The sequence below is a fragment of the Gymnodraco acuticeps genome, unplaced genomic scaffold (assembly GCF_902827175.1).
Source record: "Gymnodraco acuticeps unplaced genomic scaffold, fGymAcu1.1, whole genome shotgun sequence".
Lineage (NCBI taxonomy): Eukaryota > Metazoa > Chordata > Actinopteri > Perciformes > Bathydraconidae > Gymnodraco > Gymnodraco acuticeps.
The window spans coordinates 30,182-102,270 of record NW_022990093.1 but is presented as its reverse complement, the minus strand read 5'-3'; the positions used below and the strand labels follow the sequence as shown (position 1 = coordinate 102,270).

Sequence of the window (72,089 nt, the reverse complement as noted above, 5' to 3'; positions counted from 1 at the left end):
TAACCATGTCCTGGATGTAGGAAGGGCCAGATCCATTCGCAGCATGGTACGCAAGTACCATTGTCTTGAAGTGGATTCTAGCAGGTACCGGAAGCCGGTGAAGGGAGCGGAGGAGTGTGGGATAATTTAGGAAGGTTGAAGACCAGACGAGCCGCTGCATTCTGAATGAGCTGCAGAGGTCGGATGGCACATGCAGGTAGACCAGCCAGGAGGGAGTTGCAGTAGTCTAGGCGTGAGATGACGAGAGTCTGGACCAGAACCTGCGTCGCTTTCTGTGTCAGCTGGGGACGTATCCTCCTGATGTTGTAAAGCGTGTATCTGCAGCAACGGGTTGTAGCAGCTATGTTTGCAGTGAAGGACAGTTTGTTATCTAGGGTCACACCCAGATTCCTTGCAGTCTGAGTGGGGAAACAACAGAAGGTGCCAATGTTGATTGTTAGGTCAAGAGTGGGACAATCTTTTCCCGGAAGGAAAAGCAGTTCAGTCTTGTCAAGGTTGAGCTTGAGGTGATGATCAGACATCCACTGAGAGATGTCAGCTAGACAAGCAGAGATGCGTGCGACGACCTGGGTCTCTGAGCGGGGAAAGGACAGAATTAATTGGGTGTCGTCAGCGTAGCAGTGGTATAGAAAAAACCATGCGGGCTAATGACTGATCCGAGCGAGTTGTGTACAAGGAGAAGAGGAGGGGACCAAGAACAGAGCCATGAGGGACACCTGTAGTTAATTGACAAGGGTCGGACTCCGACCCTCTCCAAGTCACCCTGTAGGTGCGGTCTTTGAGGAATGAGGTGATGAGGGAAAGTGCAGAGCCTGAAACTCCAAGTTCTTGGAGAGTGCGAAGGAGGATCTGATGATGCACCGTGTCGAATGCAGCAGACAGGTCCAAAAGGATGATGACAGAGGAGAGGGAGGCTGCTTTAGCCTTGGGCAGTTCCTCAGTGACAGCAAGGAGGGCAGTTTCTGTGGAGTGACCTGCCTTGAAACCAGAGTGGTGCGGATCCAGAAGGTTGTTCTGATGGAGATAACAGGAGAGTTGTTTAAAGACAGCGCGTTCAAGTGTTTTAGACAGGAACGGGAGGAGAGAGACAGGCCTGTAGTTTATAACATCAGACGGGTTGAGAGTGGGTTTCTTTAGGAGAGGGTTTACTCTTGCCTCCTTGAGACTGTTTGCAAAGTGACCAGAAGTTAGAGAAGTGTTGATGAAATGGGTGAGAAACGGTAGAATATCAGGAGCGACAGTCTGAAGGAGGTTTGAAGGGATAGGGTCCAGAGGACAGGTGGTAGGACGGGCAGAGGTAATGAGGGTAAGAACCTCACTTGGAGAGAGAGGAAAAAGGAGGTTAGTGTTAAGGCTGTACAAGGGCGTGGAATCAAATGCACGATGCAGAGCCAAACAAAGTATCAAAATAAAGTGTTTTAATGTAGACAGGTCATAACACACGGAATACATAAAGCAACAAAACAAAAACTACTAATTCACTAATCTAACTCTATGGACGATAACAATGACAAAAGGATCTTACGCTGGAAGGCTTGGAACACACAAGACAATCTGGCAACGAGACAGGGGAAGGAACTATATATACTAGACAGACAACACCAGGTGAAGACAATTAACAATCACAACCGTGGGAAAACAGACAAGGCAGGAAACGTACTTTAGACACATGAGGGTAGACAAGACTATCAAAATAAAACAGGAACCTATCTAAACACATAACATGAAACCTAAACTAGGGAACAATCTTAGCAGAGCCGTCTACACACAACAGTTAGTGTGTGGGTGAAAGGTGGGTCTGGTGACCCAGCGGTGAGTAAATGTGAGTCCGAAAAAGAAGAGTGAATACCATCAACCTTTTTTTCAAAGTGGTTGATGATATTCGCTCTTCTTTGACAGAAGTGAGGAGGGGGAGGGGCTTTGGGAGGGTCCAGGAGGGAGGAGAAGATGGAAAATAGTTTCTGTTGCGGATTTGAATAGGAAGATTGGATCTTATCTTGAAGAAAGTGCTTTTTTGCCGTGAGCGATCGAGAGCAGAGAAAGAGGAGAGGAGAGCCTGGATAGTTTAGGAGTCGTCACTAGGTGTTTGGATTTCCACCATTTCCGCTCTTGCTGCCCGAAGGACGGTTCTATTAGCACGCAGGAGTACATCATTTAGCCAGGGAGCAGAGGGGACTGACGAGCCTGCCGAGATTGGAGGAGGAACAGAGCGAGTCCAGAGAGGATGAGAGAGTAGAGAGGGAGAGTTCTGCTGCAGAGTTTGGAGGTAGGAGTTGGAACGAGTCAGAGGAAGGGAGGGCTGAGAGCACCGATGAGGCAAAGGTAGAGGGGGAGAGGGAACGAAGGTTACGGCGGACAGGTGCAGGATGAGAAGAGATTAGTTTGTTATGTTTGGAAAGGGGTAGAGAGAATGAAATGAAGAAGTGATCGGAGGTGTGGAGCGGTTTTACAGAGAGGTTAGAAGTAGTGCAGTTCCTTGAGAATATGAGATCAAGGACATTGCCAGCTTTATCAGTTGGTGGGGACGGAGACAGTGAGAAAGCAAAGGCAGTTAACAGAGATGTTAGTTTGTCTATCTTCCCTGTCTGGAGGTTGAAGTCTCCGAGAAGTACAGCGGGAGGACCAATTTCAGGGATGTGTGAGAGGAGATGATCTAATTCCTCCAAGAAGTCCCCCAAGGCGCCTGGTGGACGATAGAGAACAACAATGGTTAATTGTATAGGATGGGTTACTGTGACGGCATGGAATTCAAAGGTGGAAGGAGTGAAGTTAGGTAGCTTGAAGAGGGAAAAGCTCCTCGACTCCTATCCTCGAGACTTAGTCCCCCCACAGGAGATGCGAGCGGAGGAGCCGAGGAGGGGAACCGGGGAGAGAGGAGGGGAAGCAGCAGGCGGTTAGAGAATGAGAACTCCTCTCCTCTGAGCGGTCATCTAAGAGACGTCCATTAATGATGACAGGAGGCACAGCAGCCTGTCTGATGGACAAATGTGTTCATGACGACTTATATATTTACTTTTAATTCATTTACAGTGCGGTATAATGAAACAATAACAGGCTACAGATGCGGACACACACACATACATAATATATACAATTTCAGAATCAAACAGAACACTCTCATAATAACGTAACACTATCAGAGACTGGATATATCCCTCCCTCTCTCTGGTTGCTACAATGAGGAAAATAAATTACGGGCCAAAAGTTTTATTTACAAGTAGGCCTATTAACAGTAAGCAAATGCATCTACGCACACACTGCCACTTGCCAACCTTGAGACCCCAGAAATCGGGAGCATTTCAAAACCGGGGGGGGGGGGTGCTAGTGGATCGCCGGAGCTGTAAATTAACATTAACATGCTTATTGTAGTTGTAAGTGCAATGCCTTGCGGCCTGTAGCAGCATCCTTGATGGAGGGGGTGAAAAGTTAGGACGATTCTAAGGGCCCGTGACTGAAAGGGGCCCCAAACGTTTTTAGAACATTAAGAAAAAATGTTTAAGTAACCTTTCATCAATCATCAATAATTAACATTAATATAACGTTATATTGATAATGTACTCACTAAACTTACGATTCATTTCACTTTTTTTCTTCCAAAAGTGAATTATCCAAAGCATCGAACACCCCCCTCTATTTACATCGTATAACTATAGTATAAGAATATGGCAATTCGCCTTTATTGATAGCATACATTTAGGAGAAAAAATATAAATAAATTGAAAAAATTAAAATAACGAATATCTGAATAATGAAATTGAAACCCGAATAGTTGGCCAACGAATAGTCGAATATTCGGGTACAGCCCTAATATTTAGAGGAAACATCTATACATTTAAAGATTAAAGTTTTACATTAACGAAATAACTTAATAGAAGAAGAAGATTAACCTTTACGTATCCTAGGGGGAAATTCAGTTTCTATACACACACAACCACCCACCCACCCACTCACACACGCGCACGCGCGCGTGCGCGCGCACACACACTCACACACACACACACCTGTCTGTTTACCAATAAAATCATTTTCGGAACCTGGGGCTTGTACTACGAAGCCGGTTCAACCTAACCTGGATATGTTTGAGCAGGGGTGATTCTAGGGGGGGGGGGGGGGCAGTGCCCCCCTAACACTGACCTCTGACCCCCCTGTGGCCCCCCTAACAATGAAAAGTGAAGAAAAAAAATTATGATTTATTACACGATTTATTGAATTGCGGAATAGGCGGAACTAACGTTATTCGTCATTCTAGTCGGACCCATTAGAGCGGTGCAGAGCTATATAGAGAGAAGAGTTACGACAACGGAAGTCCAAAAACGGTTATCGTCACGTGGTTCATGTAGACGAGGATCGTTCCCCGGAAGTTCATGGCGGGCATTGTGAATGCATTGATAACAGGAGATAGAACTACGATTTTTGGTAATATGTAGTGAATAAAGGTTTTGATTTGCAATATTTATACAACAAATCGATATGTGTATGTAGTTACATCAGTATTTGAAAAAGTTAAATTTGCTAATATTTGAGGATTAAGATAAAATAAGAAGTACTTTATTGATACCAATTTGGGAAATGTTTGCTTTGCAGCAGCAAAAGACAAGGCATTGTACATAAGACAGTTAAAAGACTAGAATTAAACAATCGAAAATGTACACATTTCAAATAGAAATAAAATGGCAGAAAATATACATAGTGTGAACAGCTATCTTACCTGTTAACATATACATGGTTAAAGAGCCTGTTGCTGTTGTTTATTGCTTTGAATTGTTTAAAACAAATATTATCTTCTTAAACTTGAATGGTAGTCAGGAGCAGCACTTCCTAATGTTTGATATATTTAGAGGGAGGGAAGGAAGGTTTCAAAATTCTGATTAGATTAATTTCTACAATTTCTTTAATTCATGGTGGTTTCAGTAATCCCCTGGTAATTGAGGACATAAGTAACCTAAATAAGTAATGTCTTCTTTATGACTTTCAGAAAGGACAGGAGACCCACAGGGGCCTATCAATGATTGTCAACTGACAGTAAATAAATGGAATTCAATAAACATTGAATAGCATTTCATGCAGTTTGTCTATGCCTTTTCCTCCGTGTTGTCCTGGCATATAGTCTCCCCCATGGTTTGCTGTGCTGCCTGGGGATGCTCCAATCGCTCAGAGAAAGGAGTACACATGCGGTTTCCCCAATCACACAGAGAGGAGGAAAGAATGGCTGGCTCAAGTCAGCAGGAGCAATTTAACTATCACAAAAGACAACAACAGCAACAACATATGTGAGGTAATCATATTTTTCACAAAACGAAGACGACACCATCGGGAAGCTTAACGTCTGTTTAATTAAAATAAGGAACAGGGAGAGGCTTGCAAAGCTCTGGGAGTTGAGACTCAGGTGCAGGGTCTCATTGCAGGTCTTCAGGCTCCATTGAATCCCCGTGGGGTTCTTGTGCTGAAAGAGGGAGACAGGAGAAAGGGTTAGATACATCTAGCAACCTATAGGATGGGAAATTGCTGACCTATTTTAAACGTACCTTGTGTTTTCACTCTCACTTAAGTCCCTCTCCCTTTGCCATCAATCCAAAATCAGCTGAGTCAAAATCAGCTGAGTCAAAATCAGCTTTTAGGAGCTCCTGCAATATGCTCTGAAATGTGATTACAGGCACATTATTTATGAGATAGTTCTTGGTGTAAGAGTATTTAACAGTTTATTCTCGACTTTTTGATGACCAAAATGCCTTTTAAAACCAAAAGTACGAATAATTCGTCCGCCCCTCAGAGGCCTGCTCCCCATGCTGCATCCTCGCCTCCGAGTGATCCCTCCTCCCTTCGCAGCGGAGCTGCGGGGCCCGATACCGGGGATACGTTTTGGTCTGCTTTACCCAGCGCGACTCCGCATTACCCATGGCGGTACCGAGAGGCAGTTTAATTCACCGGATGACGCCGAGACATTCATTAAGACACTGGTCAAGTAAGGGATCTCTTAACACACCATGATGAACACCTCTGGAACAATTATTTACTCTTTATTTTACTTAAATCCATACACCAAGTTCTCTGTATGTGGAAGTTGATCTGGTTATAAGTGCCTTGCTCTATATCAATCTCAAGTTTGCAGGAGCTTAACCTAAGTTTACCTAAGTTTAGCTTTCACTATTAGGTCACAAGCTGTTAGCCATAGGAATTTGACTCCTTGTGGAGTTAGCACTGGGTTCTCCATCGTTTGGGGATGGGGTCAATGTAAGTGCTATGGGATGGGTGGGAGGGGCTGGGATTGCTTACTGTGTGTTTTTTTATTTTATTTTATTTATTTGTTCTATTGCTTTGTTTCCCTCTATGTCTCTTTCGGGGTGGTGCTTCATAGTCAGTTCTCTCTTTATAGAAAGTCCTCAGTAAATGTCTACCAATACTAGCAATTTAGGAATCGCTCCTGGCTCACCAGTGAAGTTTGTAAGCTGGAACATTAAAGGTATGGGGAGCCCCTTGAAGAGATCCAGGGTATTTGCTCATCTGAAACGACTTAATGCAGACATAATGTTTCTACAAGAAACCCATATGCGCTCCACAGACCAGGTCAGGCTTAAGTGTCCATGGGTTTCTGAGGTGTTCCATTCAAACTTCAACTCTAAGTCCAGAGGGGTTGCCATTTTAATTGGTAAGTCTGTTAATTTCACATCTTCCAAGTGTATAGCGGATGACAATGGCAGATATTTAATTATCTCAGGCACGCTGTTTCATGTTCCTGTATTGTTAGTCAATATTTATGCCCCAAATTTTGATAACCCACACTTCATGAACAAACTTTTTGAATGTCTTCCGTTACTGCATAATAACCTGCTTATATTTGGAGGGGATATGAACCTTGTTGTCGATCCCAGTCTAGATCGTTCTTCTCCTAAAACGCTGACCGCATCACTCATGTCAAAAACTCTTTCTGACTTCATGTCCAAGAACGGCTGTGTTGACCTCTGGAGATTCTATAACCCCCGCATTAAGGAATATTCCTTCTTTTCTCATATGCACAAAGCCTTTTCTCGAATTGATTATTTCTTCATCGATGCCAAACTTATTACCAAAGTGTCGTCAGTTAAATATCACCCTATTGTAATTTCCGACCACGCTCCTCTTTCTCTGGATATTTGGATTTCACCGCAACCACGATACTCAACGCCGTGGAGGTTTAATACTTTGCTGTTGTCAGATGACACATTTAATAAATGTATTGCAACTTCAATTGATGATTTTATTACAAACAATCAAAACGACAATGAACCCATCTCTTGTTCTCTGCTGTGGGAATCATTAAAAGCCTACCTACGGGGCCAAATCATCTCTTATTCTGCGCAGTTAACCTGTTAAGCCCGAAGGTCCCCCGCGTGGGGACCCTGGTGTTTTTTTCACGATACTGTGTCTCAGGGGATCTTAATATTTAAGAACCTATTAATGTGTTATACCAGATTAACGGAAATAATCTCAGCTAACTGCCGATACAAACCATGTTTACCAAAAAAAACACAAGTCTCACAAGAAGCATCTAAATTACCCCTGAGCGAAAAATGCTAACGGACATTGGCACAGAACTCAAGATAACCCTTATTACTTATCATAGCTGCACTACAATATATCCGATTAAAGCTGAGACTCCATAGATTATGTAGGTATATAGTATCATCACTGAGTGATCCGGACGCGACAGGGGAAGCAAATACAGTCATCAACACACGTACCTTTACGAAGCTTCTCGGGAGATCGTCTCACAAGTAGCTGTCAATCTGATCAAAGTACGTGTTCAATGGCATTAAAATGAGAAAAAACGCGGCTGAATCTGTTAATACATAGGTTCTTAACGTCCATGTATAAAAAACTGATTGAATTTATAATCCATAATTCCATTTTTTCGGAGAGTAAATGCTAGCTGCTAATGGTAGCCACCACAGCTAGCTGCTGCTTCCGGTCTCGGCGATGATGCAGCAGTCTCACACATACACATGACCAAATAAGGACTATGTGGGAGTTCCCCTCGATTCCATTGGCTCTGACGGTCAGAAAGAGATGTCACATGTCAAAATCGAGCAAGGGGGGCCAGAGATATGGAAAATCCACCCAAATGGCCCCAGAAGAGGTTGTTTTTGCTAAATCTGTCTAAAAAGGTCAAATATCACTTGTTTTGCATCAATCTTAATACAGGGTACTTATTATATGTTGTACTTTGGATTCCTAAAGCTTTTAGTCTACTAACCCATCATCCAAGGTTAGTTTTCACTATAAGTACAAAATATTTTTTGGACGGACACTATAATTTACAGTTTTTTACCATGTTCAATCTGAATTTTTTTTTAAATAAAAAACATCTATATTGAATCTGACTTTTCTACATCCAACTCACAGGTTTATCATTACTTTGAGAAAAAGATTATTAATTTAACCCTTTTAGAAGGGAAGATATGGTCATTTGTTCTGGGAATGTCATTTTCGAGCCTGAAACCTGAAAAACAGGCTCGGGGTTTAACAGGTTAAATAAAACTCGTTCTGCCAAAATTAAAGATATATCGTGCAAGATAAAAGAAATAGATCAGCAATTAGCCATTTGTCTCTCTCCCAATTTACACAAAGATCGAGTTGAATTACAGACGGAATTTGATCTCATAACAACTACTGATGCAGAGCGCCTTCTTTTACGCTCACGTTCAACGTATTATGAGCATGGTGATAAGGCGAGCCGCCTTTTGGCCCACCAATTGTGTCGTCAGGCAGCCTCACGTATAATCCTCCAGATAAAAGATTCATCAGGCACGGTGCACACCGATCCTAGTACCATTAACTCAGTCTTTGGCTCATTCTATTCTTCTCTATACAAGTCTGAATCGCCATCCGACACTTCTGAGATGGGCGCTTTCTTTGACAATCTCAATTTCCCTACTATAGGTCCTGGTGTTTCAAAAGAACTTGATTCTCCATTAACCTCAGATGAGATCTCCCTCGCTATAAATAACATGCAAAATAAAAAAGCTCCTGGCCCTGATGGATTCCCAGTAGAATTTTTTAAAGATTTAAATCTAAATTGGCCCCATTAATACACTTGTGTATAAGGAATCTCTGCGGAATGGTTCTCTTCCGCCCACTTTAAGACAAGCCTCCATAAGTCTGCTTTTAAAAAAGACAAAGATCCAGATCTCTGCAGCTCTTATAGGCCACTTTCCTTAATAAATGTGGATGCGAAAATACTTGCTAAGGCTTTGGCACGTCGATTAGAAAATATTCTCCCAACCATAGTTTCTGAAGAACAAACAGGATTTATAAAGGGACGTCAACTATTTTACAATGTCCGCACCCTTTTAAATATATCTACTCCAAAAACACCGCTACGACCCCTGAAGTAGTGATCTCACTTGATGCAGAAAAAGCATTCGATAGGGTTGAGTGGGACTATTTACTTACTGTACTGAGTAAATTTGGGCTGGGTGATATATTTATTTCATGGATACGCCTTCTTTATACATCCCCACAGCTAGTTTCCACTAATGGCGTTCAATCTCCTTATATTATTTATCCAGAGGAACCCGTCAGGGATGTCCACTATCTCCTTTGCTTTTTGCGTTAGCCATAGAGCCTTTGTCAATATATCTGAGGACCTCAACCACTTTCACTGGGATATCGCGGCTGGGGATGGAATTTAAATTGTCCCTGTACGCAGATGATTTATTGTTGTATGTCTCAAGCCCCAGTAACTCTATACCAACAATTTATCTTTTCTTACGAAATTTGGTTCATTCTCAGGTTACAAAGTGAATATTTCCAAAAGTGAATGTTATCCTGTTAACGCTCTGGCATCACAATTGAACCAGTCCGATGTCCCCTTCAGATTGAGCCCCTCTGGCTTTAAGTATCTAGGAATCAATGTAACAAGAACACTAAGTTCCCTTTTCGCTGCCAATATCTCCCCTTTAATGTCTAAAATCAAGTCAGACCTTCAAAGATGGAAGAGTTTACCTCTGTCGCTTATAGGTAAAATTAACACGGTTAAAATGAACATTCTTCCTAAGTACCTATTTCTTTTCCAATGTCTCCCTCTATTCCTACCTAAACAATTTTTTAAGACTCTTGATCAGGTTATTTCTGGCTTTTTATGGAATGGAAAGGCACCCAGAATAAGTAAATCTATTCTTCAAAGATGTAGACTTAACGCTGGACTGTCTCTCCCGAACTTCCAATTATATTATTGGGCTTCACACATACACAAAATTTCATTTTGGTCAAAATCAGTGCATCCTCCATGGTCTAGATTTGAGGCACAGTCTTGTGGCTCATCCTCCGCTATGGCACTACTTACCTCTTCCATTCCTACCAACCTCTCTGGACATACAAATAATCCTGTTGTGAGTTCTACTCTTAAAATCTGGTACCAATTTAGGAGGCATTTTAAGTTTACTTCTGCATCCACTTTAGCTCCTTTATTGGGAAACCATTTATTCCGACCTGCCTTATCTGACCCCACTTTCTCTGTATGGCATGAGAAGGGCCTGAGGACTTTTAGAGAGCTTTATAAGGATAATACCTTTCGTAGTTTTACTGATATATCAAGGGAATTTGAACTCCCAACATCTCACCTTTTTCGTTATTTCCAAATTAGACACTGTACCAAATCCCTGTTTCCATCCTTTCCCTCTCTACCCCCTAATCAACTATGGGATGAGTTTCTTTGTTCCGATCCCCTTCAAAAGTCACTTATTTCAAAAATATATAACAAACTCCTGACCGATGACAGCTCACACACCACTAAAATCAAGGCTGCCTGGGAGGCTGAGCTAGGTGTGAACTTGGGTGATCACTGGTGGGACACTGCTCTTAACAGGATTCATACGAGTTCATCCTGTGCTCGTCTCACTCTCATACAGTTCAAGGTGCTGTACAGGGTTCATTTCTCAAAGGCACGATTGTCACAAATATATCCCACTGTTATTGACATCTGTGACAAATGTCAAGCCTCTCCCTGCAACCTATCCCATATGTTCTTCTCCTGCCCATTAGTGTTTTCCTTTTGGCAGAAGTTTTTTGAGGATATCTCAAAAATACTCTCACTCACTGTGAAAGTCTGTCCCCATATTGCCATATTTGGGTGCCCAGAAGATTACAACAGATACAAATCGGGGCAATTAGATATTTTGGCATTTACTTCGTTATTGGCAAGACGACTTCTTCTTCTTCACTGGAAATCCAAAAAAGCTCCTTCCAATGCTAAGTGGCGCAGCGATGTCATGTTTTTCTAAAATTGGAGAAAATTAAGTATTCATTAAGAGGCAGAACCTCTATGTTTTACACTAAGTGGCAACCCTTCTTAACCTTCTTCCAATCTCTCGCATTTTTGGTTACTGATTGATGGACCCCCCCCCCCCCCCTTCCCCTTTATTACGTATTTATGTTAATTTTTTGTCTTTGTATTGTTTTAGTTTTAGTATTATTATTTAGATTATTATTATTATCTTGTTTAGTTCAGTCGGTACACTACTCCCTTATATTTGGCTATCTGGTCTGTTTGAGTTATGAAGGTGGCTTAAATACTGTATGCCTTCAAGAGAAAATTAACCATGTATGGCTTGTCAATTGATGCACAATAGTAGAGACTAAATGGTTACTAGTAACTTTGAAAAAAATAAAAATAATAATAATCAACAGAATCACAAAGACATAATATGACTCTGCTAAAAACACTCACCAATCAGTTACGTTTTAGTTTACTGTTTAGAAGTCTCAAATATCCACTCTAAATCCAAATAAATAGCGATGTATCACAAAAATAGCTCTCTTCCTTATTATTGTGTAACGTTAACTATATTATACTAGCTTGAACTCCAAGATGGATATCCTCATTTCACCTGGTCACCACCTCCACCCACTACAATCACACGCCCCAATGTTATATTTAACAAATATGTAACTCCCTCCACCCCGGATAAAAGCACGTTAAGAAGCCCCTTTTCTCTAATTCCACAACGTTGGAGGAAATAACATTAGGATAACGGATTAATAGGCTGTTCGTGGTTAACGTGTGTTGCTAACTTTATCCGGCATTCTAGCCTAATCTGTTATCTGTAAACGTTAAATATACTGATTGAAGGGATAATCCACGAACATCCTTTAATACACATGTGTAGTTAATTTGATTCAGATGTTCTGATAATATCCGCAATATAAATCTTTAAACGTCTTCTTACCTTCAAAAGTCCATCACGAACGGTCTATTATGCTGCAACCATAGACTGCTAGCCGCAGATCCTCTCAATCGTTCCCCGGAAGTTAGCGGCAAGCTAACTTCCGGGTGACCGATCGATCGGAGCATCCCTAATTGCAATGCTCACTGTCTAAATCTAGTTTTAGTAGATACAGTCAAAGCTGTCCCAGAAGCAGAGCAGTTATTCTCCTTACTAGAAAAGCTATACGTCTTCACATCTGGGTCGTATGTCCACCCCAAATGGCTAGATATCCAAAGAGATATGTACGAAGGTGCCCCAAGAGAACTCCAGCGATTGAGTGACACTAGATGGTAGGGGTGTAACGGTTCACAAACATTTCGGTTCGGTACGTACCTCGGTTTTTTGGTCACGGTTCGGTTCGGTACGTTTTCGGTACAGCAGAATTATTTTTCACAAAACAAAACATATATATATATTTTTTTTTTATTATTATTAAACTGTGGATAATGTATTCACTCAAATAAATACAAAATATAATAAAATAAACATTAAGGTGCAGCATTTCGATTAACTGAAATCATCTGTATTTGAACTGTACTGTACTAGCACCTAAGCAGCCAGTTTGACATTATGACTTGCTTGTCATTGTATTTTCATGTTTTTTTTAAAGAAAGATGAACTTGTCCACCTTAGGCGCATTCACACCGCAGTACTTTTCCCACAAAGGTTCATGAGAACTTAGTTCATGAGAACTCTTTAGTTCTCATGAACTACAGATCGCGTTCACACCGGAATAAGTCCCTGGGGGAGGATTAGGCAAATTAAGGCGCTGACGTCACTTCTTCTTCTTCTGCTTTGGGTTTACTGGCAGGCCGCAAACCAGTTCACGGCGTATACTGCCGCCCAAAGTCCCCGGCCGGAAGTTCCCGGAGTTGGGGACTGGCTTCAGTAGAAGCTGCTGGGACTCCCAGCAGCTTTCTACTGAAGCCCCTTCGCAGTGTAAATCGCCAGAACGCCGACACCCTCATCATCTCCACCGCTCCCATGTTTTATTTTGTGTTGCCATAAATTAGTCTCTCTGCGTTTCTGCGCTGGGCTAATGCTAATAATGCTAATGCAAGGATAATAAAATGGCGGCTTCACAAAACTTTTTGGGAGTTTTACGGGGAGTGGTTTGTAATCCGCCCAGCCAATCAGAAAATATAGGCTCTTTTCTCACAAAAGAGCCACTCGAAAGTCCTGCTCTCTAGCAGGGACTTTCGAGGGGGTTACAAAAGGTTCTCATGAACTAAGATCGCATGAACCTTTGTGGGGAAAAGTACCGCGGTGTGAATGCGCCTATTGCTTGCCGAAAGGGTCAGACCTGCTGGCCACTAACAATGTCTCCTGCTGTGGAGAACACCCTCTCTAGGGACAGAGGTAGCAGAAACAGCCAGGTAGCGCTTTGCTAACATGGCAACATAAGGATATTTGGCGTTTGTAATAGCTTTGGCTCGGTCTGAACTTTTTGCGATTGGTGGAGGCTTAAATGCTAGCGGGAGTTGGGTTGCACTTCAGTCATTTTTCTTGGTACCGGTGATATTCACGTTCGGGTGATGCCTTTTCAAGAGTGCAAGTTTGATGTATTGCCAGCCCACGTAACCAATTTTAGTTGAACAATGCCGACAAACAGCTTTGGTTCGGTCCACCTGTCTTTGTTCGTCATCCTTGAACGTAACTGCGAAACCAAAATGTTCCCAAACCGGAGACTTCAATGATGCTGGAGGATTTTCGAGCTCAACTTTATCTGCGGTTCGCCATTAATTTTCGACAGTTCCTCAAATTACTGACTAAATTTGAACGCATCCCTTCTGACCAGCTCTCATAGTATGCCTCTCGTCCAATGAAATGACTTGCTCACTCTATGACGCGTCGAACCCAATGTGAGCAAATTACTCTGAATGCTGCGACACAGCACCTGAGATTAGTTCCAAGAAGTTGTTCACGTTCTCAATTTTTTTACGTTTAACGTTATATTCGTTCGGTACACTTCGGTACACACGTTGTACCGAAACCGAAGGGCCCGTACCGAATAATTTCGGTACGTGTACCGTTACACCCCATACTAGATGGGCATGCAGATTTATATCTCTCCGTAACATAATGGATAGATTACCGGCCCTCAAGCGAGTACTGTAAGACATAGCCCAAGAACCTAATGGATGAGAGATCTATTGAGGCACGTGGTCTGCTGGCACAGTTGGATCTAGAATTCATTGTGCATCTTGTAACACTCCGTAAAGTGTTTGCAGAAACAACATTTCTCTCTGACATGTTACAGTCTTCATCCCTTGACCTTTCAAAGGCTGTGGATTTAGTTGAATCTTTAGTTCAGACATTGAATGACTTCAGACAGGAGTCATTTTTTGATAACTTGTGGGATGAAGTGTTGAATATTTCTAAGCAATGTGATACCTGCAATACAGCCAGCAGCAAAACGACAAAAAAGACTGAGCTCTAAACTTGCTGAAAGCTTCGTACTAACTACTGTTGGACAGAGGAGAGACAGAACAAGATAAACACGGGTTTCGTACAGCCTTTTTCTACCCTGTCATTGATCAGATGCTCAATGAGCTTAATAGACAGTTTTCAAACACAAACTGTGACATGATGGAATAGCATCCAAGCTCTTAACCCCAAAAGTGATGCATTTCTGAAGGAGACAACTCTGTTTTCATCTTTGCTCAGTTGTATGATGCAAATATTGAGGACTTGGGGCATGAGCTACATCAGTTCAGCAGAATTTTAGATAGGAAAATTAAGACTGGGATGCAGAGACCTGATAGTACAGTGGAGGCTTGTTTCAGTTCCTTGAGAAATAAGTGTTTTTTGAGCTCTTCAGACTCTGCAAAATAGCAGTCGCCAATCCCCAGTCCAGTTCTGCTTCCTGTGAGCGTACATTGAAGCTGGTCAAAAATGTTCTCAGAGCCACCATCACTGATGAGAGATCTGAGCAATCTGGGTGTGCTTAGTATTGAGTCAAGGAGGTCAAAGGCTTTGAATCATTGACTTATTTGTGATCGGTTTGCCAAAAACCGCAGGATTATGTTGCTGTAATGGGACGTTTTAGGAAGGAAACTATCTGTGTGTTTTCCAGATATCACTGTTTTATGTTTATTAGAAATGTGACGGAATAGACGAAACTGGATTATGTGCGCGTGCAGAACAGGTGTGTTCAGTCTTCATGTTTGTTAAATAGCCTACTTGTCTGTGCTTATGGGAAATAATCAGTGTTGTGCTAGTCAGAGTTCCCGTTAGCCAGTAATTACCGGGACTATGACCGGTAATAAATATGCTGAAGACCGGCAAGTCTAAATCTCTCCGGTCAAAGCGTCCGGTCAAAAATAATTTCCCCTTAGCGCAATAACGCATCAGTTGCGCCACTTATTGGTGACAGACAAAAGAGTATGTGACAGATAAGAATAGTCAATTCTAATGTCTATCACGTAATGTGGAGAAAGAGATGTCCGTATGGGTTGATTGTGCGTTGATCTGTTGGTAAAGCCTCGGGTTCCGGTGGGGCATGTAAACAAATGCATAATGCTGCGCTATACTTGCGGCCTCACCCGGTTGCATAGCGACGCTTATTGTTTAGGTGTCTTTTAATAAACAGGTAGTCATATCATTAGCTAGAACTAGCTGGATCTGATCGATATGGACATAAACGCGAGTAAAGTCTAATCTGACGGGAGAGAGAGATCAGCTGCTGTCTGACGAGTCGACACGCAGCTCTGCAGGATCACATGCAGCGGTGAGCAGAACAAAAACAACACCAGGGTAGAATATCACACGTAGCTATTTTAATTCTCAACTACCGTAACTAGTTATAGATATGTTTACTTTTTACTGTCGGGTCACTCATTACTGATCCGTGAGCTGCATGATACTGACGGGCTGACAGGAGAGGGAGAGCGCTCCGTTTATTATTCCCTGTTATTGTAAATTACTGTACACTTTTGAATAATGTAGTTAATCTACTATAATTAGTTTGTTTAATATCGAATCATCTCAATTTGTTTTTAAAGCTCAATAAATAACAAAGAAGAACTTTGACCGGCACTTTTCAAATGTTGTCCGGAAGATTTAAACTTTAACGGACATGTTGACCGGCGAAAAAATATTCTAACGCGAACTCTGGTGCTAGTTACTGAAAACCAGTAACTAGTTACCATTACTAGTTACTTCATTTCAAAAGTAACTCGCACCCAAAAGTAATGCGTTACTGTGAAAAGTAACGTTTTAGTTACTTGAAAAAAGGGCTCCCATTAATTGCCCTTATAGCCTTCATTTCAGTACTGTTATTGCATTGGAGAATAATACAATTGTTGATCAACTTGACATGCATTATATGCAATCTGGATTGCATCGATATTAGCTGGCTTTCCATTTTTGTATATTCTTCTCCAGGTAGTTGGAAAAAGTTTTCCGTCCCATATGCCGCTGTGCCGCCCGGACATGCTATCATGCTAAAGCTCCCTGAAAGCGGGTGACTCCACTGTAGCAATAGCCTGCATGTGTTATACAACATACCGTGCAATGGCTTTATCGACTTTTCCCTGGCTAGCAGTCCTTTGGTTAAAATCCAGCCGCTGTTGCTTAGGTGGAGGTGGAGTGGCATCGGCTGAGTCTCTGTGGTCTTAGCTACTAGCTTCGTCCCAGCATGTTGTTTTGCAGATGTTTTAAGATATTTGAATTACTGGTTTGGGCAGTAGATAGGATATTTGACCCGCCAGGACACAACTTACATTTAACAGAAACGTTCTTTTCTTTGTGCTCGACAAAAGTGAAATAGTGAGAATATCTCCAGGTGGAGAAACTAGACTTGAGCTCCGCCGCCGCCATGATAGTCTTGTTAGTAAACAACACAAACACGCCCACAGCGCGTCTCCGCATGTTACACAGGAAGTATCTAAGTACATTTACTCAAGTACTGTACTTAAGTACAGTTCTCATCTCTGTTCGCCTGGCTGTTGACTATATAAAAAAAACTAACGAAGTAACGCACCATGTACATGTAGTAATGGTAACTGAGTTACTGAATTTAAAAAGTAATGCGTTAGAGTACTAGTTACTGCCAAAAATAACGACGTTATAGTAACGCGTTACTTGTAACGCGTTACTCCCAACACTGGAAATAATACATCTGAAATCTATGTTTTCTATCTATATCCATGTATTTTATTTCATTTAAAGTCAACATTTAAGATTTGTAAACTTTTGCATTAAATCCTTTTCTGTGGATTTAAAAATGTATAAATGTAATGCTGAAGCTAACAGTATAAGATTCTGTCTGAAATAAATAAGTGTACTGAAACAAATACCAATAACTGTATTGCATTGTTTTCTTATGCGCAATTACTTCATTACTGTCTAGTTCTCTTTTTCGTCCTGCATTTATTGTGCCCCCTCAGAAAATAATTGACCCCCCAGTGGCCCCCCCACTCAAATTGGTCTAGAACCGCCCCTGTGTTTGAGTTACCCGGTTTACAGCTCTCGCTGTCCTACGACGCTGGTTATCAACTCGTTAACTCAAGCCAGCTTTGCCCTATCTAGTTAGGTGCGCGTTCACATGAAAGGGGTGGTATTTGGAGCATTCGACCAATCACAAACATGTAGGAGCGCACTGACAGCGCAGCGCGTCATACTTCCTGCATGAAAAGTGAACTTTAATATTAGACATGAAGAAGTTAAACTTTAACATCCATGACTTAAACACTTTATCCAGGATCAAAGCCACAGAGCTGCACCTGCAAGGTGAATACAGCTGGTAAAAGAAAACGTGTTTGAATGCGTACATTAACAGGTTTATGATATCACTGCCCCATCTAAGACACGATCTGACTTTAATTACATTTGACTCGAGTGTTTCCTCAACTTAATGTGTTGCTTAAAATAATACTTCTGCATACAGTATGTGACACTGAGTGTTGCACGGCCACATACGGCTCAGCTGACTCAGATAAGGAAATATATGATACATTATGATGTGATATGCCGCAAACTGTACTGTTACTTTGATCCGGTTAATTATGTTGTGGCAGATATTTAATTAAGCTTTCTTAACGCTAATGTTATAATAGTCAGATTGCTCTGAAGATGGGAGGTGATATTCTATTAATGTTCACGTTCACACAGTCTGTGATTTTTGCCGGCAGTCTTTCCTGCAACGGCAGCTTTTCTGTATTTCCTTTCTCCTGTAATATGACTTGATCGCTTTAAACTCCGCACACTGAGCTCTGATTGGTCAGCAGGCAGTGTTTTCACTGAGTTGAGCTCTTAGCCTGCAACCTAACCTGCTCCGGGGCAGGTTAGCCGCTCAGCATAAGTTACCATGGAGATCTAGCCCGCTAAAAAGAGAACCAGCGTCGTAGGACCGGAAACCCGAGTTCTATTTCGTATATGGCTTCGCCCTCTAATGCTACGTTCACACCGGACGCGATGCGACATTTTGGGGCGGCGCGATTACATGTAAAGTCAATGCAGAGACACGATCAGACGCGAATTTTCTCCGACGGCACGCATGAAGCGGTGGACGCGGCGCGAATCACGCGATTGAGGCGATTGAAGGGGGCCGCGTCAAACGCGAGAGTTCAATTTTTTTCAACTCGAGCATCAAATTCACGTGACGCGTTCTCGCGGTAGCCAATCAGCGGTGAGGATCTCAGCCTGCCGTTACCGACGTTAAACCAGAAAACATCAGCCATTAGCTGTTAGCAGTTAGCACACAGAGATCACAGCTCCTCATATCTGTTCAGAAACCGGAAACAAGTTTAAACAAGAACAAACCACAGACTGTCTGTGTCATGGCGAATACAGTCGCTGGCTTATTTATGTCTGTAGGCCGTTGTTATGAGTGTGGAGTGAGCATATACAACGTTAACTTAGCCTGGTCGACCAATCTCCATTCAGAAAACAAGCATTTTAAAAGGTTTTTCGCCTGCCGTCTTGTCTGCAGACTTGTCAAGCATTAATTCATGGTTTTACTAACCCGGCATCAGTATGTTGTTACGTCGGCATCATTTTGAAACGTGTATTACAATTTAATCACGGTAAAATATGTTCATTTTGTTGTAGTTGTAGCTCCCGAGCCAGCGCGTCTTGTTTGAATGATGCGAGTAAACACAGCTGGCAGCCGCGGTGAAACTCGAGCGACTAGAGCGATGCGATAGGAGCGTTTAGAGCTAAGCGAATATTCGCATCGCGTCCGGTGTGAACGTAGCATAAGGCTATCGCTATTGGGTAATCCCCCTGCGCCCCCGCACAGCACTGAAACACTTGTAGTCCACGCCCACCCCTCGGGCCTCCTTCCGGTATAAATAGGAAGGGGGCCCGGCAATCTGCTCCCCTCTTTTTCTTCAGCAACCAGCACAGTACTGAAGCACAGGAAACATTTAGTCATGAGCAACAACTGTGTCCATGATTGTGTTACGGTGTGTGTAGGAAGCAGGACCCAAATGCAGATTAAGTGACAAAAATAACTCCTTTATTTCAAGGCTAGACAATAATCAGAGACAGAACAGAACACCACTCACCGCTGACCAAGTCATTACACAAGACGAACCGACAAAGACAGACAGAAAAAACCAGAACTTAAATACACACAAGACTAATCACACAAACAAGACACAGGTGAGGAGGGAGGAGAAAACACAGGGGCCACAGGTGAACACAATCGGGTAATCAGACAACACCAGGGAAAACTACGACAGGGAACCACAGACAGATCTAAACAAGAACAAAACACAACGCAGGACAGAAAACCAAAGACAGATCTAGACAAGACACAACGCAGACAGAAAACCAAAAACAGATATAGACAAGACAAAACACCATAAGACAGATCGTGACAGATTGTATCACTAGGCCACCAGGGTGGGTGGAGGGGGTCAGGAGGACGGGACTGGAGCTGACCGCCGAGGGCACAGCAGAGGACCAGGAAGGGATCTCGGGCGGACGTTCCGGGGGCAGGCAGAGTTCAAAAGGGGGATTCGGGCGGGACCAGAGAGGGGACTAGAGAAGTGACTAGAGGAGGGACTTGAGAAGGGACTAGAGATGGAACTCGAGAGGTGGACTCGAGAGGGGACTTGAGAGGTGACTTAAGAGGGGACTCGAGAAGAGACTCGAGAGGTGACTGGAGATAGGGCTTGAGAGGGACCCTCGAGAGGTGACTTGAGAGTTGACTTGAGAGGTGACTTGAGAGGGATCTCGAAAGGGGACTCGAGATGGGACTCGAGAGGAGACCTGAGAGGGAACTGGAGAGGGAACTAGAGGTGAGACTAGAGGTGGGACTAGAGAAGGGACTAGAGAAGGGACTAGAGAAGGGACTCGAGAAGGGACCAGAGGAGGGACTAGAGAGGGGACTAGAGAGGTGACTAAAGGGGGGACTGGAGAAGGGACTAGGGAAGTGACTAGAGGAGGGACTTGAGAAAGGAATTGAGTAGGGACTAGAGAAGGGACTAGAGAAGGGACTAGAGAAGGGACTAGGAAAGTGACCTGAGGAGGGACTAGGGAAGGGACTAGAGGAGGGACTAGAGAGGGGACTAGAGAGGTGACTAAAGGAGGGACTTGAGAAAGGAATTGAGTAGGGACTAGAGAAGGGACTTGAGATGGGACTAGAGTTGGTACTTGAGAAGTGACTAGAGAAGTGACTAGAGGTGGGACTGGAGAAGGGACTAGAGAAGGGACTAGGAAAGTGACCGGAGGAGGGACTAGGGAAGGGACTAGAGAATAGACTATGGCAGCTGGGGCCGGGACTGGGTCTGGAACCATGGCTGCTGGGGCCGGGACCATGGCTGCTGGGGCCGGGACCATGGCTCCTGGGGGCCAGAACTGGAGCTGAAACCATGGCTGCCTGGGGCCTGTACTGGGGCTGTAACCATGGCTGCTGGGGGCTGAACTGGTTCTGGAACCATGGCCTTTTGGGCTCTTGCTGCTACCTGGCCTTGCGACTCCTCTTAGGAGCCGTTTGGAGGCTCCGTGGACCTCCAAAGGCCAGACGAGTACCAGCGAATGGCTCCTGGACTGTAGCAAACACTGGGTGAGAAGCAGGGGCTGACGCCAGACGGACCACACCGATGCGTGTGGTATCAAAAAGGGAATCTGGAGACCTGGGTCTATCAGGATCGGGAAAACAAACCGTGAGGTAATCCAAAAGCCAGGCCGGTAAGATTTGACCCAAATCTTGATTCCCTCAGCGTAAGGTGGACTGCATCTGCCAGAGCAGCATTTCGCTGCTGAACCCTGACCGCTCCTATCCATCGATGAGCGTAGTCAAACAAAGAAACGGTATAATCCACTAGTTCCTGCTATCAAACAAATCTGCTGGGCCCATATCGTTGGTCGGTTCGTAAAGTTATGGTGTGTGTGTAGGAAGCAGGACCCAAATGCAGATTACGTGACAAAAATAACTCCTTTATTTCAAGGATAGACAATAATCAGAGACAGAACAGAACCCTCACCGCAGACCAAGTCATTACACAAGACGAACCGACAAAGACAGACAGAAAAACCAGAACTTAAATACACACAAGATTAATCACACAAACAAGACACAGGTGAGGAGGGGAGGAGAAAACACAGGGGCCACAGGTGAACACAATCGGGTAATCAGACACACCAGGGAAACTAACGACAGGGAACCACAGACAGATCTAAACAAGACAAAACACACAACGCAGACAGAAAACCAAAGACAGATCTAGACAAGACACAACGCAGACAGAAAAACCAAAAACAGATATAGACAAGACAAAACACCATAAAGACAGATCGTGACAGATTGTCCCTCATGTAAAACGGGGTATATCATGAGCTATGACCTTCACGCAATATGCGAATCCTGCCTGGGGCCAGAGCACGCGGACGCGGCTCTCAGCCAGCAGGTCGCTTGTTCGCATTGTGCCCGTCTCCCGTCAGCCGACAGGAAGCGAAGAGCGGACGCTCTAGCTGCTGTGGCTGAGGAGGACGATTGGCCCGTCCAGAACAGGGACGACAGCCTGTCTCTGGAGCCGAGTGCGGGGCAGGAGTCGGACGACTCCTACCCCGGAGACGGGGTCGGAGCGAGGTACGGGTGTGGCGGCAGAGCACGCGGTCCCCTTCTCCGTTGCCACGGCGCTGGCCGCCGTTGGGTGCATTATGCTGGGGGCTGCCTGAGATCATCGGCAAAGCAGCAGCCTGCAGAGGTCTCCCGTTCCCCCAGGACGGGAGAGGGTGGCTCTGGACGACATGGCCGGAGTGTTTTCCCGGGTTCAGACGGGCAGGATTGACCCGATCTGGCCGCGCTTTCCCCCGCCATTAGGAGTGGTACCAGGCCTGGCGCCGTTCTCAGCGCCTGTTTTGTGCATTATAGAGAGCGCTCGATCGGGCAACCTCTGTCGGCACAACGGCTGTCCAACACTGGCTGTGTGAAGCTGTGTCACAGGCATATGTCTCCTCTGGGGTGGAGCCCCCGGAGAATATCAAGGCGCACTCCACCCAGAGGAATTTCCTCCTCCACGGCGTTGCACGGAGGAATGTCAGTGGAAGATATTTGCACTGCTGCATCTTGGTCTTCCCCCTGTTCATTTATTCATTTTTATTTGAGGGATGTCTCCCATTCCTCTCTGACGCACCCTGTACTGGGTGTCCTGTCGGAGTGAGTGACGTCAGGGATCCAGCTGTGTGCCTCTCTCCTGCCTGTCTGATACGCAGAGAGCTGCTGTTCCCCCTCTATGATCGCAGGACAAGGTGGGACCTTCGTCTCTACTTTCTCACAGCGGCCGTTATGTATTGTTCCCAGTCCTTCAACCCCGTCGGGAAGACAGGCATGTTTTGCTATGTTCCAGGGACGGTAATGCGCCATTACGCATGGCACAACAGGCAGGGGGGTGTTATTGAGCAGGTGTGTCTGTGCTTCTAGTGCTGGGGCGGACCCAGTGGGGCGCAGACTACATCATGCTTCGCCCTTAACCCAATAGCGATAGCCTTAGAGGGCGAAGCCATATACAAAATAGAACTGAGGTTACCTACTGTAACCCCAGCTTCTATGAGTAAATGGGCGCAGCCCTCTAAGTGCTGGGGCCCCACTGGCTCTACGAATAGCTGAAGAAAAGTTATTTTGTATGGGAGCAGATTGCCGGGCCTCCTTCCTATTTATACCGGAAGGAAGCCAGAGGGTGGGGCCCACCTTGCGGGTGGGCGTGGACTACAAGTGTTTCAGTGCTGCGCGGGGGCGCAGGGGGATTACCCAATAGCGATAGCCTTAGAGGGCTGCGCCATTTACTCAGAGAAACTGGGGTTACAGTAGGTAACCTCAGTTTTCCCTGAAGTTAGCCGGCTAAGCGAAAATCCTGCTTCGTAGTACAGGCCTCAGGCCTGAGCTGGAGAGGAGTGTTTGTGTCTTCCTCATTGATAATGTTTATATGCAAACTAACATTAAAAAAATTACAGAAGTATAAAACAAGAAATGCTGGAATAATTTATAATTAATACCGGTAATAAATGAATGAATAAATAAATAAAAGTTGAGAATAAAACATACACTAATACATATGTTTAATGTCATCATTTGTGTTCACTTTCATTTATTCATTTGTGTGTCTAAGATAATGAGGTTGTTGGACCTTCTATGCTTTTAAATAAACATCTTATTTATTTATACTTAAAACGTTTTTTTTCCACATGTATTTATTATTTTATTCATATCTGTATTCATGAATTAATTTATGTATTGACTTACTTGTTTACTTATCTTTGTATACTTCTGTTTAACATCTACATTTCATTTGAATTCATCCACACTGCAGTCTCCGTCTCAGTGGTTGTGATACCATGAGCTGCCACAGGAACAGAGCTGATGTACAAGCTAATGATTCACATCAACTTCTCGTCCTTCCCGTTCTCTGTCGGGATTCCCAGTGTCAGAAGTTAGTAGGCTTGTTTGAGACGACCTGCAGCTCGCCTCGAAAGTAGACGAGAATAGCCGATCGCAGCCGGGGGAGGTCTCAAAAAGCTCGCCTGAAGTCGGACAGCTCGGAGTCGGCTTCTTCATCATCTTCTTCTTCTTCTCTCGGTTATTTGGCGGGATTGCAAACAACTTTAAGGGTGCATACCGTCACCTCCGGAGTCGGCTTGACTCGGTTTGCATTTATAAAGAATGCACAAATGTGTTTAATCGTTATGTCAGATATGTACTAAGTAAATACATTTGTTCCTGCTCAAGATTAGATTCAACTGTATTGTTTATTGCACATATTACAGGTACTGAGAGAACGAAATGCAGTTTAGCTTCTAACCAGGAGTGCAACAAGCAGTAAAGTGAAAAGTAATGTACACAATCTACAGAATAAAATATAGAATTAATTGAATGATGAATAAAAAAGTGAGGCAGGGTTTGAATATATATACACAGCAGCCTGTGAACAGTGTATGAATATGCTAAGATATATAAAGTATGAAAACGGTAAGCAGTGCAAGTATAGTTTAAAATATATAGATATTAATTTCATGATGATAAACATTGTGGAACAATGATGAAAAATGTAAATGGAAGTGGCGACGTAAAACTGACACAAAACAACAACAAACTTTTGCCGAGCCAATTGGAGAGTTTCATCAGCAGCACGGGGTAAAAAACCACCAATGAGCGCTCAGCACGCCACACAGCGGCGTGCGTTGAAGCTTCCAACGCTTCTGCCCATTCACTTTGAATGGGGTGACGTCACTTTTAGCCGAAATGCATTTTGGGAAGCGACGTGGAGCGTTGCTGGAGTAGCTGGCGTCAAAAGTTGAGCAATGTTCAACTTTTGACGCCTCGACGGAGGCGTCAGCCAATGAAATCCCGTTTATATTCAAATCTGCCAGTACAATCGCATAGCCAATCAAACCGCGTGTATGCTGGGAGAGACTACGCAGGTAATTTCCTCATATTCAAAACAATTGAGGGGAAATTCATTGTAGCGGAAGTGAATCACCCGGTGCTGTATGATCAGTCTCTGTTCATCTACCGGGATACAAACCGGAGGAGCGAGGCATGGAGGGAGGAGGCAGAGACAGTGGGTGAAACTGGTAGGTTTTCGCCTGTTTGGGGATTTTATATCCAGTTTACTTCGTTTTAACATTGCTATTGCTATTGCCATTAACATATTTTCTAGCCGAAGAAAAACTATACTAATTTTCTCCTTTTGAATCTCTGCAGGAAAGATGGAGACTCCTAAAACGATACTCAGCAGCACTTTGGAAGATTTGGGGAAAGAGGACTTTAAAAAGTTCAAGTGGTACCTTCAGGAGAAGGTCCTAGGATTCAAAGGAATCCCAAAGAGTCGTCTGGAGGATGCAGACCGGATGGACACAGTGGATCAGATGTTTCTGCACTACTGCATCAATACGTTCAAAGTGACCATAATAGTTTTGGGGGAGATAAAGCAGAATAATCTAAAGGAGAAATTATCAAAACACCGTTCAGAACCTGAAGGTAGGTCATTCAAAATATGTTACAAACATGGGACTTGTTTTTTGTATAACCCTTTATTAGGGCTGCTCAATTAATCGTATTTTAATCGCAATTACGATTATGGCTTGCAACGATTACGAAAACAACGTAATCGAAATATAACTATTATTTTTTTATTATTTTTTTTTATTTTTTTTATTTATTGGTTTTTTAGTTGAGTTATACTTAAAGTTCAGGGTAATCAACTGTTAAAAACATACTGACCAATAAATTGATGTTTTCAAAGTAAATGGATAATCGTTTTTAATAATCGTGATATCAATTATTGACCCAAATAATCGAGATTATGATTTTTGCCATATTCGAGCAGCACTAGTTTCTAGCAAAACATTTTTAAGAGATGACACGAGCAGCCCTACCAGCATTTGCCATGGTGGCCAAAACATTTTTATTTGGTCTTAAATTGTAGTTCAACATTTATTTCCTGTTACTTCTGGACCATGACGGTGGGCCAGCCTTTAATGTTTAACTGAGTGGAATGTGTTGAATATGTTTTACCAAAATGTTGGCTATATGTTGAGGAGTTTTCAGGTTGTGACAGTGCACTGCAACATGTTTGTTGACCTTGTTTATTGGTATTTATTATTTTGATATTATTTATTTAAATGTCGATATGAATGTATAATTTATTTTATTTTGTATTGGTTTTTTTCAGTTGATTACCCTGAGCGTATAATTCAACAGTTAAAAAGTTCAAATTATTATTTGTTTTAAAAGTACAATAATGGATGTTTTTCAAAGACAATGAATAATCACATTTAATAATCGCAATTACAATTATTGCCCCAAATAATCGAGATTATGATTTTTGCCATAATCGAGCAGCCCTACCCGTTATCATGTTTTTTGACTGTGGTCAGGTAAATCAGAATGATAACAGAATGTGCCCGCAGCCCTCCTGATATACCCCTCAGACAATTACCATCTTTATATGGTGTTGTGGTTTAGATACCCCCAGCGCCCTGAAAGCTGTGTGGTCAGGGTTAACTGTTTCTGACAGGGTCACCCAGGGCTATTTGTTCCAGGTGAGGGTAGTAAAACCTTTAAAGGAGAGCCAGTTAGGAAGAAAGCTACCACCCCTGTATTAAGGACACCGGGGGTTCATCCTTTAACCAGGCACCGGGGTCTACGCTCACTGGATCATCTAAGCAGGGTTCGTACGGTCATTGAAAACCTGGAAAAGTCATGGAAATTCTAAATGCAAATTCCAGGCCCTGAAAAAGTTATGGAAAACAATATTTTTCCCAAAGTGTTGGAAAAGTCATGGAAATGTAACTAAAATTGCGTCAAATACAATTTACATTTTATCTAATCGCCGAAATAATCTGCGGTCGCGAGCTGTTATGTGACATGACGCGCATGGTGGTTATTTTTTTTAATATATGAAGCACGAGCTTGTGTGCTCGAGTCTTCCTGCCTATCGGCTGAACTCTGCTGCTCCGCGATGAAGGTCTAACTCCAGCAGCTACATTACCTACGGGTGCGTTCGTTAACAGTAACGGCCCGTCCACACAGCAGCGTTAAAAAAATCTTCCAACGCTTCTGCCATTCACTTGAATGGGGTGACGTCACGTTGCCTCGCTTTTCGCCGAACTGCATTGTGGGGAAGCAAAGCGAAGATTTCCAGGATTTTCAGGATTTCAGGATTCAAAAGTTGAGCAAATGTTCAACTTTTGAAGCTGAGGTGGAAGTGTCAGCCAATCAAAATCCCGTTTATGCAAATCTGACAGTACAAGCGCTAGCCAATCAAACCGCGTGCAAGCTGGAGAGCCAGACCGCAGTTCATTTCCTCATATTCCAAACGAGAAATTACGGTAGCAAATCACCCGGTTCTTTACGACCAGAACTATTAACGGGATACAAACCGGAGGAACCAGGCATGGAGGGAGGTGGCAGAGACAGTGGGTGAAATTGGTATAGGGTTTCGTCTGTTTGGGGAGTTTATATATATATTCTTTCACACAACAGCGACGTCACGAGCTACCCACAATGCAACGCGCGCCATATATCTATATAGAAATACGCCATTTTCCTGGAGGTGCTAATATCCTGGAGGTGCTAATATAAACAGCTAGGTAATGTATCCAGGCAGAGCGCACTAGGTTTTTTTTCTGAATTAACGACCGAAGAAAATCGCTGCATGTCTTCGGATTACATCTCTGGACTTGAGGGGTGTGCTTTAGGTCGTTACCAGCGTAAACTAGAGCTGTGTGGGTTGTCCGATTGCCTTTACAGACTGCCTGCAGATGTATGGAAAAAAACGGCTCTCGAAAGTGGCCTTCGGTCGATTTTGGCTGCAATCTACGTCTATCTTCTAGAAACACCAGGTGAATACCCCACTTGTCACAATAATATTATCATGCCAATGCATATATGTGGTATTTTAGAGTTGACCAGATATTGATTAAGGCAATAGACTATGATATTCTGCTTGCACCTCGTGTGAAATGGTGGATACCGGAAGTACGGTGTCGCCCTCGGCCCAAAACCCGTATGTGTGTGTGAAAGAATTGCTTGCTCGCATAAATTCCCCGGGGTTTTTTGCTTTGTATGTCGGGGGCGGGAGATTCTTGTGATTGGTTGTTGGTCGCGTTGCTCGCAAAAAATCCCCAAGCTTTCAGACACGCCCACCTCCAAGATTTTCAAGATTTTGCCAAAGCCGCTGTGTGGACGGGCCGTGCTGTGACACAGACTGGACCGCTGGTGAACAGCTGTTAGAACGGGCCGTTCAGAGCTCCCTGTCGGAGCGGCAGAGCGTGATGTAAACTGAAGGTTTTTCTGTCGCAATATTATCGTTGAGCTGGCTAACTAGCATACATTGTCACTATCTGCTAACGTTAGCTTTAGTCTTCGTTTTCTAATAGTTTTTTTCATAGGCTATAAACAGAGGTGGTATAAGTATAGATATTGTACTGTGGAGTAAAAGTAGAAGTACACAGATCTTGTACTTTAGTAAAAGTAGAAGTACACAGATCTTGTACTTCAGTAAAAGTAGAAGTACTCAGATATTGTACTTGAGTAAAAGTAGAAGTATTCAGATCTTGTACTTTAGTAAAGTAGAAGTACTCAGATATTGTACTGGAGTAAAAGTAGAAGTACACAGATCTTGTACTTTAGTAAAAGTAGAAGTATTCAGATCTTGTACTTGATTAAAAGTAGAAGTACTCAGAACTTGTCATTGATTAAAAGTAGAAGTACACAGATCTTGTACTTTAGTAAAAGTAGAAGTACTCAGATATTGTACTTGATTAAAAGTAGAAGTACTCAGATCTTGTACTTGAGTAATAGTAGAAGTATTCAGATCTTGTACTTTAGTAAAAGTAGAAGTACTCAGATATTGTACTTCAGTAAAAGTAGAAGTACTCAGATATTGTACTTGAGTAAAAGTAGAAGTATTCAGATCTTGTACTTTAGTAAAAGTAGAAGTACTCAGATATTGTACTGGAGTAAAAGTAGAAGTACACAGATCTTGTACTTTAGTAAAAGTAGAAGTACTCAGATCTTGTACTTGAGTAAAAGTAGAAGTACCAGAGTGTAGGAATACTCCGTTACAGTAAAAGTCCTGCATTCAAAATGTTCCTCAAGTGAAAGTAGAAAAGTATTCTCATCAAAATATAGTGAAAGTAGCGACAGTGAAAGTAGTCATTGTGCAGATTGGTCCATTTCAGAATAATATATATGATATGTTTTATAATGATTGATCATGAAAGTGTTCTCAAAGCTGGTAAAGGTGCAGCTAGTTTGAATGGCTTTGTATACTGCAGGGTAGCTGGTGGATTTACTCCAGGTGGAACTAAAGTCTGATTTAACTTGATTATCTTTCACATCATTCATCATCTGTGAAGTAACTAAAGGTATTAAATACCATTTACCTCTGAACTGTAGAGGAGGAGAATAACAAAGTAGCAAAACATTGAAATACTTAATAAAGTACAAGTATCTCAAAATTGTACCCAAGTATAGTACTTGTTGAGTTTATGAACTTAGTTACTTTACACCAGATGCCATAAAGATAGAAAGACTACGCCTTGCACAGAGGCATGAAAATACATTTTCAAAATGCTCAACAGTGCTGCCAAAATTATAAACTGACTGCTCCACAATTAAAATAAATGCTTTTATATATTTCTATTAGATGTGACTCATTTCTGTTATTATTAACACCGATGCTTTAGTTGTTGTGACTGCTAAAATCCTCTGTTATTCTTAATTTTAAAGCCGATATTCCGTGGGGGGGTCAGGGGGCTCGGATCCTTGTCACCTTTTTCATAGCTGAGTTTGCATCCCTGACTACAGTTGCTTTAGCCTGTAAGCTATAGTAAGCCCACTATTTGATTTGTTTTAGATAGGCACAACATGTTTCATATGCAGACCTTATTTTCCTGTTCCATGTTCAAATAAACCATTTTCAGTGGTACCGCTGAGAAAGATACATTTTGTTCGGTCATGGAAAATTAAGTAAAGATCATGGAGAAGTCATTGAAAAGTCATTGAAAATCATTGGTGAAAAAGTGTATGAACCCTGTCTAAGGGTCTATCAATGCCAGTTGGGTCTTGGTGAAGGAGAGGAACATGGCATGCTCACTTCAGGCTAGACAAACCACACATTTGGGCTCAGCTCTACAACAGCTCTTGAAAGAAACAATTGGATAGAGATTTGACTCTCTCTTCTTTCCTGTCCTTGCCCCGGTCACCTTTGAGGTTCATTGAGATGAAAGCCGTCACTTTACTTTCTGCTGATGCAAAGACAAGGGCCCTTTCTCATTTCTCTAACTCCCCTCCTCGACTCCCATCCTCGACTCCCATCCTTGATACTTAGTCCCGCCCACAGGAGATGCGAGCGGAGGAGTCGAGGAGGGGAACCGAGGAGAGAGGAGGGGAAGCAGCAGGCAGTTAGAGAAATGAGAACTCCTCTCCTCTGAGCGGTCATTTTAAAGAGACGTACTTTAATGATGACAGGAGGCACAGCAGCCCTCTGTCTGATGGACAGATGTGTTCATGACGACTTATATATTTACTTTTAATTCATTCACAGTGCGGTATAATGAGACAATAACAGGCTACAGATGCGGACACACACACATATATATATATGTATATTTTTATATAAATATATACAATTTCAGAATCAAACAGAGCACTCTCATAATAACGTACCACTATCAGAGACTGGATATATCCCCCCCCCCTATCTGGTCGCTACAATGAGGAAAATAAATTACAGGCCAAAAGTTTTATTTACAAGTATTAAAAGTAAGCAGAGGACACCAAACCAACTGAGATCTGTCTGTCCGCTGCATCTACGCACACACTGTACCACACGCACCTACAGCTCCTAAATCAGGCTACAGCCGTTGTGTATTTTATTATGTGAAGCACTAAATGGTTTTAGAAAAATATCGACTCTTTGTTTGTAGATATCTACTAAACTAAAGCAAATAAAGAGAGAAGGCCTGTTATACTGAGTGATATATATTATACACACTGCTCTGCTTTCTGCACGGACCTCACAGCTGTTCTCTCTGGAAACATCGCGTCGTGATGAAAGCAGTTAATAAAATAATATCCAGGGGATGCATGCAGAGCTGTCATTGGCTGAGATAAGTCCGGCCGTGCGTCACGACTCTTTGAAACATCTCTGTTCCCGGAAATGCATCCGCGAAGGAGCCGTGGAGGACCCATCAGTGTATCCTTGGTTAGAGCTCCTCCAGAGAGCCTCCTCGACGCTCGATCCTCGGTCCTCGAAGTGCATTTAGAGAAATGAGATGTCCTTCAACATGGCGCGCAGAAATTCATTTCCGGGTCACTACCAGAGGACCGAGGAGTCGAGGAGGGGGATTTGATGAAATGAGAAAGGGCCCAAGAGTTCATTGTGTTGTTGAGGCCGGCGGGCCTAAAGGTCACCGGGTACAAAATCAACTGCCCTCTTCAGTTGCAATACAAAACCAATTTGAGAGTACTTACCAAGAAAAAATCCCCTCTGCCGCTTTTCCTCTCTCAGCTACTGCTGTTATGCTCTATACAGGAGCAGAAGCCAAAGTCACACCCATATACCCATAAATATATACTGTATATATGTGGGGGAGTGTCATTGCTTCCGGGGTGTGAGGCTGGACATGTCCAGACTTGCCTCAGATGGTAAGCCTAAACAAATCTGGGGGCTCCTGTACTTTTCCATTGAGTCAGGGACCTCCTGTGTACAACCTGCTGTGAGTGAAGATAGTGATTAACTGTTGGGAAAGTCCTGAATGTCCTCTTCCAACATGAGAGTAACGTGATAACAAAGGTATCCCAACTGTAGCTGTGTTCATGACAGGATGTGTGATTACCTAGAAGAGCATCAGGACTGTTTTAGGCATATGATAGCTATGTGATTAACATGATGATTCAGCCTCTATGGAGAGAGACATCAAGCATGCTCATTTCTGAGGTGGAGCTAATCTGAAGTAAACATTGAAGACTGCTTTCTATTCCTCCATCTTGTGACTGTGTAACTCCCTCTCTTGGATATCAGCATGTGAAGGACACTGTTCAGGAACTAGTTGATGCTCTGTATGTGATGACTCCTTCCATTCTGGAGAGGATCACAGATACATGGATCCTGAGATTAAAGACCAAGCCGTTGACGAGTGATATTTTTCCTAACATAAACTATAACAGACCTTAAACTCCCTCTATCAATTTTCCAAACCGTTTACATTTTGTATATACTGTGAGTATAGAAAAACGTGAAAATAATGGATTTTTTATTGTGGGTTATACAAAATTACATTTGATTATATTAACTTTCGTTTAAATTATTTAACTCAATATGGAAACCTGTGTCTTGACCTCTTGAAGTCTTTAGGTGGGATCTCTGGGTCAGGGCACCGGCTGGGGATACATACACAATCTGGAAGACTGTAGGTTATTGGTATGCTCTAAATATCAGAGTAGCTCATTGCTCAGCCTTTCTGAGATTGCTCATGCAGAAGTGTTCATACATTCAGAAGGACCGTTGTAGATTCCATTCAAGTCCTTAAAAAGGGCCCAGTGCTTACATTTGCAAGGAGGTGTCAGTGGAGTTTGCCCAACCACCTGTCTTCTGGAAGGAAGGGAAGGCTTTTTACTCTGTGGATGTTAGGCTACTATGCTACTATGCTGTAGTAAAGCCATCCAATACTTTAATAACTGGAATTAAAGCTTTGTTTATACATCCTCAGCAGGGGTTGGGCTCTACCAGGGTTATACCTCAGATCCAAGCAGCAAAGGTTTAGGGCCATGGTTCTCTACTGTTAATCAGAATACTCACTCAGCGTTGGATATGAATTGTTGTCAAGGACAATATTTTTGGCTTGCTACATATGATTATGCAACAAGATACAGGGTCTTGATCGTTGAAAAATAATCTACTATTGTGTTAAATTAGGAGGACGTATTTAGACACATGTTGTTTGTAGTATCTCCTCTAATTTTCCTTTTTGCTTCATTCAGAGATTGTTTCTGAGTGCCAAGCTAAACTCAAATCACACCTGAGGAAAACGTTTGAATTCATGCCTGAGAAAATCACAAAAAAAGGAAATGTAAACCCCCTGAATGAAATCTACACCGAGATCTCCATCACAGAGGGGGGGTCTGCAGAGGTCAACAAGGAACATGAGGTCCAACAAATTGAAATGGCATCCAGGAAACCAGACAGACCAGAAACAACCATCAGACAAGAAGACCTCTTTAAAGCCTCACCTGGAAGAGATGCACCAATCAGAGTGCTGACAAAGGGAGTGGCTGGCATCGGGAAAACAGTGTTAACACAGAAGTTCACTCTGGACTGGGCTGAAGGCGAAGCCAACCAGGACATCCAGTTCATATTTCCATTACCGTTCAGAGAGCTGAATGTGGTGAGAGAGAACAAGTTCAGCTTGGTGGAACTTGTTCATCACTTCTTCTCTGAAACCAGAGACGCAGGAATCTGCAGGTTTGATCAGTTCTCGGTTGTGTTCATCTTTGACGGTCTGGATGAGTGTCGACTTCCTCTGGACTTCCACAACACTGAGATCCTGACTGATGTTACAGAGTCCACCTCAGTGAATGTGCTGCTGACAAACCTCATCAGGGGGAAGCTGCTTCCCTCTGCTCGCCTCTGGATAACCACACGACCTGCAGCAGCCAATCAGATCCCTCCTGAGTTTGTGGACATGGTGACAGAGGTCCGAGGGTTCACTGACCCACAGAAGGAGGAGTACTTCAGGAAGAGATTCAAAGATCAGGAGCAGGCCGGCACCATCATCTCCCACATCAAGACCTCGCGAAGCCTCCACATCATGTGCCACATCCCACTCTTCTGCTGGATCTCTGCTTCAGTTCTGGAGGACATGTTGAAAACCGGAGAGGGAGGAGAGCTGCCCAAGACCCTGACTGAGATGTACATCCACTTCCTGGTGGTTCAGTCCAAAGTCAAGAACGTCAAGTATCATGGAAGAGCTGACACAGATTCACACTGGAGTCCAGAGACCAGGCAGATGATGGAGTCTCTCGAAAAACTGGCTTTTGAGCAGCTGCAGAAAGGCAACCTGATCTTCGATGAGTCCGACCTGACAGAGTGCGGCATCGATATCACAGCAGCCTCAGTGTACTCAGGAGTGTTCACACAGGTCTTTAGAGAGGTGAGAGGGACGTACACAAACAAGGTGTTCTGCTTCGTCCATCTGAGCGTTCAGGAGTTTCTGGCTGCTCTTCATGTCCATCTGATCTTCATCAACTCTGGAGTCAACCTGCTGTCAGAAGAACCAACAACCTCCCAGGAGTCTGAAGTCAAACCTACACTAACAAATCTCTACCAGAGTGCTGTGGACCAGGCCTTACAGAGTCCAAACGGACACCTGGACTTGTTCCTCCGCTTCCTCCTGGGTCTTTCGCTGCAGACCAATCAGAAACTCCTACGAGGCCTGCTGACAGAGACAGGAAGTAGCTATCAGACCAATAAGGAAACAGTCCGGTACATCAAGAAGAAGATGGATGAGGATCTGTCTGCAGAGAGAAGCATCAACCTGTTCCACTGTCTGAATGAACTGAATCATCATTCTCTAGTGCAGATCATCCAATATTACCTGAGATTAAGACAACTCTCTGAACATCTGTCTCCTGCTCAGTGGGCAGTGTTGGTCTTCATCGTACTGTCATCAGAAGAAGATCTGGACGTGTTTGACCTGAATAAATACTGTGCTTCAGAGAAGGCTCTTCTGAGGCTGCTGCCAGTGGTCAAAGCCACCAGGAAAGCTCTGTAGGTGAACAAACAACTATCCAGATGAAATGTTTTTCTTATTAACTCAGCAACAAAAAACAGTTTGTAATAAGTTTCTGATTCCTCCTCAGACTGAGTGGCTGTAAGCTGTCAGAGAGAAGCTGTGAAGCTCTGTCCTCAGTCCTCAACTCCCAGTCCTCTAGTCTGAGAGAGCTGGACCTGAGTAACAACAACCTGCAGGATTCAGGAGTGAAGCTGCTGTGTGCTGGACTGCAGAGTCCACACTGTACTCTGGAAACCCTCAGGTTAGTGTAGAGCTGTTCAGCTTTTTGTCTGAGAGAGCTGAGTTACAATGCAAGTTATATTTTGAAACTTTTTTGTCTGTGTGTGTTTTGTGTGTGTTCAGTCTGTCAGGTTGTCTGGTCACAAAGGAAGGCTGTGTTCCTCTGGCTTCAGCTCTGAGCTCCAACCCCTCCCATCTGAGAGATCTGGACCTGAGTAACAACGACCTGGAGGATTCAGGAGTGAAGCTGCTTTGTGCTGGACTAGAGAGTCCACACTGTGAACTGGAAACTCTCAGGTTAGTGTAGAGCTGTTCAGCTTTTTGTCTGAGAGAGCTGAGTTACAATGCAAGTTATATTTTGAAACTTTTTTGTGTGTGTGTGTGTGTGTGTGTGTGTGTGTGTGTGTGTGTGTGTGTGTGTGTGTGTGTGTGTGTGTGTGTGTGTGTGTGTGTGTGTGTGTGTGTGTGTGTGTGTGTGTGTGTGTGTGTGTGTGTGTGTGTGTGTGTGTGTGTGTGTGTGTGTGTGTGTGTGTGTGTGTGTGTGTGTGTGTGTGTGTGTGTGTGTGTGTGTGTGTGTGTGTGTGTGCAGTCTGTCAGGCTGTCTGGTCACAGAGGAAGGCTGTGTTTCTCTGGCTTCAGCTCTGAGATCCAACCCCTCCAACCTGAGAGAGCTGGACCTGAGCTACAATCATCCAGGAGACTCAGGAGCGAAGCTGCTGTCTGTTGGACTGGAGGATCCACTCTGGAGACTGGAGACACTCAGGTATAGACAGACGGACGGACAGACGGACGGACAGACGGACGGACGGACGGACAGACAGGCTGTGTCTCCATCACTAACTGAAGGACTCTGCTTCGTGTAATGGTGGATATGAGTGAAGGTGTATGAAGTTGATTCTGTGTTTCTTCCTGCAGGATGGACCATGGTGGACCTCAGTGGTTGAAACCTGGTCTGAGGAAGTGTGAGTGTGTTTTCAGTTTGATTCATGAGAGCTGCATATGTTACACTGCACATGAGATCCACAAACACAACAAAGTGAACACAGTGATCCAACAGAACCAATAGAAATACATTTCTTAACAGAAAGCTCACTTCTTCTCCCTGTCGTTAAAGAAATAAATAAAACCTGCTCCTTTCACAAGAAACCCAGTCTGCTCTTTCTACAGTATACGTGTTGGTAGCACCAGTGATTTGAACTCATCAGGTTTCCACCTGCTGCATTTAAAGAAGAAGACTGAAGTAACTTCTTTGAGCTCCAGGAAAAGTGCTTTATAAATACCATGAATTGTATTATTGGTCTAAATCAGGGGTGCCCACACTTTTCAGCTTGAGAGCTACTTTTAAAATGACCAAGCCCAAAAGATCTACCTACAGGGCCGCCCCTGCCCAATCTGTGTCACGAGCACGGGGGGGTGCTAGTGGACTAAACGGCAGATAAACTGTGGCACGCTTACACTAATTGCGCCGCATAAGCGCATAATAGTGCGCCGCATTTGTGCTTCAGATGAGGAGGTGAGGCCCCCTCATAACGGCATGAACCTGTATGGCACAATACAACTCAGACTGGCTTACCTGTACGTCAATCAAGTGGCAAATGCCATAGTAAGGATGGATGATAGACTTCCTTTTTTTTTCTTCAATGCCATGCGATCTACCCACACTACCTTTGCGATCGACGTATTGGGCACCCCTGGTCTAAATGAAAACCAAAAAGCAGATTCAGGCAGCTCGTCTACCTGTTTCAAGTATTGTGCTACACATAAATATAATTTAAAACATTTTCCTGTAAAAGCTTCTTCATATTAGATGTGGACTCTTTGGATAGTGACAGTATATCAACAGCTGGACGCTGATGCTGTTTCCCTTTTCTTGTTCTTTATTTTACAACATTAAGTATTAGATCTGAGTTCATTGAGTGATCACCTACTGATGAAGATCAGGTTGTTAGAGATCATTCACAGTGAATATGAGACGTCATTTTGAAGGATTTCCTGTCAGTGATTGTCAGTAAAGTTGTTAATAAATGAACTAGGGCTGTCCCGAATACCATTTTTCAGGCTCCGGATATTCGGTATTAATCAGCAGCGAATATTCGGATATTCGCTGTGCGCGCGCGGGGGACTTCGGTTTGCGTTCACACAGGCACAATTCAAACGGACTATAAACTTTAAACACAAGTCATGTGCACAGAAATGCTGCTCAACAATTGGTCAGATATTAAGGGTAAAAAGGCAAATCCCGGCAATTTCTACCGTAGCCTCCGCCATGGAGCATCGGCAGGTTACATGCTGCTGTTAATCTGGAGATCAACAGACTCTAGCAACGGCGCATACGATTATACAATCAGACAACGTGCGATAACAAACATAACCCATATGAGAGACGTTCTGCAGTAAAGAGGGACGTTTCACTGACGACAGGTGGCTCTGACTTTTATGTATAGTTGACGAAGCATTTTTACTTTACACAACACTGTTCAACACTTCATTCTGCTTCACTCTTTCGCTAAAGATTTTGAAGACATCAGCGTTCTTGTGACTCGTAAATACTACGCTTCCTATGTTCTGGTGCAGACTGCGTTCACACCAGCGATGAACCACCTGTTTTAAGCGGACCGGCTGTTTAGTTCACTTCAGAGGTCTCGGACTGCGTTCACACCGACCCAAACGAACCGCATCAAGCGGGTAAACGCACCAGGGTTCCATTCAACCGGACAATACAAGGCTGGTGTGAACGTGACCTATGTCTATAACGTTTTTTAAAAAAGAAGAAGAATAACCAAATTGAAAACCGAATAGTAGGCCAAAAACCGAATATTCGGATATTCGAGTACAGCCCTAAAATGAACAGATGATAACATGCAGCTGTGTTCTCTCCATCAGATGCCTGTGAACTGGAGCTGGACCCAAACACAGCTCACAAGGGACTCAAACTGTCCGAAGACAACAGGAAGGTGACATTTGAGGAGGAGTGGCCATATCCTGTTCATCCAGGGAGGTTTGAGAAGGAGCTTCAGCTGATGTGTAGAGAAGCTCTGACTGGTCGCTGTTACTGGGAGGTCGAGTATAGAGGAGAGGTTTATATATCAGTGACTTACAGAGGAGACAGAGAGGACTGTAGGTGTGGAGGGAATGATAAGTCCTGGAGTCTGGAGTGCTCTGGTGATCATGGTTATTACTCTGTCAGTGATGGTTACTCTGTCTGTCACAATAACATAAGAACAAGCTTCTCCTCCTCCTCCCTCTTAGCCTCCCGCTACCCCCCCCTCTGGTAGAGCAGCAGTGTATCTGGATCATCCTGCTGGCTCTCTCTCCTTCTACAGAGTCTCCTCTAGAGACAGACTGATCCACCTCCACACCTTCAGAACCACATTCACTGAACCTCTCTATGCTGGGTTTGGGTTTGGGTTTGAGTTGTTGACTGGGCCTGGGTACAGTTCTCTTCCTTTTTCAGTGTCTCTGTGTCCTCTGAAGGGCTGAGAGTCTCTCTTGTGGACAGAAACTGACTGCAGATCAGCTGCTGAAGTCAGCTCGGTGTGTTCACCATCACACACACACACACACACACACACACACACACACACACGCACACACACACACACATCTGTCTCTGACACTAAATGACATATTTTATGTCTAATAATATGAAACACAATTGTTGGTAATTTCTTCAATGTTTGGATTATACTGCAATGTAATGAGAGTGTTACTGTCTCATATCTTCTTATGTTTCTAAATACTTTCAATAAAATATTTTCTTTTCATTCAGGCACTTTTGTCTTTCCTACGTTTCGTTAAGTTTAGTTATGAAGCACATTTAAAAACAGCACAGTTTGACTAAAGAGCTTTACAAAAAGATAAGTTATAGAAAAGAGAAGAACAGTACTAAACTCTCCATGGACTAAAGTTCAATTCTGTCTTTTAAGAATAAGCTATGCATCAAACTCTCATTTGTTCTGTGTAATCAGAGACTGTTACTCTAATTGTACTGAAGAGTAAATGGTGGTAAGGAAGTCCGTGTTCATATCCTGGCCCTAACATGGATGTTCAACCTCCAACATGAATTTGGGAGCCAGCCAGGAGGGACGGGACTCTGGGACCTGCATGAAGGACAGCTCGCACTAATGTAACACGGGTAAATTGTCAGGGTTAGGCAAGAGTGCGGACCCAAACGCAGTACAAACAGGGAGGTAAATAAAGGCAAGCTTTTGTTTAAAGGTCCCATGTCATGCTTTTCCGGTTATTACCCGTCCCCTTGTGTGTTATGAAGGTTTTTATGCATGTAAACGGTCTGCAGAGTCAAAACCCTCAAAGTACACCTTGTAGCCTCGTTGGAGATACGTCCCTGTAGGGCTGTGCAATTAATCGTATTTTAATCGCGATTACGATTATGGCTTGCGACGATTAGGAAAACAGCATAATTGACAAAATACGATTATTTTGCTGGGTGCGCTTTCGCCCCTCCCTAAAAGCCCACTCGGCCACGTGGGAGTGACATGTGTTGTGAGTGTTCAGCGCGAGCGAAGATGTCAGAACAAGAGCAGCAACTAGTTAAAAAGAAGGGTCGCGGGGAGATTCCCAGTCGATCGCGAGATGTGTCTAAAAATAGAACAACAATATTCTGTTTTATCGTTAATGTTCCCGTGCCAGAATAATGCACTTGAACGCATCAAAGCTTTGTGATTGGCCGGCCTCACCCCATGTGTCCGGGCGTGGCTGGTCGGCAGTGCACTAGTTCGCTGACGTTGTCCGTGTCAACAGCATGCATGGTCAACAGGAGTGACACACACAAGACCGCAATTATGGCAGAAGCAAAAAAGCCCAAAATATATAATTTTCACTCCAAGAGGGAGGATGATTATTTTTGTATCTATTCCAATTCAAAGTCCATCTGTCTCATCTGCAATGCGAGCGTGGCTTTATCGAAGAAGGGTAATTTAGGAGCGGCATTTCAAAACAGTGCACAAACGCTACGAGACGGAATTCCCTCCTAATTAGTGCGAATGCTGTTTACAGCATTCCACTATAGTGCTTCAAATCTTTATTCTTCCCCTTATTATTATTTCAGCCAATACTTTGGCTCTCCATAACTTCAGCTTATTTTCAGCTACAGAAACCATTCAAATATTAAACTATTCAGCCTGTTCAGGAATCGATGGGAAACCTTCAACTTTTTCAAAATATGTTATACTTTTTGAAATATTCAGCTTTTTAAGCTCTTTTTTTAACATTGAAGTCAATGGGAAGAGCCTTCAAATCAGCCAATACTTTAGCTCTCCATAACTTCAGCTTACTTTCGGCTACAGAAACCATTCAAATATTAAACTATTCAGCCTGTTCAGGAATCGATGGGAAACCTTCAACTTTTTCAAAATATTTCATACTTTTTGAAATATTCAGCTTTTTAAACTCTTTTTTTAACATTGAAGTCAATGGGAAGAGCCTTCAAATCAGCCAATACTTTAGCTCTCCATAACTTCAGCTTACTTTCGGCTACAGAAACCATTCAAATATTAAACTATTCAGCCTGTTCAGGAATCGATGGGAAACCTTCAACTTTTTCAAAATATTTCATACTTTTTGAAATATTCAGCTTTTTAAACTCTTTTTTTAACATTGAAGTCAATGGGAGATGCCTTCAAATCCTGTTTTCCTACACTTTGCGCCAAATGCATCTCCTTCCACATAATTTCAGCCAGACACTTCATTCCAACTTTCAAATGATCACAATACCTTCAGCTATAAAACTTGTATAAAATAATTTTGATATCTTTTCAACTTTTTGAGATATTGAATTTAGTTTGGAGCTTGGTAGAGAGGCATTTTTAAGATTTTTACATTAGAGTGGATGGAGCAGCTCATTAACTCTAGAGTGCTTTGATCTCAAAACAGAGTGCAGGACAGCTCAAAATTCTCCCCCAAAAATGTTTTAAACTTGCCATACTTCCCAAACCCTACACTCCTCAGACATATTTTTTCATGGAAAACGTAGGAAAACCTCTCCTAGCTTGTAAAATAAAGAAAAAATAAGAAAAAATATTAAAGAAAAGGCCTCTTGAGGGCATTAAGTGACAAAAACGTTCAACATTCCTCCATTGAAGCCCATTGTAATTTCAGGCAGATATTTCCTCACGGTAGCAGCCGCACACCTTTAGTTAAACTGCCAAAAAGGCCACATTATTAAACCAAAACTACACACCAATTACACTTCAGATACTCAACTTCCTTGACATGCTTCACGTTTTGAAATTTCACAGATATCTGTTACGGTTCTTCCACAAAACGTTCACATGTAAGAGGTTCATCTCTCATTCAGAACAATGGAAACCTGTGATCTCTACAGAGCTCGTTAGTTCAAATATAAACACCTGTGTAATGGAACACGATGATGTCATCACTCCAACTGACATGCAGCAGACTTCAACGGGACACACACACACACACACACACACACACACACACACACACACACACACACACACACACACACACACACACACAGTGTGCTAACAGTCCAGCTGTGAAGACGATTCGGGACAGTCTTGAGATTTTTTTGAGAACTTCACAGGTTTGATAACGATGCAGCCATCAATGCATCTAAGCGTAGTATGGGGTGTCATCAAATGTCGTCGCCATGGCGACAGACCACTCGCCATGAAACACGATGAGGCTGTAAATCCAATCGACACTGTCCAATCGTCCCCCAATCTTCACTTGTATATCACCGGTCCATGCCTCAACAGCTCTACGCCAAATCTGAGATCTCACCATATGCCGTTTCCATGGAAACGCATCCCTCGCCATAAAATATGATGTCACTATAACTCCTATGCAAATGTTCAAAGAGTGCTCAAACTTCACATGTGTGCTAACAGTCCAGCCGTGAAGACATATACGTGACAGTTTTGAGATTTCTTCAAATGCCCTCACACTCTCCAAAACCACAAAAGAAAAAGAAAAGATGTAATGCTACTTGAACTTATACTACTACGTACATCTGATATGTAACTCCTTCTGGCAACTTTCAGCTGCACAAACTATTCAACTATTAACTTATTCAGCTATTTCAGGACAATGAGGCTATACTTGTTGTTGTTTATACCTTTTTTAAACGTTTTGTTTGAAATATTAAGCTTCTTCACTATTTACTGCGAATGCTGTGCATTGAAATATCAAAGATATTCAGCTTTTTCAGCACATGATGGGAAACTTTACATTTTTCAAAAGTTGTTTTACTTGAAAAAAATATTTAGCTTTTTAAACTGTCTTTTTAGATGTTTAGCTTGTGTTTATGTTAAATCCCGTTTATAAAGCGTTTCATAGTTAGTTATCTATAGACCTCGACGTGCAATTTTCCGAGTCCCTTTGAACGCATCACCTGATCTTCTGTCTGAGACTAACTGTGCTGCGTCACTCTGCTCCGTGACTTTAATGGTGAGTGCTTGACATTACGTTTATTCCATACAAGTATAAATGGGTTCCGCAACATTTTAACAGTAGAAATACAGGTGTGGCGCTTTACATGGACATTGAAGTTGGCAGCTAAATGAGGAGGGAAAACGTTTTCATGGTCAACCAGAATCCAACTTGAATCGGTTGGTAACGGTAGCTAATGTTAGCTACGTGCTAACGCTAGCATAGCAGCTACAAACATTTGCCGGTCAATTATCAAAAAGCTACTTCTAAACAGGTCATTTTCGAACAACATATTTTTCAGCATCTCAAGTGACTCTCCTGACACTAATGTGGGAACTTTAATTTGTCAAAATGTTGTCAGAGTTATTATGAAGAACTAAAGTACTGTAAACGTAGTTTTAAAAGCATTTGCAGCTGTTGCTAAGTCACCGGTAGGTGGGGTGGGAGTCAATCACGTTCCTAATATAAATACTTGTGTATTACATTAAAATGAGTAATTGTATATGACACAAGCGCCCACGGACACCTGAGATAACAGCAATGTCCCCTCCATGTAACTTATGTTACATTTTGTAGTTCTAATTGCACATACGCACAGACGATATTTTATTTTAGACAATGAGGACATTGACATACATCCTCTTGACCCAAAACAAAATAACGAATGTATCAATTCCTGGGGAAGTAGGTTTGGTTAACGGTGTATATTCTGCCTTAAATCTTAGACCTAGATTCACACATGATTTATTTATTTTGTGACTATTTGTATGATTTATTAACATTTATTAAGAATAAGTGAAGCCACTTTGTAATAACACTTTGATAGTAAATAAGGAAACATACTTTGCTCCTGAAAATTACTTATAATTCAAATGGTGTGTAAGATTGTTTTATTGAGGTGAAATGTTAATCTGTCACTCCCTTCCCCCTCCCCCATATTCCCCCTGTCTCTAACTGCAGACTATTACTGTTGGCGACTTTGCAGACCTGAAGTGTAAGTACACACATAAATAATAAATGCAACATTTTGCAATAAAAACGAACAACTGTAATATGTGATTATAATATCTAAATATAAACCATATTATATTTAAATGCTTTAAGAAATGTATTTGAGGTTGCTGTCACTGAATTTGAAATTAAAGTCATTGTATGTAACAGAATTTACACATACTATAGTTTCTCAGTTAAGTCATATTCCAGAACGAATATATTACATAATTGCAACTGTTTGCAAGGATTTCATGGGAAAACATTTGTTGGGCGACTGTAAAGTCCTTTGGAGAATAATTATGAATGAACCGTTTTGAAACCCATGAACCTGAACTATATATTTACTATTCTCTGTGCTTTTGATAAGCAGCCACGTTTCATCTATCTTCAGATCCTGCTTCATTAACATTAGTCTATTCTCATTGATATTGTGTTTAATAATAATAATAATAATAATACATGGTATTGTTATAGTGCTTCTCAAGGTGCTCAAAGACGCTTTACATTAGATTACATGTTATCAGACACTTTCATAATATCTTTGTTGTGGACAATAAAAGTATAACAATATCATTGACAATAGACCACATCATCTAAGCCTCTTCCCCCCCTTCTCTTTCCTTTTTATAACTGCAGACCATCACTGTTGGGTGACTCCTTGCAGACTGTAGTTTAAGTAAGCAAATCAATTCTAATTTTGCAATCAATCAAGTTATATTTGATTGGTTTACAGTTAACAATAGATTCCCATCCTAAAAAAAGTAGTGTCAACAGTAATGACATCCATCAATTGCATTTGTATGGAATGCACTGTGAGGTGGTCATTATTCAGATTGACTATATTATTCGTATTTTTTAAATTAATAATTAGATTCAAATGATTGATTTAATAAATGATATTGCTTCTGCTAATACAAATGGCCACATCGCTGTGTTCAGACATCAAACTATTTCCATTGCAGTAATTCACAATCAATGTAATAACCAACAATATATGTCCTACACATTTTTTTATCCAGATTGAATTATCCTGTGATACAAAAATGTATTAAACCTTCATTATATTTGTACTTACTTTATTCAAAAAGATAACTAATAATTACAATGTATTTGTATTTGCCATTTTAATAACTGTCCTGTGTTTTAACATGCATGTGATTTTGTAATAAACAGTGGAAAGCAACATGGAAGTAAATGAGCAGCTTTTAACATTAGATAGGATTGCAATGCGCTGTGAGGTTGTTGTTTTTATGAACTCACACTAAACGTTTCTTTCTCTCTCCCTCAGTCTGCTGGCTCCTCCTTCCTGTCTCCAACTGCTGACTGACATAGTTGAGAACGTTGTGGTGACCTGACCGTAAGTTGAGACAGTGCATGACATTAAGAATTTTGGGAGATGGCCCTGTGGGCCATCTAAGCTAATTTACAGATGGCCCTGAGCCCAATAACGATTGCCCTGAAAAATGCGCGTGGACGAAATGACGCATGAAGGGTTTGGGGGGCCTCACCCTAGAACATGTAGATGTGTGCAGGTCTTAGATGCTGTCTGGTGCATTCTCTATACTGAATTATAAGATGAACCACCACAATATTATATTGTTCAATTTCTATTTTATTCTTCATTTCACTTGTTTGTTCTTGTTTGTGTTTGCTCGCTTGCATGCCCTGCAGCTATAAGAAATACTTAAGTTGTTGATCCATCTGATGAAGGCAAATGCCTTCCCAGATGGAGAAAAGTAGTAAACATTACATTCATTTATTAATGACAAAACAAACATTATTTACACTATTATGGCCCCTGTTAAAAATGTTTGTAATGTTATCTACTGTAAGTTGGTCCAACGAATGCCTCCTCATCCGGAAGCTGACCGAGCAGCAGTCGAGGAGCCGAGCGCATCCTCGAACCACACAAAATGGCGACGTCAGAGTTCCCGTTAGCCGGCAAATCTAAATCTCTACGGTCAAAATGTCCGGTCAAAATAATTTACCTTTAGCGCAATACCGCTTCAGTTGCGCCACTTATGTGACAGACAAAAGAGTATGTGACAGACAAGAATAGTCAATTCTAGTGTCTAACACTTAATGTGGAGAAAGAGATGTCCTGTATGGGTTGATTGTGCGTTGATCTGTTGGTAATGCCTCGGGGTTCCGGTAGGCATGTAAACAAATGCATAATGCTGCGTTATACTTTGTGGCCTCACCCGGTTGCATAGCGACGCTTATTGTTTAGGTGTCTTTTAATAAACAGGTAGTCCTATCATTAGCTAGAACTAGCTGGATCTGATCGATATGGACATAAACGGAGTGAAGTCTAATTTGACGGGAGAGAGAGATCAGCTGCTGCTGACGAGTCGACACGCAGCTCTGCATGATCACATGCAGCAGTGAGCGGAACAAAACACACACTTCAGGTTAGAATATCACACGTAGCTATTTTAATGACCTCTCAAACTACCTAAACTAGTTATAGATATGTTTAGTTTTACTGTCGGGTCTCTCATTACTGGATCCGCGAGCTGCATGATACTGGCATAATAGATTGCCCGATCGGGCAACCAGCAGGTGAGGCTTCATTGCCCGAGCTAAACACTAGATGGGCCTGGGCCATCGGGCAGTCGTTAATGTCGAGCCCTGTGAGATTTATGAATGGAAATGTATTACGGCCCGTCCACACAGTAGCTTTGAACAAATCTTGAAAATCTTGGAGCTGGGCGTGTCTGACAGCTTGGGGATTTTTTGCGAGCAACACGACCAACAACCAATCCCATGAATCTCCCGCCCCCGACATACAAAGCAAAAAACACCGGGGATTTTATGCGAGCAATATATATATATATAAACTCCCCAAACAGGTGAAAACCTACCAGTTTCACCCACTGTCTCTGCCACCTCCCTCCATGCCTGGTTCCTCCGGTTTGTATCCCGGTAAATAGTTCTGGTCGTAAAGAACCGGGTGATTTGCTACCGTAATTTCTCGTTTGGAATATGAGGAAATGAACTGCGGTCTGGTTCTCCCTGCTTGCACGCGGTTTGATTGGCTAGCGCTTCTACTGTCAGATTTGCATAAACGGGTTTGATTAGGCTGTCGCTTCCAGCTCAGCTTCAAAAGTTGAACATTGCTCAACTTTTGAATCCTGAACATCCTGGAAATCTTCGCTTCGCTCCCCCACAATGCAGTTGGGCGACCAGCGAGGCAAAGTGACGTCATCCCCATTCAAAGTCAATGGGCAGAGAAGCGTTGGAAGAATCGTCTAAAGCTGCTGTGTGGACGGGCCGTTAAATGCAGCCGTTTCTAAAACACAGTAAAGTGTCATTGTAGTTAAATAGAGCCTTCTAAACCAGCCCTGCCTAACTGTTACATTTCCTGGCATTTATTTGTTCACATATAAATGTGGTCAGTGTATAATGTCGTCATGTTTTTAGATTAGGTTCATGTGACCAGACACCTTCAATGACCTTTGAGCTGAATTTACTTAATTTGTTTTCTTAAATCAAAACTGCTGTATAATATTTTCTTTCTGTGTTACAGGTGGCCTGCTGTTGAGGAACTCTCTGGATTCTTTCTCTCTATCATAACTGCATTCTATCTTTCCTATACATTTTTGGCTATTCTATCTTTTGTGTCCCTCAAGTTACAAGTACTTGATCTCTGCCACCAGATTACAAGTAGTTGGTGGTTTTCTCTCTTGCTATCCCACTCTACAAGTGAAAAGTGCTTGATCTATTCAACTCTATCTATAAAAACGCTATAACGATTTCAGTCAATACTGACTTTTGAAAAAGCAAGTTGATTTGGACTACAACAGTCCTTGAGATATTAAAGCCTCTCAGGTTACAAGTACCTGATCACTCTGTTAAAAAGCATCTCTCAGAGCCTCTCTGCTCTTACTCTCTCTCTCTGTCAAGTGAAAAGTGCTTGAACTCAACATTTAATTGTATCATTGTCACAACACATAAATTGTTGTACTAAGTGGATAGTTACAAATATATATATATACAAAGGTTATACGTTTATAATTTCAATCCATATTTATTTTATAAGAACTGTTGTTACTGAATTGTGTTACCGTAAACATATCTAATTCCTAAAGGCTGTTTTAAGTCATATTTCAGTGTTGCTGTATATGTTTACTTAACTAGTTAACATAATAATACGATATTGTATTTATTTTCTCTGATAAACGTAAACACACCCCAGGTTCACACACTGTTCTGATCAGAAAATAAAGAGCTTTGTTATTGTCTAACCTGTCATATACTGCAATAAAACAACCAACAGAATTGTTTGATTCTTATATTTAAATATATTTAACCTGCAAATATTAAGGTGGTTTAGGAATTACACAGTAACATTTGTGGTATTGGAGAACAACAGCAATGCCGAAGAAGAATAAGAAGTCCCTAGTTCAAAGCCTGCGCTGGAAAAGATCTACAGATGTTCCCTGTGAAACAAGTGAAGCAGCAGAAGGTTCTGGTCCTCTGAGCAGTGGAGAAGTGAAGGTGTGTCCAGTGTCTCATGCTGTAAGTGTACAACAAGGAGGTCAACACCATGCATCCTGTGAACCACAGCCATCTTACGCTGACATGCTAAAGAGGAGACGTGACAGTGATGATCTTTGTGAGGCAGGCCCTTCTCATGCTAAACCGGTAAACCAGAGAGGTCAAGGTGATCAGCCATGTGTACCACCGCCAACCTATGCAGATATTTTGAAGAGTGGACGTGTCAGTAAAGCTGCTTGTGAGGCATGGCCTTCTCATGGAGACAGTGTAAACCTGGGAGATCAACTTTCTGAGAAACATGTCCCTGCATCGTGGAGCCAGGCTTCCCCTAAATATGGAAAATCCAGAAATAAGCAGTGCACCTGTAACTCACTAACATTTCTTGCATTCCTCCATGAGAATGAAAACATCACCAGAGCTGACCTTGAACTTGTTTTGGATAAAGGTAACGTGATGTATAATGAGGTGAGGAAAACTGTTAAACACATCCATTTGACCACTGATGAGCTCCCACAGGAAGTTCCTGCACGCAGGTTTACCCATTATGTGGACATGACAATGCTTTCCAGGTATGGCACGTTAGGAGAACCTTTACATCCGACTGTAGATAGCTTTCTGGACCTTGAGTCAGGACTGAGCTGCTTGTTAACTGAGGTGCAGTTTGCTTTGCTGCTCATGACACAGTTGTGTATTGCAGTATTTAGAACCAGAACAGGCCGGTATGGTTTCTTTGACCCACACTCCAGGACTAGTAAAGGTTTGCCCCTTTCCCCAGATTCACTCACTCCTGGTACTGCTGTCATGCTGACATTTACACATCTCAGTGACATGATTGACAGGCTCATGAAGTTTCACAGAATGTTGGGCACACAGTTAAACTGTACCTATGAGTTAAAGCCTGTGGAGTTTTACGACACAAACCCAGTCTCTCTGAATGAAGCTGTCCTGAACACAGACTGCAGACCTACAGCTGTCACTGTTGATGCACCTGCTCTGCTGGATGAAGCGGCTGATGAATCAAGCGCACCTACTCTAAGGACAAACACGCCCACTGATTGTTCTGAGCACATTATACCAGACAAGTCAACTCAAACCCCTGCTGTGAAACAACAAGAGGTCCATATCACGTCTCCATCACATGATGCTCCACAGGTTGAATCAAAGTTCACTGGTCTCAGTGATCCTTCTGAAAACGTATTTAAAGGAGTGTCTACCGAAATCCCTTTCATATCATCTGTGAGACAACAGGAGGTATTACCTAACCTAATCCCTAATGCTCAAACGGAACCAGAACCTTTAAGTGAATTCAGTTTCCTTCCATCTCATGATGATGCCTCTCACAGTGAGTCGTACATCTCTTCTCCATTAAATGCTGTTGCCAGTAATCTGTCTGATATTGTATTGCAGAACATCTCCTGTAAATTGTCAAAGCTTAGCAAAGAGCAAAGGCGAAAAATCAATAGAAGACTCACGGTCTCAAAAAAACCTAACAATAAGACTGAAAGCATTGCTAAAAGAAAACTGAAGCAAAGCCATGACTTTGCCAAGCGGTACAGAGATCATTTTGAGTTTCAGCAGAAAAGAAAACAATACATTAGCAACCATTACAAAAACAATCCTGATTTTAAAAGAAACAAAAGCAGTATTTAACCTCCCGTTACAAAAACAATCCTGATTTTAAAAAGAAACAAAAGCAGTATTTAACCTCCCGTTACAAAAACAATCCTGATTTTAAAAAGAAACAAAAGCAGTATTTAACCTCCCGTTACAAAAACAATCCTGATTTTAGAGAGAAACAAAAGCAGTATTTCACCTGCTGTTACAAAGACAATGATTTGAGACAGAAAAAAAACCAGCGCTTTACCGACTGCTACAGAGACAATGATGATTTAAGGCAGAGAAAGAAAGATAACTCTAATAATCGTTATGAACATGACAAACCATTCAGGGTAAGACACAGACAACTAATGAAAGACCGGTATAACAACAATCTTGCATATAAGATTATGCATAACATGCGATGTGCCATGAAAATAACAAAGAAATACAGAATGATAAATAAACAAACTCAAGAAAGTGACAACAGTTTGATTGAGGAGGCCATATCTGTTTTCAGATTACATAAAAAGGCTGGTCCCACTTATGTGTGCACCGTCTGTCATAAAGCATCTTTTCCAAACCAAGTGAGACCCTGTAATAGGTCAAATTACCTCACAAATCCAGTTGAGACAATGAGCAGGATATTGACATGTTGCCCTGTGATGGTGAGAAAGCAGACGAGCAGAGAGATGATGAAGAACAGGAAGGTGACATGCCTAATGGTGGATTTGCTCTGGAATCGTGCCTTCAGCCATGTGATGTTTCAGAGGACACATTGTGTTTTAATGAAGGAATCTACTCTGTTGCCCCAGCAGAAAGAAACAGTCCTGTTAGTTTTTTCAAAACACCTAAACTAGAGGCCATGGCTTTCCCTGTACAGTTTCCTACAGGTCAGAACACACTGGATGAAATGAGATGTATCAAACTAACACCCAGCAGTTATTTTATAGCACGTCTGTTCTGTGTTGATGATCGTTTTGCAAGAGACACAAACTACTTATATACACCTGGCTACTTCCAGCATGACAGTACAGTTAAGGAAAGGCAAGCATTTTACGAGAGATGGACGACCAATAATATCTGGTATGTTGCAAGATAAACGAGAGGTTGAGAAACTGATATGAAATAAAGATGCAGTGAGATTCATGCAGCCACTGAGAGGAACACCAGCCTATTGGGAGAAAACCACAAAAGATCTTTTTGCCATGATCAGACAGTTGGGAACTCCTACATTCTTCTGTACATTTTCTGCAGCTGAAATGCGTTGGCCTGAAGTGATTGAAGCAATAAAAAGGCAGCAAGGTGAAGATGTCGATTTTGAAGGACTTGACTGGTCAGCAAAGTGTGACATACTGCGAAGCAATCCTGTGACAACAATGCGCATGTTTGATAAGCGTGTTGAGGCGTTATTCAGAGATTTGATCTTATCTCCTGCACAACCCCTTGGAAAAGTTGTTGACTACTTTTCCAGAGTTGAGTTTCAGCACAGAGTTAGCCCACACATACACTGTCTCCTATGGGTAGAAGGTGCACCTGTGTTTGATGACGATGATGATGAAACTGTTGTGAATTGTGTGTCCAAGTACATCTCAGCTAAGCAGCCTGATCCACATACATAACCTGAACTGTACAATAAAGTTACAGAAGTGCAGATGCATAGCAAAAAACACTCAAAGACATGTTTCAAAAGCCTCAGCTCTGGATGCAGATTTGGATTTCCTAAACCACCTGTCTCAACCACAATGATAACGAGACCTGGAGAAAATGTTGATCCACAGCAAGTGGCTCTAGCAAAGGAAAAGCTCAAACCACTGAACTTGCTGTTGAAGGAACCTGAAACTGCTTCTCTCAGTTTGCTGCAGCTCTTGGCTAAATGCAATTTAACCCTCAGTGAGTACCAGCAATGCCTCAACACAATAAACAAATCCAGTGCCATAATACTGAAACGTGACCCAAAAGACTGCTGGGTAAATGGATATAATCCACATCTCCTTGAAGCCTGGGATGCAAATATTGATGTCAGTTATATTCTCAATGCATATTCATGCATCATTTATATCACTAGCTACATCACCAAAAAGGAATCAGGACTTTCTGAGTACCTCAAAACAGTCATTGAGAACTCCAGCAGAGACAATGTCAACGAGTGTGATGAGATGAGGGAAATCATGCAGGAATACTCAAAAAAGAGAGAGGTCAGTGCTCAGGAGTGTGTGACACATGCATGTGGCATTCACATGAAGAAGTGCTCACGCGGTGTAATATTCATACCGACAGATGACAACCCAGTGAAAATGAGTCATGTCACGCCTGGAGAACAAAACATCAGAATGTCCAAATGTGTGGATGACGTCTTTGACTGACAGATACAAAGCCAGACCTGAAACCCCAGAGTATGAGGAGATGTGTTTGGCTGATTTTGCCGCAACATGCAGAATTGTCTACGGCCAGCACACAAAAGGTAAACATGTTATGCCCCTCCTCAATGAGATGGGATTTGTGCAAAGGCGAAAAAACGAGAAGCCTGCCATCAACAGATGTTACCGCTGCTCACAGGAAAAGTACCCCGAGAAGTTTTATGGAACATTACTGAGACTGTATGTCCCTTACCGGTCAGACCAGGAACTGAAAAGACCCCATTTCCCCACCTATGAGTCCTTCTACACCAGTTGTTGGGTCCAACTACCAGGTTCTGAGCAGCCAGAGTATGTCAGACGCATTGTGAAACGAAACAGAAACAAATATGAGAAAAACAGTGAAGAGATTGAGAATGCAGTCGAGGAGTTTGAACAGAACAAAGGTTTGATTGATGAATGGTGTAATCTGGCTCCTGAAGCAGAAGTAGACAGGTTGGAATGTGTTGAAGAACTGGAGGCAAGACAGCCACTCAATGAAAATGAACAAGAGAATGTCCCAGAATACAGTAATCAGGCTAATGCTGTAACTGAAGCCAGAGCCATCAGAGACCCTGCAGTGTTACGCCAGATGTACCAGAATCTGAATCAGAAGCAAGCATGTGTGATCTATGCAGTGAGGAACTGGTGCCTGAATAAAGTCTGTGGCCTAAATCCAGAGCAGTTCTTCTTTTACATTAATGGAGGTGCTGGAACAGGCAAGTCACATCTCATCAAATGCATCTACTCAGAGGCATCTAAGATACTGTGCAAACTGCCGAGACGTGCCGAGGAGGCTGACATATCGAATCCAACTGTCCTGTTGACAGCTTTCACCGGAACTGGAGCCTTTAATATATCAGGCACAACACTGCACTCTCTCCTGAAGCTGCCGAGAAGCCTAAAGCCTCCATTTCAAGGTCTTGGTAACAAACTGGATGAAGTCAGATCTGAACTTCTAAATGCTAAATGATCATCATTGATGAAGTGTCCATGGTGTCAAAGCCTCTTTTCGCCTATGTGGATGCGAGACTGAAACAGATCAAAGGCAGTCAGAGACCCTTTGGAGGACTGTCAGTATTGGCTGTTGGAGACTTTTATCAGCTACCACCAGTGCGACAGGGAAAGGCCCTCTGTGTCTATGACCCATGTGGGATTGACCTTTGGCAGGAACACTTTCAGATGATCAATCTCACTGAGATCATGCGTCAGAAGGATGATGTTGCCTTTGCAGATATGTTGAACCGGATCCGTGTGAAAGTGAAATCTGACCAGTTGCCTGCAGCAGACAGAGCTTTGCTGTCACAGACTGTCACTGAACCTGCACTTTGTCCATCTGATGTCCTGCACATTTTTGCAACTAATAAACAAGTTGATTCCCACAACTCAGTGACATTAGCTCGTCTCTATTCCCACATCACCAAGATTGATGCAGACGTCTTCAGAAAGGACCGACAAACTGGAACAATGGCAAGACAGGCCAAACCATTTAAAGGAGGCAGAAGTGAGTTACCAGATTCAACCACCGTTGCTGAGGGTGCTCGTGTCATGCTTACCAGAAACATAGACGTGTCTCAAGGATTGGTGAATGGTTCCTTCGCTACACTGGCCAGGGTACTTACCTCTGAAGAACGTGGTTCTGCACATGTCACTATGCTTGGGCTCAAGATGGATGATGAAACAGCCGGAAGGAATTACCGCAATCGAGTACCGGGAGAACCTGATGATCTTGTGTACATTGAGAGAGCAGAGGAGAATCTGCAACAGAGAGGAGTGGTACGCAGACAGTTTCCACTTAAACTGGCCTATGCTTGTACAATTCACAAGGTTCAAGGTATGACGAGGACATCCGCTGTAGTCTCATTAAAAAACATCTTTGAACCTGGCATGGCTTATGTAGCTCTCAGTAGAGTGACCTCTCTCAGTGGACTGCACCTGCTGGATATGGATGTGAGTAAAATATATGCTAACCCAGAGATCACTGGAGCCATAGAGACCATGAGACAAGTGAACCTGGACGACATGATGCCTCTTCTTCACATCAAACAAACATTGAGCAGACCGGACACTCTGACCATTGTTCACCATAATACAGAGGGATTGCCATCTCATGTGAATGACATCAAGAGCCATCATGAACTGTGTCTTGCTGATGTTTTGTGTCTTACAGAAACTCACCTGCAAGGCTCCTTTGTTGCAGACAGTCTTCATTTGGTAGGCTACAATATGTTTAAACGCAACAGACACCTGTCCTACACACATTTCCCACAGATTGCTAACAGAGGTGGTGGTGGAGTTGCTGTATATATGAAGAACCACATTCAAGTGTGTGAAAAACAGTATGTGCATAATGTGACGGACCTTGAGTTTGTGGCTCTGAAGGTACAAGCCCCAGTGAGCGCACTGATTGCAGCTGTTTACAGACCTCCAGACTACAGCGTGAGATCCTTCCTCTCAAACCTGGGCAGCCTTTTGGACTCCTTGGAGATCATGGATTGTCACCCCATCATTGTCTGTGGCGATTTCAATGAGAACCTTTTATCCAACGCAGGTAAGCCAATTCTTGAGATGTTTCAGTCCAGGGGATATGCACAGCTCGTCACTGCCGCCACCACAGAGAAGAACACACTGCTCGACCTCATCTTCATCTCTCAACCACAGCGCTGTCTCCACTCAGGTGTGATGAATACCTACTACAGTTATCACAATCCTGTGTTCTGTGTCGTGTCCTCTAACAGTGTTTAATGATGTCAGGTGAGTTCTAGCTGGAACCTTTGGTAGGTAGAAACTATTTGAAGTATTGAAGTATCATGTTTTTAAAAGCTATAACATATTTTTTGCAATCTAAACTTTTCAGAGCACTGGACAATGTTATGCGTCATATCTGTTTTATGTCATCATGTTTTAGTAAGCTATAAAATGTTTTGGGCAATCTTAACTTTTCACAGTATTGGACAATATTATGGGTCATATCTTTTGAAGGTAAACATGTTTTTTTAGCTATATTTTCAGCATAACTTGGCCTGTGCATTTATCAGGCTGGGTTGGGCTCAGGGTTGATAAATGCACAGGCCACAATTGTGTCAGCAGCTATAAACATCATGCTGACACAAATAGCTGCTGACACCATTTTGCAAAAATGTATTTACATCAAAAAGTATATGTTCTATGTAACACGTACTTTCTGATGTACTTCTACCAGCTGAAATCCCACACTTATATCCCTCACAATTTCAAACGACATACTCTAGCGTAGGGTAGGGGGCCATGACTTTAGAGACTATAATTCCTGTAAGTTTCCTTTCCCCTGGACCAGACACAGTTTGTCAGTTTCCTCTGTGACGGCACCTGTCAGCTTTGTCCTCATCTCCTTCAGCACCGTGAGGATCCACTCACAACAACTGACAACTGCAGCAACAGCAGCAGCTTACCTGTTGACTGCTCACAACAACCAATACATGCAAGCTGCAACAGTGGCAGCAGCTTAACTGTTCAACCACAGTGGACCAGTCACTGCTGGACCACACAGACACACCTTCTACTTCCTTCTCATCCCAATTCTTCAAAGAAGAGGATGAGATATCTCCTGCCTGCCTCAGCCTTGTCTTCTCTCTGGTGCTGAGATACTGGATCATCTCGTAAAACCAAGACATGCAAGCTGCAACAGTGGCAGCAGCTTAACTGTTCAACCACAGTGGACTCATCACTGCTGGACCACAGAGAAATGTGTTCCCCCTCAATGCAGGCAGTGGTGAAGATTCTTCACAACAGAGCAAAAGGTATTGTCTTCTAATTTCATTTGTGCTTATCTAATGTTTTAATGTAATGTTGTGTTCACTCATGTATTCACTTCTTCCATCAGGTCTTGCTCCACTGTGATTCCAACATTTCACAGTGAAGACACTCAGGACTGCACAGACAGAACCAAACACCGAAGAAGCTGACCATCCTGCAGCAGTCCTAAACTTCTGTGTAAGAAGATGTGTTGCCCTTCAGCAGTGTTCAAGATATCTGCAATGACTACCTCCACATCCCCACATGTGTATCCACTGCTGTGCACAGCTCAGTGCAGCAGGACCTGCATCCTGTGGATCCTTTGGCAGTGATCAGATGAACTGTTGCAGGGAACCAAACTACCACAGATCAGTCATCCCTGTCAGAGTGAACGTTCCTCCTAAAGCTGTGAAGGTAACACATTTTTGTACTCGCTTCATACAATATCTAACTGTATTAACAACTGCAGGAATGTGAGGGGTAACGTTTTTTGACCTTTTTTCTTTAAGACTCTCCCCCTCCATGTTGCTAAAGGAAACTGGAAGCAGCACTTCTACAGCGATTGGACATGTCAAAGGTCACCATCTTACCGCCCTTACGTCCTCACACTGAACGTTGACCGTTTTGATGTGTGCCTACAATGGACAGATTCAACATACAGCAACCAATACTACTGACCCACTGACGGACTGACGGACTGACGGACTGACGGACTGACGGACTGACGGACTGACGGACTGACGGACTGACGGACTGACGGACTGACTGCCACTGAGCAGTAGGACAGCAATTTGGTTTGATTTTTTTACTGGTCCTTTTTTTTATTACCTTTTTTACCTGATCCAAACAATGCATGTTTATTTTCATTATATGTATGTTCATTCATGCCATCTTTGCTTTCCCTGTTTACCTGTGTTCTACATGTATCTAAAAGACATCGTTTTCCTGTCCTCTTCCAGGTTCATTTAACTGGAAGAGGACAGGAAAACAGTACAACTAGTGATCACGAGTGTGGGGTTTCAGCTGGTAGATATGAAAGGTTTTAAAGGATGTTCACGTTGTACCTAGTTTTGGGCTAATCTGAACCCATGAAAAAAGCTCTATATAAATATAGAATCAGCGTTCAGTCTGTGCAATCTAAGCTGAAGCCATTGTCTTCATGATGCATACGACATGTGACTTGGTTCATTAAGCCTTGTCAAATTATTTAATTAGGAATTACATTTTCAAATTCTTCACTGAGTTCACTCCTGCATTTCAGTGAGGCTCAGTAACTTGAGCTAGATGTTGGTAAATGACAAATTGACATGACGATTGCTGTCAGTCAAGAGCTTCTGGAGCTTAAAGCCATGAACTCATAGGGCTATTAGCCTAGCTAAACACAATGTGAACATTCTTTCAGGGTAGGGCTGGACAATATTGTTATAGTTTTGTTGATTTTTTCAACCCAATTTTACAGTGCTACTACAATGCATCATTTAAATATACAGCACACACTTCCTTTGCCTGATGGTGACAATATGGGTAAGCCCTGCCTTATCAACCTGTTTGATAAACAATTGATAAACAACCAAGCATTTTGGTTTTGCAAGTATCATCTTGTTTTTTGTTTTTTTATTTGTTTATTGGTCTTTTGTTTTATGCAAACATTTAGGTGTATGATAATTGTATCAAAGGTTATATATTAATTTCCATCCATCCATCTTCTCCCGCTTATCCGTGGTCGGGTCGCGGGGGTAGCAGTTCCAGCAGAGAGCCCCAAACTTTCTTTTCCCTGGCGACATCAACCAGCTCTGACTGGGGGATCCCAAGGCGCTCCCAGGCCAGCGAAGAGATATAATCCCTCCACCTGGTCCTAGGTCTACCCCTTGGTCTCTTCCCAGCTGGACGTGCCTGGAACACCTCCCTAGGGAGGCGCCCAGGTGGCATCCTAACTAGGTGCCCGAACCACCTCAACTGGCTCCTTTCGACGCGAAGGAGGAGCGGCTCAACTCCGAGTCCCTCCCTGATGACCGAACTTCTCACCTTATCCCTAAGGGAGACACCAGCCACCCTGCGGAGAAAACCCATCTCGGCCGCTTGTATCCGCGATCTCGTTCTTTCGGTCATGACCCATCCTTCATGACCATAGGTGAGGGTAGGAACGAAAATGGCCCGGAAGACCGAGAGCTTTGCCTTCTGGCTCAGCTCCCTTTTCGTCACAACGGTGCGGTAAAGCGACTGCAGTACCGCTCCCGCTGCTCCGATTCTCCGGCCCATCTCACGCTCCATTGTTCCCTCACTCGAGAACAAGACCCCGAGATACTTGAACTCCTTCACTTGGGGTAAGGACTCATTCCCTACCTGGAGTGGACAGTCCATCGGTTTCCTGCTGAGAACCATGGCCTCAGATTTGGAGGTGCTGATCCTCATCCCAGCCGCTTCACACTCGGTTGCGAACCGATCCAGTGAGTGCTGAAGGTCGCAGACCGATGAAGCCATTAGAACCACATCATCTGCAAAAAGCAGTGGTGCAATCCTTAGTCCACCGAACTGCAGACCCCCTCCCCCATGACTACGCCTCGAAATCCGATCCATGTATATTACAAACAGGATTGGTGACAAAGCGCAGCCCTGGCGGAGGCCAACCCTCACCGGAAATGGGTCCGACTTACTGCCGAGGACCCGGACACAGCTCTCGCTTTGGGAGTACAGAGATTGGATGGCCCTGAGTAGAGACCCCCTCACCCCATACTCCCGCAGCACCTCCCACAGTAACTCCCTGGGAACTCGGTCATACGCCTTCTCCAAGTCTACAAAACACATGTAGACCGGATAAGCGTACTCCCAGGCCCCCTCCAGGATCCTTGCGAGAGTAAAAAGCTGATCCGTCGTTCCACGACCAGGACGGAATCCGCATTGTTCCTCCTCAATCTGAGGTTCGACAATCGGCCTGACCCTCCTTTCGAGTACCTTAGAGTAAACTTTCCCGGGGAGGCTGAGTAGTGTGATGCCTCTGTAATTGGCACACACCCTCTGATCCCCCTTTTTAAATAGGGGAACCACCACCCCGGTCTGCCACTCCTTCGGTACTGTTTCCGACTTCCACGCAACGTTGATGAGACGTGTCAACCATGACAGTCCCTCAACACCCAGAGCCTTCAGCATTTCCGGGCGGATCTCATCCACCCCCGGGGCTTTGCCACTGTGGAGTATATATTAATTTAACTTTCTTAAATGTTTTAATGCAGTTTAAAAAGTGCAGCTGACTGTAACTATTAATCAGATCATTTACACCATAAATAATTTATTGTGAAGCTGAAAATAAACTAAATAAAATAACATTTCACCATCCACCTAATTTTAAAATAAAACAAATAAAATAATCCTCTTTTTTTGTGCAGCCAAAGGACCATTTCCTTCTGGTTTGTCAACGTTTTCCTATTGTAAGATCTAAGGCCCAAATAAAAGTTTCGGCCTTATGCAGAGAAGATATATTTATATACATTTGAGGTCATTTATTTTAATTGCATTGTTTGTATGTTGTACTATTAATAGGACATGACTCGTAGTAATTTATTGCTGCATTTTGAAGGATAATAATACTTTTAATTACAACTAAATGGTTGACTCACAACATTTATTCAAACCTTTTAGTGGTAATTTGCCTGCTTCATACGGTTCAAATGAACTGTCCATTTAACTCTCATTCAAATATTCACTTTTGCGCTACAACTGTTACTCCAGCTTATAGTACCATAATACTGCTATTGTTGCTTCTTCTACTACTAGTACCTATTCTACAAAGTACCTTTTGTCTCATCTAACTACTTCAGCATACTTTCAGCTACTGAAACCATTCAACCACTAAATCATTCAGCTATGTAAGGAAATTATATCTATGAATTTTTTGTTTCTACCATTTTATACTTTATACAAAAATAACAAGCTTTATTACTTATTTCAACTCTGCCTGTTTTACATTTCATCTTCAGGTTATTCAGCAAATCAGTGCAATGCATTGGGGCTTTACAATTTTCATTCAAGTACTGTTTTCACTATAATATATTGTCAACTTTGATCAACAACAAATGTATTGGTTCAAACTTAAAACCAATCAAATATTCAACTTTGTTACAAGTAAAAGTCCTGCAATCAAAATGTTACTGAAGTAATTACTTCTTTCACATTCTTTCCTTTATTTTATATTTTATTTTGAGCTGTAATTCAGTAGTTAGCAGTTGCATTCCTACTCCAATGCACTATTCTCATTCATTATCTCTTGTTTCACTCTGATAGAAAATGTGATAGCATTGTTTCATATATCTTACTGATCGACAAAAAGGTGTAACTTCTCTAAATTTAAATATGAGGAAATGTATCTAAGTGTGCCTCTCTGGTGTCTATTTGTTTGAGATAGGCACTATATGTTTCAGATGCAGACCTTATTATCCTTAATGTTAAAATAAACTATTTTCAATGGTACCGCTGAGAAAGAGTCATTCCTTGGTCATGGAATAACATTAGGTAAATGTTATGGAGAAGTCTTTGAAATCATTGGTGAAAAGTATATGAACCCTGAAAATAAAAGCCCCTAGAAATGCAATGTAAACAAACTCGAAAGCACAGGATAAGCTTTTTCAGGACATGAATGCTGTGACTGTTGTTGGTATTAACTTTCATTGTAAAAATATTCAGCCTTTTCAAATCCTCTTCAACCTCTGTCACTTTTGAAATGCTACTCCTTCAGCTAAAGAGTTCATTCAAACTTCAAGCCGGTGACAAGCAAATTATCTATTAAACTACATTTTTGATATTTTACAGTTTTTGAATGATCAGTTTAGGTTTTGTAAAATGTTAAGACCATTTCACATTTTCTAATGGGTATAACGCAGTACTGCAGATGGTCAACACGCTAACCAACATAATGAAAAAGGCTAGACTTAGTATTTCATTAATTTGTCTTAATATTTTGTATCTCATTATGTTTGATTCAGTATGTCTTTATTTTATTTTCGAAGAGCTATCATTATTTTGTGTCATCTCAATACCTTCACAACCCTGAAATACCTACTGCCAGGAAAATAACCGAGGTGTAGATTATCTCGTCTGTGATGGTTTGGTTACAGATAAAAGTAGTGTTTTACTCATTGTTAGTTAAATGAATAAATACATTTTGCCACAGAAGATTAATAAAGTTCATTATAAAGTCTAACATTTAATCAATTATTGACTTGAATATTTCAATGAAAATGCCAACAGATTTTGTTGATGTGATTTAATTTATGAATAACAAACAACAACAACAACAACAACAACAACAAATGCAAATAACAAAACTGATGAACTTACACATATATTACATTACAATTCCCGTATTTGTTCTATTTTTTTTATTGTTTTCCCCTCAATGTAAATATTACCCCTGATCGTGTCTAATTTTAATTTGGCTTCAAAAGGCTCCCATGTAGCCTTCTCAATGGAGAATACTTCCCCACTCTCCAGCAGAACTTGCAGCTGAACCTCACAGGCACTGCCGCCACTGCCACTGCCACTGCCACTGGCACTGCCACTGCCACTGGCACTGGCACTGCCACTGCCACTGGCGCTGGCACTGCCACCGCCACTGCTGCCACCGCTGCAACCGCTGCAACCGCTGCACTCCAAGTCCATCACCCCAATAATTTCTCCATATATAGTTTGCAGTTTTGGCTTCTGTTGAGGGAAAGTGGGTATAAGGATTTAAATCACTATTTACATTGAGCGAATAAACAATTGATGACATTTAAGTGTAGGCTATGTAGTAGTTTCTTTTTTTCACTTAGTTTGATCTAAAATGTTCATACGATTTCATTACATTGATTAAAATAAGAATTCCAAATAATTCCTGTTTTAACTATCAAAAAATGTATGTAAGTAAGGTCATATTCAGATCCAGGATTTAAATTGGTTAATGTCTTCAATCAGAAATACATTATTATTTTCTTGTTAACAAAAAGTTCCAAAAACATTAAATACAAATAAAAACATATCTTTCATTCTAAAACTGTGTTTGAAAAAGATCAAATAACAGATTACACAACGTACCTCAATCTTGGTGAGCTGTGAGGATTGGAGCTGGATCCCATAGTCGGTGCGAGTGGCCTTTAGATGGCTGATGATCACCAGCTCCCCAATGTTTGCTGCTGCCATGGCAGCTTCCCTCCAAAGGGTGATGGAGATTCGGTTGGACTCCTGTTTAAGGGAGCAAAATAGTTGTATCTAATGTCACAACAATATCAAAGTGGAAACAAAAAAACTTCAACAAAGTATTCATCTTGGGGTGATACAATATTTTCAAAAAAAATTGAAACTTAATTGAAACAAATGAACCAATGTAAGTAAAACATGTATAACCTACCTGCTCCAATGTCAACCTCCGGGTTGGGACGAATTCTTTTCCACTCCGTACCCTTTTAACCGCAAACATCTAAACAACAAGGTGTTCTGTTATTATCTGTTTTTATATTGAATAACAACATGATAACTACAGACAAAACGTGGATGTATTTAGGACACATTCACATCTCCACCTGGTTTATTTTGAGAGCACATGCCACCGTACTGATAATCTTAATACTAGAAAGTAAGGTCAAAGTTACCTCAATTATTTCTCCCTGCACTGACATGTAACCTTGCCCCTCTGTGCAGTCCTTGATCAAGGTCAATGGCGAGGCAGGGTGGAGGAGGGCCTCCGCCTCCTCCAGAAGGTTTTGCGGCACTTGCAGGGTGGTTCCTCGAAAAAACATCGTGTTTTTTGCTATATTCATAAAATATGGGGGAAACTGCCCGCGCAGTGTGTACCCCCTTATTACATAGGTACCCCCCTCTGTGATTTTTGAGGCATACTCCTCATAAATGGTAACTTTTATTACACTGCTGCCATCAGACAGAATGGCCACTTTGTTATTTTTAATGGTGGCCGCCTTTACTGTGGCGCCAAAGTCCCAAGACACCACTTTTGACTGGTCCTCCAGTTTGAGCACCTTCACAGTTATTGGTGGGAGCTTGAAATAAGGTGTGTCCATCGGTGTGTTGAGCACAGTTTTCAGGGCCATGTTCTGAAACAACAAAATATACACTTTTATTAGTTTTTAATAACCGAAGCATATTCAAATGAATGAGGAAATTGTGTACATGACTGCCTGCTTGTTTGATCAACCAATTGTCCCCCGATACCAGGCAGTCAGAGATCTCAATATAGAGTATATAGAAGCGTGAAGGGACCATAACAAAATGGTTATTAACACATTATTTATGAATCATTTGACATTCTCATCAGAGTGTAATGTACATTTAATTATCATTATATTCTAGAAGTAAAATTCAGTCTGAAATGTAATGAGAAGAAAGTAGCCCAACTTTCACTTAGTTCACAAAATAAAGTTCCTAATTGTAAACGTAATTTGTAAATTCATTTATTTAGATACAATGTTATCATATTTGTTTTAATATACATTAGAAATGACATTGGAACCTTCATGAGGTACTGCTTGCATGACTACTTAAATAAAGTAGTTGTTGAAGTTATTCAACTAGAATATATATTTATGTATACTCATTATCATACATTTTAATCTAAGATACACTTGTAAAATCAAGTTTAAGTGGACCAAATTGATTTTGGTAGTGTTGTAAAATTCACACTGAACATATTCTATCGCTTATCAAGAAAAGGTGATTTCAAGCATTCATTAACAAATGTCTGTATAATGTCAATATATAATTGTTTGGATAGTGGTCGTTGAACATGTTAAATTAAGTTTTTAAAAAACGTCTCTACAACTATGCCGTAAAACGACGGAGTGGTTGAAAAAGCGGCCCATAAAAATCACATGAGCAGGACAGATTCAGTTTATGTTAGTGACATGCCATGTGCAAGTAGCCTGGGCGACTCGACCGTAGTCAGACAATACAGAAAGCTAAGGATCAGAAGTTTGTGAACGAATATAACCCGTGAGTCACATTTTGGAGTTTATTGGATTTTATCTATGTTTTTTTTCGAACAGCAGCAAGGGTGAGTAGTAATTTGATGTCTTTCTGAACGCACGTAAACTGAACAGCATGTGCTGGAGAATTAGCTCCGCGACGAGGCTTTTTGTTGTATTAAGGATTACATTTTCAAATATGTAAAGGTGAGATTCCTTATCCTAAGTTATTTAAGTATATGTGTACCAATTCCGTTAACTAAACTTAACAGTAGTCAAGAGTTAACGTTTGCTACTTTATACAACGTTAACTATCTGAAAGCCGTAAGATAGAGCAGTGTGTTCTAGTTCTTGAGCTAACGTTAGCTCAGCTACGCATTTGATACAGTAAACCTACGTGCTAGCATTAGCACTGCTGATACGACTTGACATAATAGGCGCTTTCACACCAAGTACTTTTCCCACTTTAGTTCATGACAACTAAACAGTTCATATGAACTAAGTACAGAGCGCTGGGCTAATGCGAGGAAATAGGAACCTTTTTCTCCCATTAAAGTACCTGCTCTCTAGCAGCGACTGAAAAGGGAGTGAAAAGGTTCATATGAACTAAGTTCTAATTCCGGATTTTTTTGGTGTGAACGCATATTTTCGGAACTATATTGAAACTAAAGTGGGAGAAGTAATTTAGTAAACTAGTGTTCGCTTAACTTCATACGTCATACCAGGGTTAGAGGCAATGAATTGTAATACTTTCCCCATTAGTTTAAGTCTTAATATAATTCATTTCTAAAGTTAAGCGATGTAAAAACGTGCTTTATTTTACTTGCTTAATAACGAAGCTAAAATAAATAAATAGCTAATGCTAGCTCTCTTAGCTGTTAAGTTGCAACCCAGTGTCACGGCATTTGATGTCATAGTCACGAAATGAATTTAACGCTAGCACACTTGGCTGTTAGCAATTTACCAGCTAAGAAAGTTAGCGTTAGCTTAAGTAAATACTTACAAAAGCTTTTTTAACTTATTTATCACTTTTCACATAGTCTTTAAACCTATTTGGGTAACTTTTCAAGGATATATGACATTTAAAAAAACCTACAGCGTAACTTCCTTAAGCTAAATGGGAGGCGTGTGGCGCAGTGGCATGTAATGTAAATGCACCGGTAGCAGCTGACTTACCTTTAAATGTGGTGTGAGAATAACACGAGAATAATAAGAATTATAAAACTAACCTAACTTGATAATATATTAATATAGATATACAGTAATTTTTGGTTGACAGGGAGTCGTTGAAGGTCGGTTTGTAACAAGTGGCGAGTATTCTAGTAGATGGTTTGCTGTTGACTGGTCTCACGAGACACCGGCTGGCCTCTGATATAGGGTTTTATGCCTCGCGACAGACAAGTCTTCCCGGTCTTTGATAAAGTGGGGTCTCACGAGACACCGACTGGCCTCGGATATAGGGTATTATGCCTCGCGACAAACAAGTCTTCCCGGGCTTTGATAAAGTCTCACGAGACACAGCTGAGTTGATTCCCTGACTATCCATTTATAATTCAGTAATTCACTGTACTTGATGAATACAAGCAACCTGGCAATTGTGGTAGGCTGTCACAGACCAACCTGGCTGACTTTTTAGCCTGGTGGCACAGGGGACATATGGCTAATAGTTCATTTTATAAATTATTATTTTTGAATATGATGTTGGTCCATACTCCATATTACCTTCCTTAGTCCCTCTTTTCCTCCATGTCCCGTTATATTGTCTTAGTTCATTATGATTGTATAGTGGATGTGTGTAATGTTTTATTTTATTCACTCATGCCAACAAAACAACTTAAATAGTAAAGGTATAATTTAATGAAACATTTCTTACCTACTGTAGATGATATGCCATGTTGATCTTGCTGAGGCCCACACTCTGAATGAATAAAGAATTGCTAGACAGACACCATAAACAGCTGAGAAGAATACTGACCGGCTTCTCTTTTTTATAATTATTGTTTTATTTACATTTATCACCTTTCTGGATAGAAGTTGTATTCAGCGTTCCTGTGCCATAGGAAATACCATGAGTAATTTAGGTCTTGATAAGTATGGAAAGTTGAGAAAACGACCTATTTCCAGACAGGTATCCCCATTCTGCTTTCTAAAATAAAAAACCATACATTTGAATACAAATCTTACAACAAGATTTTCTGTCATTTTGCAGGGAGCTAAAATGTTAATGGCCAGAACAAGGAGGTTTGAAAGTGCAATATTGTATGCGCTTCACAATGTATAAGAATATAATGGTTATAACTTAATTAATGGGTGCAATATTTCCCTTTGTTGGCTTTACAGTTAGAAAGGGGAGTTTGGCATTGTTCATATTCACAGCTAGTGGTACCACAGTGAAGGATTAAGGTTACACATTACCTGTCTGAGTTGTTGCACCGCCATGCTCCAGCGAGAGCATTGCGCTCAGCAGAATATGTTGGTGGTTCCTCGGAGCAGGAAAAAAAACCAGAGGTGACAGGGACTTCAGTGTTGCAGCTCCCAGACTGTGGAACAGCCTCCCAGCACATATCCGGACTGCTGAGTCTATTGAACTTTTTAAATCCCAGCTAAAAACTCACCTCTTTGCACTGGCTTTTAATACTAGTTGAACATTACATTTTTATATTTGTGTTTTTTATTTATTTATTTTTTATATGTTTCTAGTTATTGTGCTTTTAATTATTGTTTTATTATTGTACTTCCATTGGGTTATTCAATATTGTAGTTACTGCCTGTACAGCACTTTGGTCAACCGAAGGTTGTTTTAAATGTGCTATATAAATAAAGATTGAGATTACATGATGTATTCCTTTTTTTTTATGTTTGAAAACAATTGGTCCTTTAATTTTTGTATTTACTCAAGAACTGGTGCACTGCACTATGCAGTTCTTTTGTAAATGACTCATCAAGGAAAAAAGCACATTTTCTTTGAGAAAAGGGCTTTATCTTTCTTTCTTTCTCTCCCTCTCAATGTCACACAGATCAAGTCCAGCTGGGATGAACAGAGCATGAGGACTGTCCCTCACAACCCCACCCGGGAAACCCAATGGTATGCTGAGACAACGTCGGACCAGAGCCGGATATCCACAAGCTGTATTATGTCATGTTGGGAGGTTGCTGCTCAGTGGTTAGTGCGCTGAGCTTCGGATCACGCTGCAGTCAACATTCCGCTGTGTCCTTGGACAAGACACTTCACCTCAAATTGTTCCTGTGCGGATTCCCCACAGTATTGAATGTATGCAGTTGCTTTGGATAAAAGCGTCTAACAAGTGACATGTAATGTCCTCTAACAGACAATTAACATGTCATCTGAGTTTTTAAGATAAAAATACCTTAAACAACTTATTTGTACAAACATTTAGTCATTGAGTCACTGAACTACATAGTCACTGACGGCTTAATGCAGCTACTGAGACAGGCGAAGCTGGATGCAGCCTCCATGCTTGAAGTGGAACATCTGACTGAGTGGTGAAAGGACAACAACCTGGTCCATAACATCTAAAATGTCTTTGTTTCTTCAATGATTAGATAATATCACTCAGGTGTGTGTGTGGCCCCAATCTGCCCAGCAACACCATGGTTCCGCAGCCTGAGGTCGCGCTCCAACCGAATTAAAAAAACATTTTTTTTCACCAGGCTCTCAGGAGGCTGAACTCTCTTCCCACAGTATTTCTATCTCTTTGTCTGTACACACAAACTGACTATAAAGTTGACTATGATAGTTACCTGAGAGCATTTAAAAATATTTTTTCAGAAGATTTGAAAGACCCACTAGTGTAAGGTTTATTTTTTAAATAAAAGCATTTGATCTTTAACCATTTTAATTCATATCATGTAACTTTTCTGTATCTTTCCGGTAAGTTCAGCAACATCCTTACTTTGTTTCTGTAGCAAGAAGCAGCTACAGACACCATTCAACTTCTTCTGCATTTTCACTTTCAGCTAGAGACTTATTTCCAACTATAACACTCACAAGATAATCTAACTTTCTTTTAAGCTTTAATTTTCTAGAGTTAAAAGTTGCAGCTGACTGAAACTATCAGTCAGATAATTTACACCATAATCAATTTATTGTTAAGCTGAAAAGCAACTAAGTAAAACAAATTGTCAGCATCCACCTAATTCTAAAATAAAAAAAGGAACTAAAGATATCTTACATTTTTTGTAATCAGTGCAACTGCCACCAAAATGCAGCCAAAGGGCCTTATACATTTCCTCCTGGTTTGTCAAAGTGCCCCTATCGTAAGGTCGAAGGCCAACATGAAACGTTTAGGCTTTATGCAGAGAAGGTTTCTTTTTTGTTGACATTTTCTAATTTCTTTTAATTTCATGGTGTGTATGTTATGCTATTAATATGATATGACTCCTAGTAATTAATTGCTGCATTTTGAAGATGGCACACCATTGATGACTTTCAAAATCTAGTAAACCCTTTCATTGTAATGTGGTAACTTGTCTTCTTCATACTAATGGTTTGCTCTACATTATTTTGCATATACAGTAAACTCCACAAAGATCCTCAGGTGATTTGGGGATGAACTGTCTCTTTAACTCTCATTCAAAAATATTCAGTGTTGCGCTCTTACTCCAGCTTCTAGTACAATATGACTGCTATTGTTGCTTACTACTAGTAGTACTACAGTAACGGTTGCCAGGTTGCCATTGGCAACCATTTAGAAAAAATGTACAACAATATATTAGATATATATAATATCCTGCCAAACTCAACATGTATATTGCCTTATATTTATGTATATATATATAATATCCTGTCAAATCCAACATGTATATTTTCCTATTTCTTTATTTTTCTTGCTTATTCCAATTTTAATTGTCTACTTTTTCTAAATATGTTATACTTTTTAAAGTATTTTTTAACATGTAAGTTATTGCAATGCATTTCAGCTGTACCAGTTAACACACAGACACACACTCTCTCACACACTCTCACACACACACACACACACTCACACACAGACACACACACACTCTCTCTTACACACACACATTCTCTCTCACACACATACACTTACACCAGTGGTTCTCAAAGTGGGGGGCGCAGAGGCATGCCACTGGTCTCTCTCAAACACAGGCACACACAGACACATACAGACACACACACACTCTCTAACACACACACTCAAACACACACACACTCTCTCTCTCAAACACAGATACGCAGACACACACACACACACACACACACACTCTCTCTCAAAGACATACACACACACTCTCTCAAACACAGACACACACACACACACATTCTCTCACACACACACACACACACACACACACACTCAAACACAGACACACACACAATCTCTCACACACACACACACACACACACACACACACACACATTCAAACACAGACAACACACACTCTCTCTCTATGGCCATAGTGTTTGAACGGGTGGCAAAATGGTCAGATATACAAGTCAATGCATTATTATGGGACGCAGTGCTGCAGTTGGTTGTCTTTGATCTCTGGACACACACACAGGTGATATGATTGGGTGTTATGAGTAGGTGCTCAGGAACAGAAACAAACACTGACAGACTGGACTTTAACAGACTGTCTCAGCCTATTATTTTCTGTCTGATGGAGACTTCATACAGACTTCAACAGGTTCCACATATTTTATACATTATTGGTGACGTATGGTTTAAGTCGAAAAGTTTGCAGTTGAAATATTCTTCTGCTTTCCCAAGCCTTTTTACTTTCTTTTCTCATCTTAATACAAATTAATTCACTACTACTTACATCTGATATTTAACTCCTTCAGCCTATTTTCAACTGCATAACCCATTCAACTATTACATTATTCAGCTATTTCAGGACATCAAGGCTATACATGTTGTTGTTTATACCTTTTTTAAACCTTTTCTTTTAAATATTCAGCTTTTTCTGCATTTTTTTAGCTAAAAGCAGCTACCATTCAGCTAATAACATATTCAGCCTTTTCTGCATTTTCAGCTAAATTCAGCCATAAATGTTCACAGTTTACAGCATTCGCACGCATTTTCTGCAAGAAATGCATTTTCTAGTTAGTGCGAATGCTGTTTACAGCATTCCACTATAGTGCTTCAAATCTTTATTCTTCCCCTTATTATTATTATTATTATTTCAGCCAATATTTTGGCTTTCCATAACTTCAGCTTATTTTCAGCTACAGAAACCATTCAAATATTAAACTATTCAGCCTGTTCAGGAATCGATGGGAAACCTTCAACTTTTTCAAAATATGTTATACTTTTTGAAATATTCAGCTTTTTACACTCTTTTTTTAACATTGAAGTCAATGGGAAGAGCCTTCAAATCAGCCAATACTTTAGCTCTCCATAACTTCAGCTTACTTTTGGCTACAGAAACCATTCAAATATTAAACTATTCAGCCTGTTCAGGAATCGATGGGAAACCTTCAACTTTTTCAAAATATTTCATACTTTTTGAAATATTCAGCTTTTTAAACTCTTTTTTAACATTGAAGTCAATGGGAAGAGCCTTCAAATCAGCCAATACTTTAGCTCTCCATAACTTCAGCTTACTTTCGGCTACAGAAACCATTCAAATATTAAACTATTCAGCCTGTTCAGGAATCGATGGGAAACCTTTAACTTTTTCAAAATATTTCATACTTTTTGAAATATTCAGCTTTTTAAACTCTTTTTTTAACATTGAAGTCAATGGGAGATGCCTTCAAATCCTGTTTTCCTACACTTTGCGCCAAATGCATCTCCTTCCACATAATTTCAGCCAGACACTTCATTCAAACTTTCAAATGATCACAATACCTTCAGCTATAAAACTTGTATAAAATAATTTTGATATCTTTTCAACTTTTTGAGATATTGAATTTAGTTTGGAGCTTGGTAGAGAGGCATTTTTAAGATTTTTACATTAGAGTGGATGGAGCAGCTCATTAACTCTAGAGTGCTTTGATCTCAAAACAGAGTGCAGGACAGCTCAAAATTCTCCCCCAAAAATGTTTTAAACTTGCCATACTTCCCAAACCCTACACTCCTCAGACATATTTTTTCATGGAAAACGTAGGAAAACCTCTCCTAGCTTGTAAAATAAAGAAAAAATAAGAAAAAATATTAAAGAAAATGCCTCTTGAGGGCATTAAGTGACAAAAACGTTCAACATTCCTCCATTGAAGCCCATTGTAATTTCAGGCAGATATTTCCTCACGGTAGCAGCCGCACACCTTTAGTTAAACTGCCAAAAAGGCCACATTATTAACCCAAAACTACACAAAAATTACACTTCAGATACTCAACTTCCTTGACATGCTTCACGTTTTGAAATTTCACAGATATCTGTTACGGTTCTTCCACAAAACGTTCACATGTAAGAGGTTCATCTCTCATTCAGAACAATGGAAACCTGTGATCTCTACAGAGCTCGTTAGTTCAAATATAAACACCTGTGTAATGGAACACGATGATGTCATCACTCCAACTGACATGCAGCAGACTTCAACAGTCCAGCCGTGAAGACGATTCGGGACAGTCTTGAGATTTCTCCAAATGCCGTTGCCATGGCAACACAATGCTCGCCTTGAAACACGGTTTTCTCATAGCTTCAGTGAAAATACTCCAAACAGCCCAGAACTTCACAGGTTTGATAACGATGCAGCCATCAATGCATCTAAGCGTAGTATGGGGTGTCATCAAATGTCATCGCCATGGCGACAGACCACTCGCCATGAAACACGATGAGGCTGTAAGTCAAATCGACACTGTCCAATCGTCCCCCAATCTTCACTTGTATATCACCGGTCCATGCCTCAAGAGCTCTACGCCAAATCTGAGATCTCACCATATGCCGTTTCCATGGAAACGCATCCCTCGCCATACAACTTGATGTCGCTATAAGTCCAATGGACACGGTCCAATCGTCCCCCAATCTTCACTTGTATATCACCGGTCCATGCCTCCACAGCTCTACGCCAAATCTGAGATCTCACCATATGCCGTTTCCATGGAAACGCATCCCTCGCAATAAAATATGATGTCACTATAACTCCTATGCAAATGTTCAAAGAGTGCGCAAACTTCAAATGTGTGCTAACGGCCCGTCCACACAGCAGCTTTGAACAAATCTTGAAAATCTAGGAGCTGGGCGTGTCTGACAGCTTGGGGATTTTTTGCGAGCAACACGACCAACAACCAATCACATGAATCTCCCGCCCCCGACATACAAAGCAAAAA

At 41.8% G+C, this 72,089-nt stretch overlaps 2 protein-coding genes and 2 long non-coding RNA genes across 5 annotated transcripts; 3 read left to right on the top strand and 1 right to left on the bottom strand.

The window, feature by feature from the left end:
- Positions 1 to 24,925: 24,925 nt before the first annotated feature.
- On the top strand, positions 24,926 to 38,977 carry LOC117546203 (NACHT, LRR and PYD domains-containing protein 12-like). The gene is given in 9 exon segments (XM_034216350.1): positions 24,926 to 25,265; positions 25,396 to 25,671; positions 33,184 to 34,969; positions 35,062 to 35,235; positions 35,337 to 35,510; positions 35,803 to 35,976; positions 36,129 to 36,175; positions 38,097 to 38,479; positions 38,481 to 38,977. Coding segments are annotated over 9 exon segments (3,462 nt in total). The 5' UTR covers positions 24,926 to 25,030; the 3' UTR covers positions 38,694 to 38,977.
- A 3,628-nt stretch (positions 38,978 to 42,605) lies between these two features.
- LOC117546206 lies at positions 42,606 to 47,889 on the top strand. Of its 2 annotated transcripts, XR_004568960.1 has the most exons (4): positions 42,606 to 42,647; positions 43,590 to 43,623; positions 44,911 to 44,979; positions 47,152 to 47,889. It is a non-coding gene; the product is annotated as an uncharacterized LOC117546206 (long non-coding RNA). The 2 variants fall into 2 exon arrangements; XR_004568959.1 differs by lacking the exon at positions 42,606 to 42,647 and having other exon boundaries at positions 42,654 to 43,623.
- An 8,960-nt stretch (positions 47,890 to 56,849) lies between these two features.
- On the bottom strand, positions 56,850 to 62,971 carry LOC117546205. The gene is made up of 5 exons (XM_034216351.1): positions 62,509 to 62,971; positions 62,268 to 62,336; positions 61,955 to 62,101; positions 61,291 to 61,582; positions 56,850 to 56,857 (listed from the first exon to the last, which is right to left on the bottom strand). The coding sequence occupies exons 1-5, from the start codon at positions 62,962 to 62,964 to the stop codon at positions 56,850 to 56,852; spliced, it is 972 nt and encodes a 323-aa protein (XP_034072242.1). The 5' UTR covers positions 62,965 to 62,971.
- A 764-nt stretch (positions 62,972 to 63,735) lies between these two features.
- Positions 63,736 to 67,698, top strand: LOC117546204. The gene is made up of 2 exons (XR_004568958.1): positions 63,736 to 63,923; positions 66,852 to 67,698. It is a non-coding gene; the product is annotated as an uncharacterized LOC117546204 (long non-coding RNA).
- The last annotated feature ends 4,391 nt before the right edge of the window (positions 67,699 to 72,089 follow it).

Bases quoted from the DNA above. Each gene is read 5' to 3' on its own strand.
- LOC117546205 (XM_034216351.1), bottom strand. From the start codon at position 62,964: ATGGCCCTGAAAACTGTGCTCAACACACCGATGGACACACCTTATTTC. The intron at 62,337-62,508 runs GTAACTTTGACC...CTTGTTGTTTAG, and splicing joins TGCAGGGAGAAATAATTGAG to ATGTTTGCGGTTAAAAGGGT. The intron at 62,102-62,267 runs GTAGGTTATACA...TCCCTTAAACAG, and splicing joins GGAGGTTGACATTGGAGCAG to GAGTCCAACCGAATCTCCAT.